The sequence below is a fragment of the Cupressus sempervirens genome, chromosome 11 (genome assembly GCF_028749045.1).
Source record: "Cupressus sempervirens isolate cs-2001-9-10 chromosome 11, ASM2874904v1, whole genome shotgun sequence".
NCBI lineage: Eukaryota > Viridiplantae > Streptophyta > Pinopsida > Cupressales > Cupressaceae > Cupressus > Cupressus sempervirens.
In genome coordinates this window covers 26,223,509-26,295,597 of record NC_143128.1, presented here as the reverse complement: position 1 = coordinate 26,295,597, position 72,089 = coordinate 26,223,509, and the positions used below count along the sequence as shown (strand labels likewise).

General features: G+C 33.1%; 2 protein-coding genes across 2 annotated transcripts; both read left to right on the top strand.

Moving 5' to 3' along the window:
* Nucleotides 1-25,710: 25,710 nt before the first annotated feature.
* LOC149528056 (mechanosensitive ion channel protein 6-like) lies at nucleotides 25,711-27,791 on the top strand. The gene is made up of 4 exons (XM_089807986.1): nucleotides 25,711-26,139; nucleotides 26,313-26,869; nucleotides 27,370-27,490; nucleotides 27,723-27,791. Exons 1-4 carry the CDS (start codon nucleotides 25,711-25,713, stop codon nucleotides 27,789-27,791), a joined length of 1,176 nt encoding a protein of 391 aa, XP_089664112.1.
* Nucleotides 27,792-27,833: 42 nt separating this feature from the next.
* On the top strand, nucleotides 27,834-29,420 carry LOC149528055 (mechanosensitive ion channel protein 10-like). The gene is made up of 5 exons (XM_089807985.1): nucleotides 27,834-28,016; nucleotides 28,156-28,358; nucleotides 28,644-28,887; nucleotides 29,057-29,137; nucleotides 29,349-29,420. The coding sequence occupies exons 1-5, from the start codon at nucleotides 27,834-27,836 to the stop codon at nucleotides 29,418-29,420; spliced, it is 783 nt and encodes a 260-aa protein (XP_089664111.1).
* Nucleotides 29,421-72,089: the final 42,669 nt, after the last annotated feature.

The following is a 72,089-nucleotide window of genomic DNA, read 5'->3' as shown; positions in this document are numbered from 1 at the left end:
TGAACTTAGCCCATTTTTTCTAGTTTGCATTATTATTGTGGAGGATCTTGACATAAGTCACTTAGCATGGATTGAGTGATTTTTAATTTTTTATTATTTGGATTCTGGAATATGTTTGCAACTAGATCAATTTTTTTTTTGTGCGACTAATATGTAATAAGTACCTTAAAAAGATATCTAGATATACATGTTTAAAAGGATATATAAAGAGATACCTATTTAGAAGGAAAAGAAACCAAAATTTACGTACCCTTGAAGAAAATCACAAAGCTAGGGCATGGAAACAAAACCATAGAGAAAGGGCACAACATGGTAACAAAATCATAGAGCAAGGGCATGACATGGCAACAAAATCACAGAGCAAGGACATGGAATTAAAATCGCAAAACAAGGACATGATAACGAAACACAAAGATAACAAGGGCATGCCAACAAAATCATAGAGCAAGGGCACAACAATGAAATGCAAAGATATATCATAGGAAAGAAATGCACCAAACACATATGCATAATCATGAGGCTCATTCCCTTGTAGATGTCCTAACCTAGTTAAATATATGTATATATCAACCCAACTAATCAACAACTAGACCCATTTAACTGGTTATGGATTATTTCTTTAATAATAACACACATCAGTTCTTAAACAAGCAACTGGAAAGCACCAGGAGATAACTAATCAAAACTCATAGATTTCACAAATACAATCACCACATAAAAATTGATCCATAACTCAAAGATCACATTACAAAACCATGCCATCACATGAAATCATGAAAATAGTAACTCCTACGCCTTTGGTAAACATCCAAAATTGGTCAACACACTAAGTCAACCCCAAACCCAACACAAAGTAAAACATACATCATAGCAAGTGTAGTATCAACATAAGAGTTTATTTTTAAAAATAGAGTTTTAGTTTTTATTTTTCAAGTTTCAGATTTGCTAAGGTTTTCGAGTCCCCAAGAATCTCAACATTTGACAAATCATTAAAATCATTTAAATATAAAATCCATATATATATATGAATGAATTATTAAATAACCTCCAAACTTTATTAAAATAATTCCTTCAATTTTAATTCATTTATATTGCAAATTTTTTGAAACTATATAATCACTTATCTTAATTTAAATTACTAAATTCCAATAATAATAATAACTCTACAATTATTAATAATTAGTATTACTTAATTTATTAAAAAATTATAATTACTAAAATTAATAACATAATAAATATTATTTAATAATAATAATATTAATTATTAATTAAAAATATATATTAAAATTTTATTAAATTAATAAAATTTAATAAACAAAAATAAATTGAAACACAATATTCTTTTAGCATTTAAGGCCTGTCGACCTATAGTAATCTATCACGACAGTGTTGCTGTTGCTGGAGTAGTAGTTACGACAGTACCTACTACTATGAAAACAACAAGTTAAAGTTGTCGTGCATAGCCATGGGTGGGTGGGGAGTTGGTAGCCCCATTTCCCCCTTAAAAACTATATATATATATATATATATATATAACATAAATTATTTTGGAAAGGGCATATATATATATATATATATATATATATATATATATATATATATATATATATATATATATATATAAAGTATAATTATCACTGTGGTAATTATATTATTATGTATATTTTTTCACTTAATCTCCATAATAGATTTTATAAGAAAGATACAAACAATCGATCGAATTCTATATCTAAAATTTTGATTTTCTTTTTCAAACCCTACCTGAATTGTAATAATACAACATTTGGGGTTAAATTGTGATGACAATTTGTGATAGTGGTCTAATTTGTGGTATTTTTTTTTGTTGCAATTTTCCCCAATGTCCTCACAATACCGACATAAGTGTCATAATTGTGATGCCCGCTTAAGTATAAACCAAAAAGGAAGAAAACATGACATAAATCATTCCCCATTCATTTTGATTGTGGAGAGTTGGGCATGAAAGAAGGTGGAGAGCTCCGAATGAGGGTGGAGAGATCTGAATGTTTTCATGCCCTAGTTATGCTTGATGCATTTTGTTCCTATGATATATCTCTACATTTTGTTGTCATGCCCTTGCTTTGCAATTTCACTGCTATGATCTCTACATTTCGTTGTCATGCCTTTGCTCTACGATTTGGTTGTCATGCTCTTTTGATCTCTATGTTTTGTTGCCATGCCCTTTCTCTACGATTTGGTTGTCATAACTTTGTCATCTCTATGTTTTGTTGTCGTGCCCTCGCTCTATGATTTTGGTGGCATACCCTTCCTCTATGATTTTGTTGCCATATCATGCCCTTGCTCTACGATTTTGTTGCATTGTTGTGCCCTTGCTCTATGATTTTTTTGCCATGCCTCAGCTGTATGATTTTCTTCAAGGGTATGTAAATGTTGGTTTCTTTACCTTCTAAATAGGTATATCTTTATATCTTTCTTTGAACATGTATATTTAGAGATCTTTTTAAAGGTGCTTATTACATCTTAGCTACATAATAGAAAAAGTGATCTAGCTACATACATATTCCAAACTCCAAATAATAATAAAGACAAAACTCACTCAACCCATGCTAAGTAACTTACCTCAAGATCCTCCACAAAAATAATGCAAACTAGGAAAAATGGGCAAAGTTCACAGGAAATTTTAGAAAAACATATCATAGCAGATATTTTTAGAAAGAAACTAGCCATAACTAGTTAAATGGATGTAGTTGCTGAGTTGGGCTGATTACAAACTCCTATAGAACTATCATCAGATTAGGTACAATAAAATGAACAATTAGTTGTTCCTAGCTAGCAAGATCAAATACAGTTTTCCAAGGTGATAAAATTGTATATGCAAGGAATTAAAGAATAACTTTAGTGAAGAGTTGAATGTAAGGAGATGAAGAAGCAAGTTTTGCTTCTATTTAAATGCCATAATCACAAGGCTCATTCCCTTGCAGAAGCCTCTACCACAATGATATTACCTCTAAACCATGCAAAGGATGTTGAAGTGGTTCCCAACCTTGAAACAATCTTATAAGCATTTGATACTCGACCCATTTTTCATGGTCTGCATTAGTTTTGTGCAAGATCTTGAGGTAAGTCACTTAGCATGAGTTAAGTGAGTTTTATTATTTTATTATTTGGATTTTGGAATATGTGTGTATTTGGATCATATATGTAATAAAAACCTTGAAAATTATCTCTTTGAATCTATAAAGAGATATATTTTTAGAAGGAAATATAAAGACATACATGTTTACAAGGAGAAGAATTTTTTTTACATACATACCTCTTCTTGCCCTTCAAGAAAATCGCAGAGCTAGAGCACGTAGATCAAAAGTGCATGACACGACAATGAAATCTGAGAGCAAGGGAATGAAAATGAAATGTAGAGATTACGAGGGCTCAACAACCAAATGCACCAATCACAAGGGCTATGAAAACGTTCACAACTCTCCACCCTCGTTCAGAGCTCTCCACATAACTCTCCAAAATCAAAACTAATGGAAAATAATTGTCGTGTTTTCTTTTCTATTTTTTCTTTATGCTCATGAAGGCATCACAATTACAACTCCAATGTCGATATTGTGACAATGTCAGGGACAATTGCAAAAAAAATGAAAATGACCACAAATTACACTGCCATCACAATTGTCATCGCAATTTCACCAAAAATATTGTAGTGATGCAATCTCAATTCATATGCATACGACATCAAGTGGAGCTAAAAAAAACCTAACAAGTTATTTTGGATGTAACAAAAAAATGACATGCATGAGAAGATGGAAAAATGATATTTCAGATGTTAATGAGGAATTTAGATGTTGGGGGGGGGGGGGGGGGGTGTGGGTGGGAAATGAGCTTCCACCTTCATGTGGTTGCCCCTGATTAGTAGAGAATATTAAACATTCTTGAAACCAAGTGAAGTTCAATATTAACCTATGATTGCATAATAGCTATTCAATGTTTGCTGCCAATTTTTCTATATTAATACAACACATCATCAATCCTGCCACATACCCATGTCAATTGCAATAGATAATTCCAACGGCTTGTCGTGGGGCCCATAACATTTATGTCACACAAATGTCACAATTGCGATGATGTCTTCAACAGATTTCCATCACAATTGTTATGGTGAAAATGAATGGTTCGCCATAATGTTATCTCAATTTATGACACATGTAGTTGTCACAATTATGACAGTCGACATTGTTATCGCAACTTGCAACTACAAAAGTCTAACGCCTGTCTAAAGGGAGCCAACTCTAACTAATGTCAATTGGGTGATGGGTTATCATCGTAATTGAGATGGCTTGCCATCACAATTGGGTCCAAATGTAGTAGTGCAATATTCTAAATCCATCCCCATATCCAAAATGAGCATACTCAGGTAAGGGTTTCAGATTGGGTTAATTCATAAACGATTCAATAATGAAATTCAATTTTCTTCTCAAACAAGGGTTTCAACCCAGATTAAATTCTAAAAATTGATTCATCCAAACACAAAGAAGACAGAGACATTTCAAAGAGGAACTACTACACAAAACTCACAAGATCCTTCTGATGCTAACTGATCAAATGCTCAAAGCTTGCAAGAAAATTATCTTCCTTTTAGAAACCCTCTTTCTCATAAATTGGCTCCAGCAAACTTGTATGTGAAGAAATGAGCTCTAATTTCTTAATAAAGATCTTTCTCCCTTTAGGGTTTCAGTTTTACAATCATGCCAAACCTTTTTCCTTAATGTTTAATTTTATTTTAATTTCATGTGCAAACTTTTGTATTTTAATTAAAATAAAATTTATTAAATTAATTCCTTCTCTCTCTCTTATTAAATCACAAGACATCTTTAATAAAATATTTGTTAATTTAACTAATAATAATATGTAGATTTTATTATAAAAAATGAAACTCCTAAATAAATTATTATTAAATTAAATAAATATAATTACGCTAAAATTAGAACTATACCTTAAAATTTAATTCTTTTATTTAATTAATTTCTCAATTAATTAAATATTGATTTTTCTTTATAAATTTTTCATTAAATTAAATCATTTAATAATATTTTATTTGATTTAATTATAATTGAAAATCACAACATACCCACAAAACTAAATAAGAAAACTCAATATATAGATAATGTACTAAATCAACTCAAGGATCAAAATCACAAACTCATGTCACTTGACAAATTCAGAAGGTTAAATAACTCAAATACTTGTCCTACTTTCTAGGATAATTGGCTTATGGTAGGATTTGGACTCAAAAACTATCTCCCCTCTTTTTCCATTGAGATATTGTGATAGGACATGCTCATCTTGGCAATTCTAGGAAGTTGATGCCTAGTACCTGCAATCTACACAAAATTTGAGCATGTACATATACATATACTCTAAACTAAACAAGCAGTGATGAGAAGTGATGCATCGTGTAGATTTTGACTAGTAGGTGACTATGACTCCCTCCCTCAACCATATTGGAAATGTCAAACACAAAGTAAAACATACAAGTACACCATACACATGCAAGTATGGAGTAAGTAACCATGTAGAAAGTGCATATAAATCGTCCATCTAACTATCATCATGAACTAACTAAAATCACTATATGAACATACATATATCATCATCAAAATAATCATGAACACATGAAATAACTGAGTATCAAGTAGCTCGTCACATTAATAAACTGAGTCTGAAATAACATCCAAATCAAATCGGGTAACCAGGTACCACAATCATAAAACATAACCGTAAAATTGTCCTAAAAGAATTCAACAATAAAACATGAAAAGTAAACTAGGGGTAGGCATTAAAATTTTAGTATTTATTAAATAACAAAAAAATGATTCATAAACATCATAAGAGACATAGAATTATTGATATGATAGATTTGTGTGATATACATTTGTGAACATTATGCAGCGAACAATGTTATGTGTATTATATTTGACACATTAGAATCCTAGATAATAATTCTATAGTTAAATCAATTCAAAAGTAATGTATACATATTCCAAAAGTTATTGTCACTAATATTAAGACAACATTATAAAATTAAATCTATAGGGCTTTGCTCCTTCAAAGAGCTCTTGGATTTTTTTTTCCCTTTAACATAGAGCAACTAGGTGTCTTTTTTTCCCTCACAAAAGTGACTTGAATGAGTTTAGAAACAATAAATTGGGGTGAAAGTGATACATGCATGTAATAAAGCCTTAATAGAAATATTATGTATTTGTTGTGTTTTTGTTTTGCGTGAAAAAGCCTCAACTTCCCTAATAAATTTTTCCAACAATGAAATGAGTAAAAAGGATAAGCTCGTAAGGATTTTGTATTAAAGAAAATTAAGAAACAAAAAATTGATAATGATAGTAATAGTTAAAATTCTTACCTAAGGTGAGATATTTGATAAGGATCCAAGAAAATTGTCACATGGTTTAAAGTAGATGTCAAAAAAACCCAATTTAACACTTGACCAATTGTTCCCCTTGAATAAATTTAACAAGCTTTCAATGTTTGAGGTCTTGCTTTGTCAATAGATATTTTTCCTACTCTAGCTCATCTCAATGGCTCTTCTAATGACTTCATTATTTTTGAAGCTAATGACACCCACCTAGATACATATTTAGTACAACTGGATGGACAACTTTTCATCATGTCCATTAACTCTAGATACGAGGCAATGCCTCCCTCACCATAAATATAGAAACATAATGACATCCTTCTTGGAATCCTTACAAGAGTGTATCTTAATGTGAACATGACTATAAGAACATCTTCCAAAACAAATATGGTGATTTTTTTCATTTTTTTAAATTTTTTTTATAAATTTGATATTATAATGTATATTGACCTAATATTATATATTTAAAGGAATTCAATTAATCACATATAATATACTTTGATATTTTGAATCTAACCTTACCCATTCTCAATTGTACTAGTGAAGAAAATTTATTATTATTATTATCTGTAAATCTATCTTTAAATCACATTATAAATTAATATATCATAATTTATCTATTAATGAACCAATAATAATAATAATTAATTAAGCTAAGAGGCTTCTACAATGGGAGCAGATTTCGTTGTAAACAATCTAACATTTAAAAAAAAATTGATAGGTAGCTGAACAGTTATACCATGTCCTTTATTGGAATTCTATTCAAACTTGACCGAAAATGCTTAACACTGATGGGATTCTCTCTTGACTCTTTACCTATTTAATACTACTTCCCATTCCCTCATTAACCACACATTGTTTTTTGTTTGAAGGCTTTGATATTTCCAAATGCTAAACATGTGTCCTATAAGTCATTAATTACAAATGTCAGGTCAAGCCAAGTCATCCAATAACATTTTGTTGTTGACAGTGTCAAGAAACATTTAGATGTTTCTAAATATATTTCTTTGTCATTCACCCCAACAACAAGAAATCCAATAATTCGTTATGGCGTAGAAAGCCAAACGTCGTGCCGTACACTCTAGTTTTAGGCATTACATGTTTCAGGTAAGATGTGTTTTCAATTACTTGAACCTAAACCATCAAGCATCAACATTATATATGGCAAGAGCCCATTCTGTTTTCTATTCAACATTGGATTGAGCAATAGGATCAATATTCTAATTTCTATTCAACATTGGATTGAGCAATAGGATCAATATTCTGAAAAAGTATGTATATATTTATATGTTTTGATTTCTTCTATTTTCGAAACTTTTATTGTGTGGTTTTTTCTTATTTTGAAATCTCTATAGTTTCCTTAAATTTTCTTAGAAACTTTGTTAGAATAGAAATTGATCTAATTAGGATCTAGGACTATTACAGAGGAATGCTTATCATTATTACATAAAGTTAAATTTCAAAGCATTAATTAGCAAATTAACACAACTTAATGCTTAAATGAAAAAAAGCATAAAAAGGTAATGATTGAAAGAAAGAGAGTAGAGAGACATAGGACAAAACACGATTGATAACGGACTTCGTTCGTGGGTCGAACTACATCTTTGGGTCCCACACTAATAGAGGGACCGATCCGATTTGCTCCAAAATCAATTACAAGTGTTCAAGATCTTCCCTTCAAGCACAATTGCAGCATTACTCTCAAATGTGCAGGAATAATCATCAAGTCTCCAAGATCATAATCTCCTTCTCATCACCTGGATGCCTTTCCAAAGCCTACTACCCCCATTTTATACATCAAATTTAGCCAAAAATGGGTTAAAACAATTAATCAACATAATCCCCCATTTTGAGTACATATTTCGAATTTACCACTTTTACCATTATTTTTTTATGATCTCACACCAAAATTAAGGGTTTGTTTTCAACAAAAACCCTTATTTAAATAAGATTGGGCGGATTTGTTATGCATAGATAACAACTCCTCCCTTAATATTTTATATACTATAAATAGCCCATTGGTTGGCCTTAGTTTTAGGAGGCCAATGGTTAGGAGTTCAACTCCCATTATCTCATTCCTTTAATTCCAATTAAATAGCTATTTTAATTTGATTTTGAATGTTTTCTCTCTCTTTATGATTTTGTGATGTCATGCTGACATCATCAAAATCCATACTTTTACTTGAATTTGAAACCATCATAACTTTTATATTCGATCTCTGTTCTTGATGAAACGAATGCCATTGGAAAGCTTTTGATGAGCTCTTTCATTTGGAATCCATTGTCAAATACTTTTGAGATGATTACTTTTTCACCCTTTTACGACCTTTGGTTCCAATTTGACCAAATTTTGACGAGTCATAATTTTTGCACTTGAACTCTAATTTTGCTCATTTGAGTTATGTTGGAGTCAAAATTGTGAACACTTTGTAATGATGTTGATTCTTGGAGCATTGGGGACATTTTACTTTTCAGTAATTTTTATCCCCTGGATCAAGCCTCCCTACTGAAGAGCTTTCAGACCTCTAAAAGTTTGGATTACTTAGAAAGAAGGTGAGGGTATAGTTCCCTCACTTTACCAATCTCCATCCATCTTGCCTTTCTTGGATACATCCCCCTTCAATCCCACTCGGAGGTATCCAACTGGTCCACTTCGTGAAGTTCTGACATTCCTATCAAGGATGACATCTTGTGGCAATTCTGACATGTACTCCGGTGAAAGATGATCAACTGATGGAACTTGAACACTAATGTCTTCATCCAAGATCATTGGAGGCTCATACAACTTTAGATTCTCAACATTGACAACTAAGTAAATTTGAATGTATGGAGGAAGATTAAGGCGGAAAGCATTGGTACCAATCTTTTCCAAGATCTCAAAAGGACCATACCTAGTAGGCTTGAGCTTCCTTCCTCCACCTTGCATTCTTTCCTTGCTGATATGTAACCAAACATTGTCACGAACTTGGAATTGGTGATCAATGCAATGCTTATCATGGCGAGCCTTGTATTTTGCTTGGTTTTGCTCCAACTGTGCTTCTACTACCTGATGGATTGCTTGGACCTTCTAGATGAACTTTAAAGCCTTTTTTGCATCATGGCATCCATCTACAATATCATCGTTCCCAAAAGCAAAATCCATTGGTGTCTTAGGCAAGTAACCAAAGCAAGTCTCAAAAGGAGACCTCTTTGTAGAAGAGTGTGCCGCATGGTTGTAAGCATGTTGCACATAATGAAGACTTTCATCCCACAACTTAGGATGTTTGCTGTAGTAGCCTCTAAGTAGATGCACAACTATCCTATTCACTACCTCTGTCTGTCTGTCAGTCTACAGATGGAAGACTGTACTCTTCTTTAGCTTGGTGTCCATGAGTCCCCACAAAGATGACCAAAATTCCTTGAAGAATTGAGAATCTCGATCCGATACAATAGAAGTGGGTAACCCAAAATCAACCCATACATTTTGAAAGTACAAATGAGCTATCAGTTCAGCAATGACATACTTTTTATAAGGCATTAAAATACACTTTTTTTTGAATCGATCAACTACTACATACAAATAATCATGACCCTTCCTAGACATAGGTAAACCTCCCACAAAGTCCATAGACACACTTTCCCATGGATGGGATGGTACAAGTAATGGTGTGTACAAACCCAATTTTCTATTACTTGGTTTGCTAGTTGCACACATTACACATCCTTTTATATACTTAGTGATAGTTCCTTGCATATGAGGCCAGTAACAATACTTTTGCATTTGAGCTAATGTCTTACTTACCCCGAAATGCCCTACAATCAAAGAGGTGTATGCTTCACGGATAACATGTGCCTATTCATCTTTAAGAATGCATAGTTTTCCCAAGTGGTACACCAAATTATCATGCACATAGTAATCTTTCTCTTCCACGTGTCTAGCCTGGATTAAAGCTGCATACATATCCTTAAAGTTCACATCATTAGCATATTGTTCCTAAAAGCTTTCATGAACCATAGAGCTATTTTGAAGGATTATCAAAGCATTCTGAATAGGAGGTCTAGAGAGCATATCTGCTACTTTGTTATGGGAACCCTTCTTATACTTAATTACTAAATGAAACTATTGCAGAAAACCCATCCACCTAAAGTGCCTACTTTGTTGCAACTTAGATTGTGAGTGAAAATATTGTAGTGGTTGGTGATCAGTGTGGATTAAAATTTCTTTTCCCATTAAGTAATGTTTCCATTTTTTAACACTCTGAACTAAAGCATAAATTTCTTTATCATACATAGGATAGTTACTTACTACTCCTGAAAAAGTTTTAGAGTGGTAGCAGACTGGTTTACCTCCTTGCATGAGTACAACTCCCATGGAAAACCCGTTCGCATCTGTCTCAATCTCAAATGGTTGATGTAGATCAGGTAGAGCTAACACAGGTGTAGTACTCAACTTTTCCTTCAAAGTGTCGAAAGCCTTTTGTTGTGGACCTCCCCATTGAAAAGTTTCCTTGGTATTGGTCAATGCATACAACGGTGATGCAATAAAAGAGACGTTTCCAATGAACTTCCTCTAGTACCGAACTGCACCTAAGAAACTCCTAACTTTTGTAACTATACTTAACTTAGGCCATTTTACAATTCATTCAACCTTTGCAAGGTCTACTTTCAATTGACCATTCCCTACGACATAGCCTAAGTATACTAAAGATGTCTTTGCAAATTAGCATTTTGACATCTTTACATAGAGTTTTTCTTTTCTCAGTATATCAAATACTTTCTTTACATGAATTACATGATCATCTCAAGACTTATTGAATACAAGAATATCATCTAAATAGAATATAAAAAAATCATCAATAAAGGGACGAAAGACATCATTAATGACTCTCATGAATGTAGCTAGTGCATTAAAAAGCCCAAATGACATAACCAACCACTCATAATGTCCCTGTTTTGTCTTAAAAGTAGTTTTCCAAATATCACTTTTTGAAATTCTTATTTGATGATATCCATTATGTAAGTCTAGCTTACTGAAATAAATTGCATGTTTCAACTGATCAAGTAAATCATCAATTTTGGGAAGAGGGCACCTATTCTTTACTGTTATCTTGTTCAGAGGCCTGTACTCAATGCACATTCTCTAGGTCCCATCTTTCTTTGGAACCAACACAATAGGAGAACCACAAGGAGAAGTACTAGGACAGATAACTCCTTTCTCAATGAGCTCTTGAACTTGCTTCTTGATTTCTTCATTTTGCAAGACTGATAAGCAGTACATGTCGATATTAGGAAGTGACACATCTTGCTGCAACTGAATCTCATGTTGTATCTCTCTCTTAGGAGGCAATCATTTTGGTTTCTGAAACAAGTCATCATAGGCAAAAACAACCTTGACCAATTCAGGCTTATGTTTCGGATCACATCCCTTAAATGCATTAGATGTTTCATCTTCTTTGGCTTTTACAAGCATTGACACAAAGTTCTTAGTAGAGTTGACTAACCTTTTCATTTGACCAACATTGACTAATGCCAAATTAGTCTTAAACTTATGTCCTCGTACAATGTATTCAATATTGTCTTTAAACAAATGATATTTATTTTCGCCCCTATAGAAGATAGCCTGTCGATCATACAAATAAGGACTCCCAAGTACAAGACCATAAATATCTAAAGGGACTACATCAGCTTCTACCTCATTCACAAAGTTTGCAATGACAAAAAATCTTAACTTGCATTAATTAGTTACCTATAACTATGCATCATCGCAAACTCATCCAAGAGGATATGGTTTTGGATGAGGTGTTGTAGTCAAGTTAAGCTTTTTAACAACTTCCTCAGATATCAAATTAACTTGAGAACCCATATCAAATAATGTATCGAACTTAGTATGCTTGATAACAACTCAGATGTGAAATAATTCATTCATTTGCTTATCATTCTTAGGAGAAGATTCTTTACTTGTACTTGCACTTATACTAGAAGAACTTGTAGCTGATGAAAGAGATATACCTTTTCCTTTACCTTGAATCTCGATAGCAACAATATTTGTCTCATCTCCAGAGTCAGATCCCAGATCTTGTTGAGTTATAGCAATAGTCTTTTGTTTGCCTTTGTTTCCACCATATCACTTTTGCCTCTTTTCAGGATGCAACTTCCAACACTTAGAATCATCATGCCCTTCTTTCTTGCAATGTGAGCATTTCGGTTTCTCACCCTCTTTCTTTACTATTGCTATCTTTTTACCCTTCCCTTTTCCTTTGGACTTTTCCACAAACTTAGATGGCTTTTTATTAGACTTATCAATGAAAGTACCCTTACCCCTTGATTCTAAAAGTGTTGCCTAGACACATACTTCATCCAAATTACAAGGATTCAGGACGAGAATAGAATGCCTTAGGTAAGAATGAAGATCACCTATATACTTGAGTAAAGTGTCCTAGGTATATAATGAGACATTTAATGAAATAGCCTTTTTATGAAATTCGTGGGTGTAATCCTGGATAGGTTGACCTTTCCCTTGCCTAAAATGTTGCCAGTTCATCATTAACTGCTGCATATGGCCTAGGGGATAGAATTGCTTCTTTAAAGTAGTAATAAATTCTGACCAAGACAAACTAAACTTACCATGCTATGAAGTTTCATCCTAGGACCTACTTTCCCACCAAGTTAGAGCTACAACACCTAATCGAAGAGTAGCTAACTGAATTCTGTCAACATCATCTACAAGGTTTTGAACTCTACAATAGACTTCTATTTGTTGAATCCAATCATCTAGTTTCTCGGCATTTAACTCCCCACAATATTGTGGCAAGTCAAATTTTACATCCAACTTGATTCGAGGCTTATGTCCACCCTTAAAAATATTAGAAGACTCATAATGGGTAGAAGAAGGAGAAGAGGGGGAAGAAGGAGAAGAGGGAGAAGAAGAAGAATATGGAGGTGTCTTTGGCGGATCATGATTAGGGCCTTTCTTTTTCCCTTTGTCCTTTTGAGCTGCACATCTTCGCATCTTCTCTTCTCTTTCTTGTACCAAAACTTCTACCATTGTCTGCAAATTCTAAAGAGTCTTCTGGATACTTTGATCTTCTAAACCTTGTCCACCACCTTTATCTTCCATCTGGGATGGTGGATTAACTCTTTGTTTTTTGATCTTAGGATTATATTCTTCAAGATCACCTTCACCTTGATTCAACCTAGATCTTGTTAACATTCAAATCTGCTATACTAGTCCAACAAAAGTTCTAATACCAAATTTGATCTAATTAGGATCTAGGACTATTACAGAGGAATGCTTATCATTATTACATAAAGTTAAATTTCAAAGCGTTAATTAGAAAATTAACACAACTTAAATGCTTAAATGAAAAAAAGCATAAAAAGGTAATGACTGAAAGAAAGAGAGTAGAGAGACATAAGAAAAAACACGATTGATAATAGAGTTCATCCGTGGGTCAGACTACATCTTCGGGTCCTGCTCCAATAGAGGGCCCGATCCGATTTGCTCCAAAATCAATTACAAGTGTTCAAGATCTCCCCTTCAAGCACAATTGCAGCATTACTCTCCAATGTGCACGAATAATCGTCAAGTCTCCAAGATCATAATCTCCTTCTCATCACCTAGATGCCTTTCCAAAGCCTACTACCCCCATTTTATACATCAAATTTAGCCAAAAATGGGCTAAAACAATTAACCAACATAATCCCCCATTTTGAGTACATATTTCGAATTTACCACTTTTACCATTATTTTTTTATGATCGCACACCCAAATTAAGGGTTTGTTTTCAACAAATACCCTTATTTAAATAAAATTGGGCGGATTTGTTATGCATAGATAACAACTCTTCCCTTTATATTATATATACCATAAATAGCCCATTGGTTGGCCTTAATTTTAGGAGGCCAATGGTTAGGAGTTCAACTCCCATTATCTCATTCCTTTAATTCCAATTAAATAGCTATTTTAATTTGAATTTGAATATTTTCTCTCTCTTTATGATTTTGTGATGTCATGCTAATGTCATCAAAATCCATACTTTTACTTGAATTTGAAACCATCATAATTTTTATATCTGATCTTCATTCTTGATGAAACGAACGCCATTGGAAAGCTTTTGACGAGCTCTTTCATTTGGAATCCATTGTCAAATACTTTTGAGATGATTACTTTTTCACCCTTTTACGACCTCTGGTCCCAGTTTGACCAAATTTTGACCAGTCATAATTTTTGCACTTGAACTCCAATTTTTCTCGTTCGAGTTATGTTGGAGTCAAAATTGTGAACACTTTGTAATGATGTTGATTCTTGGAGCATTGGGGACATTTTACTTTTCAATAACTTTTATCCCCTGGATCAGAAATTCTACTCAATGAGAAACATTACAAATTTGTATTTTGATTTCTTCCATTTTGGAAACTTTTATTGTGTGATTTTTTCTTATTTTCAAATCTACATAGTTTCCTTAAATTTTCTTAGAAACTTTGTTAGAATAAAAATTCTACTTGATTAGAAACATTGTAGATTTGTTTCTATTTCTTTCTCTCAATTCAAAACATTAGATTTTTATAATTTAAATATTATAATATTAATTAATCTAACTTTTTCATTACATTATTTGAATCAATGATTAAATTCCTCTATCTATTATTAGAATAACATTACAAAGCTACTTTAAAATGGAAAACAAATGATAGATGATGAAATATATATTGAATGAAAAGATTATAAACTATGATCTAATTTGAAAACAACAATGATCAATAGTTCTCAAATGAAATAACCATAAATATATGCACCTGAAGCATGTTGGAACTGATTCGTATGATATGGTCTTGGAATTGGGAAATGTTATACTTGGATCTTGTGAATGGGTTGACGTAATAATTCTCAATAAAATCATTGCTGCCTGCGCTCACAATGAGTATTGCTTTATTCAAAAAAATTTTGGCCTCTTAAATTCCTGCTATTTTCTCCAACTTGGTTTTGTACTCCTTGAAGAACTCAACTTCCGTCCACATGGGTATTACAGACTAGCAATTGCAAAGACAATAATAAAGAGAGTTAATTATAGATTCTCTCCATGCAAACAATAATATTCATCATTTTGAGAGACCTCCTTAATGTGAAAGTGCAAAAAGAGGATAATATTATGAAATATATACTGTCTGATTGCATGTTAACTATTTTATATGATGATTTTGACATAGAGTTTTCAAAGTTTTAGGTTTTAACCATGGGATATATAATTAAGTTTCTAACATTCTTCTTTTGGAGCTAAAAATAGCAGGCACTAGTTTTATCTTTGTTAGAACAAATTGGCGGACCATCTTACTTTCATGGTGGCTTGGAAGTTGCTGGTGGGTGGCCAAATTAGGGTGTCTTTGATAGTTTAAGAATCTAGTAGGCGGATTAATAATGGTAATTGTTTGCAATTTTTTATAATTATATATTTTACAATTTTTTAAATTTAAATAAATAATTTGTTGTAGAGAAATATATTAGTATAAAATTATAATTTAGTCAAATTATCTTTATAGAAAATTTTATATTCAAAATATTTTAACAAGAATAAAAAATGTAGTAGTAGATGGGTTCAATGTTATTTTTAGATTTGATCTTGTAAGATTTTAAATCTTTATATAAGTGTTGCATTCTATGAACTATCATCAGCATGTTGAAGAGTAGTAGATAGATTTTAGATCAACTAATTATATAGTATGGGTCATTTCAACTATTATCATGATGTTAAATAAAAGTAGATGATTTTTATATTAGTTATAGCTCCTATGAACTATTATTAAGATGTTCAACAAAAGTAGAATAATTTTTAATCAACTAATTAAATGCTATAGGTCCTATGAACTATGCTAATTATACTATTATAGGTCTTATCAACTATTATCATGATATTAAATAGTAGTAGAATAATTTAGATCAGTTCATTATACATTATGAAGCAATTTAAATTAACTTCATCAAATTTAAATTTAGATAATCCATACAAAATTTAATAATAAATATGTGCTATAAATAAATATACTATTATAAAATTATATTTTAATTAAAATATTTCTGCATACATATAATACTTTAAAGAAACTCTTTAATAAAAACATGAGTTTTTTTTTAAAAAAAATAGAAATTTGGTTTGAAACCAATCCATTATATAGTTTATCAAACATCCAAGTTTAGATACATAAGCATAGATACATATGCACAATTATAATTAATTTATATATTTATAATGCATGATACATTAATTTTTATTAACAATTAGTAATCTTTTTAATAGATAGATCATTTTTAATATATAAAATTTAAGATTATACTATTTTTCATGTTAGATTGTTAAAATTCAGATATGCTCTCAAATTATTGATATTAGAAAAGCTTTTAATTTGTTTAGATTTATTTACTATATGGAGTAGGAAGAGTTGGGGTAATTTAGTTTCTAGGGAATTCTATTATTATTTGTCAGTTTGATACTGACCATTTTTAATCCTTACATTATAGATATTAGAAAAAAAATAACTATGGATGCTCAACAAAATAATTCTGAAAACACTATCACAAGCCCAATTCTTGCAGATGACTTGGTGCAATCAAATCAAACTGTTCAAACTTATTTGGATAGGTTGGGAACAATCATTTCCGAGTCTTGTAAAAAAATTACAGATAAAATTCATACTACAAGCTTTCATGTTCGAGGTGTCCAAGATTCTCAAATCTTATAGATGGTACAATATACAAAGGAAATTCATGAGGCATGGAAGAAATCATTTGGGTTCTTTGAATTTATGAAAGACATCCGCTATGATGAAGAGCACATGGATGGCGAAAACAAACTTTTCCTCACTGATGAAATCCACATGTTTTTGCATCACTATAATGAAATCTAGGAGTCATATTATTTGACATTATCATTTTTTTTATAAATTTGTATGTTTGACTTATCAGTTTTGACGAACGTATGTTATTTTGCCTTTCTCTTAAAGAAATTTAGTATTATACATACAGGACTATTTGGTATTTAGTATATTTTTAGATCTTCTTCTCTTATCCACACAAAAAGTTCCTTCTATATGTATGTGTGAATTGTTCAAATATTAATTAGAAATGAATAAATATCTATCTTATCTGAAACACAATGCCACTAAATTTATGTGATATTGTAAACCAATTTTATAAAAAATAGTTTACTAGATCTACTATTTTTTAAAAATGTATGGTTACAAATTTATTTCATAGAATTGAATATATCAAGTATGAATTTCCAATTGAATCAAGAAAGAAGAAAATACCAAATGGAGCAATAAAGAGCATACCAGAGAGAATACCACAGAGAGTATCGCAGACAATGACGAGAACAAATGACACAAGCTGAAAGAGAAGAAGAAAGAAGAAGGAAAAATGAAGTCCAATGACTAAATTATGCTAGAAGAAGGGCATAATTTCCATTACAAGAATTGGAATTACAAAATACGGATAGAATTACTTGTCAATGAACATCTGATGAAGTATCTCATTTTCAAACACAAGGGAGACATGAAGTTGATTTTGAATCAAGTGAAAGGTACAATCAAGCATTACCTACATTTGTGGAAATGAGTCACCAGAATGAAAATTCAAGAACAATAGAGTGTGTTCCTAAAATGCCTCATCCTACAAGCCAAAATAGGATGGATTTAGGTGGACAAGGCAATAGAGAAAATATACAAAATCCAACTCAATTTCTTTAGGATAATTTCTATAGATTCCAAATGTAGTTTCGACAACAGATGGATAGCTTGAGAATGCCACATATGTGTTATATTTGTTAGGAATTTTATCTATGAATGAAAGTGTTCTATACGTCAGAAGGTCTAGTGTTCAATAGACATCAACAAGAAAAGGGAAACAATAGATTTTCTACTTTAAATAATATGGATCTAGGGCCACAACCTAAGGAGTTTGCGAACTTGACCCAAGTTGAGGAAATGCTAATTACATGTGTCAGCCCCATACTTCAAGTTACACATACAACAGGTGGCCAATATAAATATAAAGGGCATACAATAAGTTTCCCATAAAATATAGAACATGTTTCCAATATATTGCCACACACAATAGACAATTTGCCAATTATTATTGTTAGACGAAGACATCAACGTGGAAAAAACTATAACTTTATTGTGAATAGGGATCATGTCTACAAAGCACTCAAATACAAAGTAGAGCATGATAAATTTTATTAAAATGTCCAAATTAATGAAAATTCTCTCAATGATCTACCTAGAAATGCATATGAAAATATCTTTGCTAGATTAAAGACAATCAATATGGAATTTGATTCATATGCAAATGAGATCATTTTTGTTGGCCTAGTCATGGAGTCAAATGGAAGAAATATAATAGATCATACAACATCAATGGCTTCAAGACCACCTAATTCCCAAAAAGAAATGGAACTTATTTGTGCATGGTTCAATAACCCTGATGTGAATCCAACATCATTGATAGATTGGCCAAGTATAGATGTATCTCCAATTAATAAATATGTCACATTAGGACTACTTGATATGGAATTTCCAACACTGTTTCTTGATGGAAATTGTGATTGGCTAGAGCCGCAATTATGGTAGGTTTATCTTCACAAATTTGTGAAACATTTGATGCATTATAGGGATCATCTTTTTGGAAAGCATCCCAGATTTAGATATTTTGTGTTGAACATGATAATGAGACATCGTGCACAAAACTCATCGTTGGTGTTTGTGAAAAGAAGCTTTAAAGACATGCCGATTACCATCCATGAGTTACAACAACATATGGAAAACACACCCCACTCCAATCTAGAAAATAAATTGATGTGGTTTGGGACATCATTAAGGGAAACAAGGTCTTATTGGACTAAATCTTGTGTAGAATTGATAGATTTGCTTCATCAAATTGGTACTCCTATTTCACATTAAGTGCAGTAGATATGTATTGGCATAATTTGCATGCACTTATGCCAAGAATAATGCCAACTAATCCACAAGAAGCTCAGAATTGGAGAAGACAAAATATTATTGACTATCCTCACATAGTCGCACACTATATGCACTTAAGACACTCAATGTTTAGAAAAGAGATTCTAGAAAAGGGAATGAATGTCAAGGACTTTTGGTGTAGATATGAATGGCAACATAGGGGGTCCCCGCATGTACATGGATTCATATGGATCAAAGGAGCACCTATTGTGGATAAAATTGATTGGTCAAATGAGGAGGAAAGAAGAAGTGTTGAAAGATATTTTCACTCAATTGTTCATCCATGGAACCCTAGAAATGATCCTCATCAACGAAATATACAAGCATGTTAATAAATATTTATATATATCCATGTAAAGTGATATTAATTAGTGTACTTATTTCTTATTACCTTGAATTGTGGGCACTTATCAATTTTCAACAACATCCATGTCTCAAAAACACAAGACAACTTATAGACGTGGATTTGGACTGTGACTATGAAGAAATATTAAACTGTGTGGATCGACACATAATATGTAAGGAGGGTGCATGCCTATGAAGAAAAAGGGAAAGATGGTTTGTAGGTAATTATTTCATCCCAATGAATATTTATTAGATATATATAAATAATTACTACAAAATGACATGGCTTAATATAATATTTCTTACATGGATTGTAGGTATAATGCTCCCTGGCCATTAAACCTAGGGGGATCAAAATTATATGAAGACATGGAAACAAGGGAAAAGAAATTTGAACCAATGAGAAATGATGATAGAGTCAATTCACATAATTGCCACATACTACAATTATGGAGAGAAAATATAGATTGGCAACCTATTCTTTCCAAACATGCTACCATAAAATATATCGCCAAGTATGCAACAAAAGCAGAGAAAAGATCAGAAATGTACCACCAAATTTTAATGCATCTATTCAATATGGAAAATCTAGATTTTTAGCAGCACGAGCATATAGGAGGCTTCTAACTAAGACAATTGTAGAAAGATACATTGGTGCTCAAGAAACTTGTCATATGTTATTAGAGCTTCCATTGGTGGATTGTAGTAGAAGATTTGTCAATCTAAATGTCTAACTTAAGATGCTCAAGCTTGTAGCTCTAAATAATGAAAATGAAAATGATGAAGAGAACAATGAAGAACAAACAAAATCTTTCATTGATGGTTATAAAAAAAGGCCATTATGTATGGAAGGTGTTACATTAATTGATGCATCTAGATCATGGATATATAATCCTAAGAGAAAAAGAGACAACAAATGGGAGCCTAGGGAAAAAGTTGCAATTGTCAGAGTATTTCCTAGGTTTGTATCTATCCCTTCATGTGATTTAGGTAAATGGATTGAGTTTTTTTTATCAGAGTTACTTCTCTACAAGCCATTCTGTGATATTGAATAGGATATTGGTCATGATGATGCCTCTATCATACGAAATTGGGAGACATTCAATTACAACCCTTGGCATGTTCAACGTGCAATGTCTGTAGAAAATGTTGAAAACCCAAATGAGTTTGAAATTGAAGACAATGAAGATGTTCATAGAAATAATACAAAACATGAATGGGAGATTATAGCTAGGTTGCACCGTAGTCAAAATATACATTTCTCAGAAATAGACATGTTGGTTAGAAGAGACATTGATAGACAAACAAATTGGTCTATTGATTATCAAGGAGAAGAGTACACTGCCAGAGCAATCAATTTCATAAGTAACATGAAGAATCATGGGTGCCTTATCTATGATGAAATTCCTCAATCCATAAACTACATGACCCTTGGTGAGAAACCAAAAAGGTAGTCAACATAATCATGACATACTACCACATAAATCAAAATGTAGAACCATTGTTTATGATAATTCAAGGAACAACAATAATAGGAAAATCATATCTAATTGGTGCCATTAGTCAATCTCTTCAAAATGCGGCAATGCCCTCCCATTCTCCACTTCTATTACTTGCACCAATAGGAGTTACAAAATTCAATATAGGAGCTTCTATAATTCATTCAAAATTGAAGATACCAATAAGAGATTTTTCTTAACTGGAAGGAGCAAGACTCACAAGTTTTCAAGAAGAAATGTCGCATATAAAATATATTTTGATTGATGAAATGAGCTTCATTGGTCAAAACATGTTGGAAAATATGGATTCATGACTATGCCAAGCATTCCCACAATCTGCACATATAAGCTTTGGAGGTAAAGATTCTATTTTTGCATCATCAATAGCTAACTCATGTGTGAAATGTACTGTATTTGAATCAAATTTATGAATTAATACATATTTTTAAAAATAATTATTTTCCTCAATTGTATTTTAGGTGTATCTATAATATTGGTGGGAGATTTGGGCCAATTGCCTCTTGTCAATGATAGAGCAACATATGACAGTAATCAATGCTCAAAGTTTCTATGGCAAGAATTCAAGAACATTATCACATTAGATAAGATATTTAGACAAGATGGGGAAGATATTGAACAAAAAAGATTTTGACAACTTTTGACGAATCTAAGAGATGCAAACCCACAAATTGATGATTGGAGGTTGCTAATGTCAAGGACCCCTATCAACATAGATGTTGCAACAAATTTTGAATTTGATAATGATGTTCATTTGTTCTCAACAAATGAAAATGTTCATGCTCATAATAAAAAAATGCTACATTCATTGAAGCATCCTGTTGCACGTTGTGTTGCATCAAAAGCAAGTACTATTAATAGAATAGATGATTGTTCAAATGATGAGCTTGATTTGGAGTTTTTAATCTATAGGGATTAAAGGGTCCTTCTAACTTCAAATCTATGGATAGAGGCTGGTCTTGTAAATGGGGCTCTTGGATACATTCAAAAAATTGTCTACAAGCAAGGCGGTGCTCCGCCTGAGCCTCGAACATGTGTGATGGTTGAGTTTGATGGTTATATAAGACTACCATTCAAAGATCATAATCCAAAGATAATTCCAATACCACCAATACAGAAAGGTAGAACACTTCAACTGTCATTGAGGTTGGCACGGGCATTGACTATTCACAAATCTTAGGGATTGACTCTTCCCAAAGAAACAATTGATATAGGACCAAGAGAAAGAGCAAGATTGACATTTGTGGCAGTTTCATGTGTAAAAGCTTTCTAGTGTTTGAGAATAATGCCTCCTTATCACTGAGGAATATGTGATGCAGCTACATCATTATGGAGAAATGTTCTTTTAGTTTCTTCTCATATTTCCTATATTTCATCTGAATACTTCTACTTCAGCTTATATTTCCTATTTCATCTATGTAAGTTTTATGACCAACAACATGAATAATTTATTTTCACTATTCAACTCATGAACAAATACTTTTTTTCATCTATGTGAGTTTTATGAACAACAAAATAAATAAATAAATTCAACTCTTCAAATGATGTTTAAAGGTACACTTACGATATTTGATGTTACATTTTCTATGCATAATCATCAACACTATTAATAATATTTATAAAATTGATGCTGACATTGATATGTATATTATGTATAAAATTTATACTCTCATTGATATGTTAGATGCCATATTATCTATGTAGAATCATTAAAACTAATAATAAAATCTATAAAATTATAAAATTGATGCTAGCATTGATATGTATATTATGTATAAAATTTATGCTCTCATTGATATGTTAGATGCCATATTATCTATGTAGAATCATCAAAACTAATAATAAAATATATAAAATTATAAAATTGATACTGAACCTTTAAAAACATAACATATTTACTAAGTCATTCAAAATTAATTATTCAAATGCATTATGTCAAATTTTATTTTAATATTTATTAATAATTAAAATTATTACTTCTAATAATTAAATAAACTTAATAAATGAAAATAATATTTTAAAAAATAATAATAATAAAATAAATAAATATAATATATTTAAACAAATAACATCATTAATTGTGCACCATGTCTCTAATAGTTTATATATATTTATATATATATAAGTAGAGAGTTATCTTTCTCGAGGTGCCTATTTTCATAATCTAACTAACTACAATAGACACCTCGAGAAGGATAACTCTCAACTTTAATATATATATATATATATATAAGCTAGTATAATATCAAATAGAAATTCTTATCATGCCACATTAACGACCAAATGTCATTTTGTTCTCATTATTTGTTTCGAGTGCATTCCGCTTGCATTGGACTGTAATTTGGGTTTTGGAAAGGGAGGGAAGGCCAATGGCTTTTGATTCGAACGGATTGCTGACTGGTATGGAAAGTGAAAAGGTTTTTCATAGCTTAAGGGAGAGGAACCAGTAGTCGTAAGGGCTAACTTCGTCAATATGTAGCCGCTACATGGGATGTCATAAGACCTTCACTTTTTTTTTGAAATGTAAAATGGATATTGAACTACCTACAACTAAGGTTTGAAGGTGTCACTCATCACACAACTCATTAAAATAGTGCACCTAGTGAAATGTGTCTAAAAAATGACTTTTTGAACATGCGACCAAAGCTTAATTTGAAAATCTCTACTAATTGAATTTAAAATTATCATTTGTTGTTAATAGAATATTGTATAACTATATGAAATGTAACATATATGCAACTTAAATGGACCAAATAGTTATTATTAATCATAAATATTTGTTATATATAACTTTTATAAATAACAAAAAAAGACAAATACTTTAACACAAAAAAATTATTTGTTGTTACAAAAATAACACATTATTATATAAAATACAACATATATCCAACACAAAAGGACCATTAGTTGAACACTATTTTTTTTTTTACAATCTCACACATTTCATAAGAAAATACAAAGCATTTATTGGTAAGGGAGAGGAACCAGTAGTCGTGAGGGCTAACTTCGTCAATATGTAGCCGCTACATGGGATGTCATAAGACCTTCTTTTTTTTTTAAAATGTAAAATGGACATTGACCTACCTACAACTAAGGTTTTAAGGTGTGACTCATCACACAACTCGTTAAAATAGTGCACCTAGTGAAATGTGTCTAAAAAATGACTTTTTGAACATGCAACCAAAGCTTAATCTGAAAATCTCTACTAATGGAATTTAAAATTGTCATTTTTTGTTAATAGAATATTGTATAGCTATATGAAATGTAACATATATGTAACTTAAATGGACCAAATAGTTATTATTAATCATAAATATTTGTTATATATAACTTTTATAAATAACACAAAAAGACAAATACTTTAACACAAAAAAATTATTTGTTGTTACAAAAATAACACATTATTATATAAAATACAACATATATCCAACACAAAAGGACCATTAGTTGAACACTATTTTTTTTTTCACAATCTCACACATTTCATAAGAAAATACAAAGCATTTATTGGTATTCACCTTTTTATATTTGTGATGATACATATTATTGATATGGTTTACTTTATGCATAAAAATTGTTACCCCAATAGTTGTACACATATGAATAGTATGTGTACACTAAGATATCAATGTTTATTTAAGTAAGCATATTATGTTTTGAGCGACACACACATATTAGATAGCTATGATATTTTGTTTGAGACAAAAAGTTATTTATTTCACTCATTAATGAATTTAGTTATTTATTTTTTCTATAACATTTAGAAGTTTTCATGTGTTCAAGTATTGGCATATTTTTTATCAACATTTGGATTTTTTTGTATTTACAAATAGATCAACTAACTACAATATATAGTGAAAATGTGTTGGAAGATTGGACTCTATGTTCGTGATAGGGCGATCGACTATTGGACCCCACTCAACTATTGGGTCCTGTCCCCTATTCACCTTTTTATATTTGTGATGATATGGTTTACTTTATGCATAAACATTGCTACCCCAATAGTTGTACACATAAGAATAGTATGTGTACACTAAGATATTAATGTTTATTTAAGCAAGCATATTATGTTTTGAGTGACACACACATATTAGATAGCTATGATATTTTGTTTGAGACAAAAAGTTATTTATTTCACTCATTAATGAATTTATTTATTTATTTTTTCTATAACATTTATAAGTTTTCATGTGTTCAAGTATTGGCATATTTTTTATCAACATTTGGATTTTTTTGTATTTACAAATAGATCAACTAACTACAATATATAGTGAAAATGTGTTGGAAGATTGGACTCTATGTTCACGATAGGACGATTGACTATTGAACCCCGCTCAACTATTGCGTCCTATCCCCTATATGGCGTGTCATGGATACAACGTTTCGTAGTTTATTCACTGTGTCATGGATACGATTTCTTTATTTCATGCAATGGAAAAATCTACGAGAATGGCTGAAAGGAATCTGAACAAATCTCCCTCAACTGCAGCTAATGTCGAAGAAAAATATGGCCCCATCAAAGAAGAGGAGGTTCCTCCAAATCACAAGCACTCCGAATTTGACAAATTGCTTTTTTTGGAATGTGCAGCTTTATTGGCTTTTATAGCAGGATTGCTTTCAAGCCTCATAGTTGGGCCTCTGAAGAAACATTACATTTGGGGGTTAGAGTCATGGAAATGGTTTTTGATGGCTCTGCTTGTTTTCTCCGGAAGACTCGTTTCTGGCTGGATAATTTGTGTGGGGGTTTTCGTAATCGAGAGAAATTTCATTTTGAGAAAGAGGGTCCTCTACTTTGTCTATGGAGTGAGGAGTAGTGCGAAGAATTGCCACTGGTTCGACTTAGTTTTTCTCGCTTGGTATCTCATATTTGATCAAAAGGTAGTAGCCGTTCCACACTCTCATTTTTCATAATTGTTCTTCTCAATGGAGACACATTTTCATAATTGTTATTGTTGTTGGGGATAGGGTTTTTCTTCTTATTCATCTGCAAATTCCTCTTTATATTTGTGATCTCTTTTACATTCTAATATTTGGTAAATTTTTGCTATCAGTTGGAGCGAGCTACCGAGAACAAAAACCTGTTGGATTACATAAGGACATTTCTACTTTGTCTTCTGTGTGCCTCATTTCTATGGCTATTCAAGACACTATTGGTGAAGATTTTGGCTTTGAATTTTCATGTGAAAACATATTTTGACAGAATTCAGGAGTCCATATTCCATCAGTATGTGCTTGAAACTATATCTCCGTCCCCAATGATGGAAATCCATCAATCCTCTGCTCTAGCAGATAAAAATAATACGAACAATGTAGGACACGTAGAAATTCAAATAGATCCTCCTGATAATAGGAATAATGATAGGGAAGGGCACAAAGAGGAAGGGGGCACCAATGGGATAACCATTAAACAATTGCAGAAGCTGAATCAGAGGAATGTCTCTGCTTGGAAAATGAAGAGATGGATCCGAAATATCAGGCATTCGGGAATCGCTAACACAATTGGCAGGTCTTTGAATTACCATAAACATGATCCGAAGATTGATAGTGAACGTCAAGCAACAATTAAGGCAAAGAGGATATTTGAAAATGTTGCTAAGCGTGGAAAAGAGTATGCATCCACTGACTTGTTCTTTGAAGTAATACCTTTACCTCACATAAGCTTTGTCATACAATGAGGTGCCGTACTAAGCTTTGTTTTTGTTGTCCAAGAATAAGAAAGCTAACATTTAATAGTCCATAGATAATGCCAATTCTAGTTTTTGGTGGATCATGGACTGGAAATTGGTATCCCAGTTCCTAACCATACTGTAGTCTGACCATGTACCCATTCATGTGTTTGGTAACTAAACCATGAACTAATACCAAAACGGCTTTGCTAAGCATCATGTGCAGCAGTTTGTATTGTATGATCACTTTGGTGCTAATGTCATTGTTCTCAAACACCTAACTTTTACAAAAGCACCAAGGAAAAAGCATGAACCTACTAGCATAAATAGGACCAGAGAATATCAGGAAAATCCACAGCTCATGGTTCATTTACTTCTGGGAAAACGAATATGTTTCAGATTTTTTTTTTTCTTAGTTAAATTGAAGTCCCATCTTTTTCAGTTATATTGAGGAAGATGACCTGCTGAAGTTAATGAGGAAAACAGAAGTGAGCAAAGTCTTTCTCCAATTTACAGGAGCCTCAGATACAGGAAGGATCACTGAATCGTCTCTTGCAAACTTGGTGCTATGCTATTTCAAATCAGTTCCATATTGCTTTTAAATATCACTCCCAACATATAGCTAGATGTAGTTTGCTCGAAACGTTATGCTTATTTCATGTTCTTTTGACCTAATTTTGTTTTTTTATTCCAACGAAAGTAGCACAAAATAAGTTTTACTAGGCAATACTGATTATCTAGTTCTATTAGCTCTTTCTTGGGACATACTGACTAATGTATCTTTTTTTGTGGCAGATGAATGTTTTTGAAGAAAGGAAATTACTTTCCCGATCTCTTAATGACTCCAAAACTGCAATTAAATAGCTACACATGCTCATCAATGCAGTTGTGGTTATAATCATAGTAATGTTCTCTTTGGTACTTTTGGGCATTGCCAGCACCCATGCTATTGTTCTAATGTTAACTTCCCTTCTTCTTGTGTCTTTCATGTTCGGAAATACTTGCAAAACAATCTTTGAAGCCATTGTGTTTGTATTTATCACACATCCATTTGACGTGGGTGATCGGTGTATTGTTGATGGAGTTCAGGTAAAAGTCGCTCCTCACCTTTCACAAATGACTGAAATGAGTGAAGATTCACCTATGAACAAAAAAAGAAAAAGTAGAAAATGTAACAGATTGGTTTTTTAATACAACTGTACAATGAATTGATATTTGAATAGTACAGATAGTTGTGGAAGAAATGAACATCCTGACAACAATGTTTCTGTTGAGTGATAACGAGAAAGTATACTACCCCAACTCAATATTATCTACGAAACCAATCATTAACTATCATAGGAGTCCAGATATGGGAGAGAGTGTTGACTTCTTTGTGGATGCTACTATTAATGTGGAAAAAATTGCTGCACTTAAGGAGAGAATAAGCAGGTCCTTTTATTTGTGATTTTTTTAGCAATGGTATAATACGAGGCATAGTTGCACATAAATCTGCAAACACCCTTACATATGAAATACTTGATTGGGTTAATCACATAAAGTTTCTAGAAATTTATTCTTAAATCTCAGCAACAAGAGAATCATAAACAAACTCTTCTAGGTCCATTGATCCACTTTGGCCTAAAGGCCAGTAAGGTTAGGTTAGCTCATTTTATTTATGAAATAGGCATTTCCTTGATTTGTATGAATATTTAGGCACTGTGTTTGTTTATGCAGCTATATTGAAAGCAGGCATCATCATTGGCACCCAGACTATAATTTGTTTACTAGGGAGATTGAGAACACTAATAGGATGAGAATAGGCCTTTGCCTCAGACATACAATGAATTATCAAAACATAAGTGAGAGATCAAATAGAAGATCTGCATTGCTACTGAAAATGAAGGATATGCTTGAGGAACTTCAAATTGAATATCAAATTTTTCCTGAAGAAATGCCCATTAAGTTTGTTGGGTCTACTGTAAGATGAGATCCTCATTCATCTCTAATGAGTTGAGGTAAATAAAGAATAACAATTGTTATTGGAAGTGTTTATTTTTCTTTGTTTTGTTTAATGACTATTTCAATACTTATCTTGGAATCTGCATTGGTAATTATAATGAAAAATTCTTTTGGATTGTGTTTTGCAGGGAACAAAGCTCCATTGCTTTGTGCACAAGGTACATGTTTCTGGTTTTGCATGTTCTTTGCCAAAAAATAGAATTTCTGAGGTATGAAGTACAGGTAGAAATACATTTTATTTACTAGTATTATGGTTTCTTTGAATATAATATTTTTCAAAATTTGTATGGTATTGTAGTGAGCTAGTGAGAGTAAACTTTGCAAGAATTATCACTCAAATATTCAGCATTTTTGGCTTAAAAAACAAGGTGAGGCCTCTGTATGTTATGATTCTTGAATGGGCATGGATTGTCATGATAGCTTACAAAGTTTGCTAGGACAAGGGGTGCTATCATTCAGATATTCCTGCAGCCTTTAAGGGAGTTGATATGATCTATCTTTTTCTCTCCTGTAGTTTCCCTCTTGCAGATTATTTTGAAGATGCTGTTGCTATCAGAGGATTCTACGATTTTTATTCTAGTTGCAGGGAGTATATTCATTTTTTCATATTCAAAGTCTTCATTTACATTCCTAACCTTTTCATTATAATATTTTGATGAATTTGTTCTATCAATTTTGGCCAACTATATCCTTTTAAGGCCATTAAATTTACCTCAGCTTATCTTATTTATGAGATAAACATTTCCATAGATTGTTTTAATATTTAGATGTTTTGTTTGTTCATGTAGCCATATTAAAAGTAGGTCTCATCATTTACACCCAAAATATAATGTGTTTATTAGGAAGACTAAGAGCATTAATAGTGTGAGAAAAGGCCTTCACCTCAGATAGACAAGAAATTGTCAGAACATAGGTAAGAGTCAAATTGAAAAACTGTTGTGCAACTGAAAATGAAGGAAATATTTGAGGAACTTAAAATCAAATTTTAGCTTTTGCGTTAAGAAGTGCATGTTTAAGTTTGTTGAGCCTTCTACAGATAGGTATGCAATATCATTGAGTAGAGGTGATTAGCAAAAGACATTGGTTTTCTAGGTTCCGTATATTTTCATCTTTCTTTGGTACTCTCCACACTTTAGCAGAGGTGAATATTTTTTTTGGGGGGAATTTTTCCATTGTCGATTTGCATACTGTTTCTATGACTATTGTGGAATCTGCACTGAAATTTACAATGATGATTTTTTGGTTTGCAGGCAACAAAGTTATATTGCTTTTTACACGAAGTATGTGTTTTGTGGAATTTCCTTCTCTTGCCAGAACATATAATATCTAATATATGAAGTGCAGACAGAAACATACTCATTGTGGGATGTTGACATCTGTTTTAGCAAGATTGCATGAGTATTTTTAAATCTAATTTTTATTGCACATCTGTATCAAGTATTCTTCCTATGTTCTTACATAATATAATCTTGCAGTAGGATTTTCAATATTGTTTGTGGTAGAGTTTCATATTCAAAACTAAATTAGGTAATTATTCACATCATTAGAATACTGGGAAATATGACTCCTTAGAAAGAGCACAGCAATATCCTCCTCCTTTTTCACCTCTATGACTTGTGATCATACCCACATTTTCACATTTATTTCGGTGAACATTAGCATCTGTGACTTTTGTGTCTACTAGTTACTATAGCTTGGCCTCAGACTGCTACGTTTGAATTGGTTTTTCAGAAACCTTTGAGCAATAGTGTTGTTTTTTAAATCTATGCATGATTTTTTTACAATGCATTAAAGAAAAATGTTTCCATCATCTGTACAGCAGTGAGCAAGGCTTGCAACTTGCCAGTGTAGAAATAACATAAATTGTCAGTAAGGAAAACAGGACTTGATGAATTGTAGTTGTCTTGTAGTTTCCTTAACACCTTAATTATCCAATCAAATTATGGTCTCTTTTAATTTTGCATATTTATAAGCATTTGACAAATATAAGTGAGTTTTTGAGTTGTATGCTATAAAACTAAGCTAATGAGAATGAAATTTGTATAAATTGTCACTCAATCTTCAGCATTTTTATCTTTGAAAACAAGTTGAGCTCTCTGTATGCCACATTTCCATGCAACAGGAATGGGAGTGGATCTAATACTCTCTCCACAGAAGGTGGGAACTTTCTGAAAAGGTCCAATTTTTGCGGATATGTAGAAGGAATTGCATAGAGGCATGGTATGATGCAGATATTATAGCATCATATATTACATTTTTAAGGAGTGGATGTGTTCTCTGTTTCTCTAGCCTCTAATATTACAGCTATAGGATTGAGCATCCTTGCAGCATGGTCGGAACTATTAAGAAGCAGTAGCTCCTCAAGTGAGGGAGATTATTTTGATAGAAGACATGTTCCCTTCAACATAATTTCAGAGACATCTATGTCTTGTGTTTTTGTGTTGCAGCTTTACTGAAGGCAGCAATATATCCTCATTGAAGTCCTCGAGCCATAAGTCAGTAGTAATGACTGCATACACATACAATCTTGTACAAAACAAAGAAATCATGTTCATCCTTTAATAAATATAATGCCAACAGAAAAGGCATGGAGAAGTTCATGAAAGTCATGCAAGTGCATTAGTTTTCTTGTCAACATGTTATTACCACTTTGCATCTAATTTTCAGATTTGACTACAGTAGGGAGATAATTAAGTACTTGAAAAAAATAGGAGGTCCATTTGACATTATTGCAGGTCATATTGATCCAAATATGGATCAAGTATTGAACCAATTTTTGATACATCAAAATAGACCTATAACTCATTCCTTTGTAGTTTGGGCTACAACCTACCCATCTATACATTTAAAAGGAAGAGCATTCTTTTATCCACCCGATAGAATCAGTATACAACTTCAATGTCCTTCCATTTATGATCTCAAGCTGAAAGAACCTCTCTTTTTAAGAACTATAATTAATGTAGGATAGGTACTGACAACTTTTTGAAGAAAAATTGACTCGCTTTGAAGAGTTATGGTGGAACTGAAACCCAACAAGATTAGTTTCTAGTGTTTGAGAAGAAATCAAAGAAATCATTTCATTTGTAAGTGAATCCAAAGAAGAACATAGAAATCCATGCATTCGATTTTTGGACACAAAAACTTACGTAATCAAAATTCTGAAGAGCGTGTCTAATTAAATTTTCAAACTTTTAAAGTTCCAATATTTCAAGAACTACAATTTAATATGAAAGTCAAATTTAAATATGTTTTTAGAGCTTCTTTCAACACTACAGTTATTCGACGACAATGAGCTAGTGTTTAAAAAAAATTCATCTGGCATGTTTGCACTCTCGGTATGTTATGCTTTTAATTTCATTTTTGATAAAAAAAAATTAAATGAATGAACTTGCCATAACAATCTCTGTAAGTTCTAGAAGGGGTTCCACACTTAGACTCCACTAGAACAACGCAAATCTGATTACTTCACATCCATGGTGAATATAGTTTTTTCCTTGCTTTGGTAATGGATTTCAAAAACATTTTCTCCTTATTTGTATGGCTTATTTATTTTTATTTGCCAATGCATTTAGGGCAGCTTTGTTAGTATAAAATATTTCAACAAAAGAGAAGAGTAAGAATATTTGCACAAATATCCAGTACAATTGTCATATGCATTGAAATAACTAAAATTTTATTGAAGAGCAAATGAAAGAGTCTCAATAAACTTGATGAGACTACGGCCTAAGGGGCTACAGAACATAACATTTAACACATTTTCAAGTTCTTTTCCTGATGCAAGTTTTCTATTGTGATTCTTTGATATCACCTCTTTATAAAAGTAGGATAGCAACACTAGTAGTCCACTCATTTGGGTTATTGCTTTATGTGGCACCATTAAAAATTCTCTTGATGTTTGGAGCAAGAATTTAGCAAGTGGTCCTTCAATGTCTTGAGTAAATTTTCTTTAGCAGCTTTGCATCCCTCATCAGACCAAGGGTAGGTTAGGAAAGTATTTGAACTTGTCTTCATAGGATGAGATCTCCTACATGTTGTCAAAGTCTTGTGCATTAAAGTGATCAGTATATTGCTGCAATATACTCAATTCCATAATCAGTTTCCTTGAGGGTGTTGCTCAAGTGCAGCCACAAAAAGCTTTCAGTTTTCTTGCTTCACAAGGAACATAACTTTTGTCTAATTTTTTTCTATTAATGTGTTTGGTTTCCCCTCATTAAAGTTCATTTTCCTGGATTCCAAACTTAACAAAGAGATGTAATGTTCAGGTTTCATTTTTGGTAAGCCAGACTCCAATATTGAACTCCAACAACTTGGAAATATAACTTCAAGAGTAAATCACATAGTAAACCATACTTTCCCCCGTTATAGTTTTGCAGTGACAATGGAGTTATATGCTTCATATGTGGGTTTAAATGTGATAATATGCCAATTTTGTGATAGCATAGAATTAGAGTAGGCTTCTAGGTTTAGTATGTATGTTCCTTGAAAAATAAATATGTGGATTTTAAGAGCCTTTTTTTCCCTATTTTGTTATTTCCTATTTATAATTAATATATTACTAGGCTTATAGCTTATTTGGCTAAAAATAAATGACTTTCTCTAAAGTAGCATACGAAGCTTTTCTATCTAGATTTCTTTTCTTGCAAATCTTCAAGCTTTTAATAGAAAAGTAATAAGAATCCATCCTAATTGTTGCCCCCTTTAAATTATTTTGAGCCAATACTTATGTAGGTCTTCTTTATCTACTTTTATTATTCAAACCCATGATTCTTTCATTGGGATTGTGATCCCTCTATTCCCCTTTTTGTTTCAATACATTCATTCCTCATTGATACTTTATTGTATCCTTCAAAATTCAGAACATTAAATATATTATTTTCATGTTCTTTCATAGGAAAAATAATGTGTTTTCTCTTTGTGAAGGGCATTGACCTTAGTTTTTGCCTTTATAGGTAGCCTCTATAATTCCTACTTGTGATGCAATGTTGGTAGATGTAAAAGAATGTGATTCATATCATCTTGTGGCTGTAGTATGATGTTAAGGAATGTAAAAGTATTTTAGATCTTAGGTTTTGTGTTCCCATTTGCTTTGCAACAAAATTTGTGTTGTTTTGAGTATCAACTTATATACAAAGATAGTGTATCAATTTATATAAATGTTTTGCATTCCTACATTTAGTGAATTTGGTGATATGACTCTTCTTATCGCTTTGTCAATGTTAGGTGATGTTATGTTGGACATTTGTAAGTGTCCTGGAGGTTTGCATCATTTTTGTAGTATGTATGCTAATGTTCATTAACAATTCTATTTTTATGAGTTGAATTGAGTTGTTTAAATCCATTTGGTAAAATCCTAGATAGCTCCTAAAATTGGTAACCATGTGCAAACTTCAAATGCTTTTATATATTTTTCCTTCATTTTTTTATTTGGATAAAAACCAAAGACTATCTTGATTAATTCAAACCCCTTGATCATGATAGTGACCTCATAAATGCATCATTGTGGACTAATTCTGACATGAAATATAAATCCACATAGAGGAACCAAACATATTCTACCAAAAATAAATTCAAAATCTCTCAAAACATTATCTAAAGACACTTATCAATCTTTCATACCATGTACAATTTGGCTATGGAGGTAGCAACCCAAGATATAGAGGCACGATCAAAAGCGTTATAACAAGAGAGAACCAATATTAGAAGAAAAATTGTATTCTCCTCAAGAATGCAACTGGATGGAACCAATAGAATTAAGTTCACATGAGACCCCTTGGTTAAATAGGCCAAGGTGAGATATAGGAAAGTATAAGATTATGTAAACATCTTAGTATTATGCCTTTATACATAAAGTGATAACTTATTACCCACGTAATGTAGAAAAGTGCCAATATGATAAGTCCACCAAAGGTGAAAGTGACATTTAAGGTGGAAAAGTGAAAATGTAATAATACCACTGAAAGGGGAATATTCCTATGTAGACCTAAGTATGCTTAAGTAACATGTGTATTTAGGGCCTAGAAGAAGTACTAGGTACAACACTTAAAACACACCAATGAAGATGAAGAACGCAAGGTTTATTAAAGAAATTTCAAAGAATATAAGAAAAGAAGAAGGAGGAGGAAACATGAATGGTTGATGAAAATTTTAAAACTAAGATATGTGATTTTAAAAGGAAAAGATTAATAAGTTTCAAAATCACAACCCTAGAGTCTTTTTAAGGGAGATACAAAATAATGAAACAAAGAGAAAATAATATTATTAATGCTCACTTGTTGGATTGTGTGAAGTTCCTCTTTTAATGGCCAAAGAGAAAAGTAGATACAACTTGTTTATGGTAGAGACACATTATACATGTATGGAGGCAGTTGAACCTAGAGTTCAATGGATAACTCTTATGGGTTATGAAGTAGATCCATTTTTTGTAACATAACATGTGGATGCAATACTCGCTTTTGAGAAGGATCTCAGTGCTGAAAGATGGGGAACTTATCAAGAGAAATCTTAAAAGGTATGGGAGGAGCTGATAAGAAGTTCAAGGAAGAGGAAGGTGTAGAAAATAGTTGATAACATTGTAGAGAAATAAGGAATTTCTAAAGAGTAGATGGAAGAACATAGAAAGAAAAGTGAATCTATGTATTCTAAAGAAAAGGTTTTTACTCGTATGATGGTACAAGGTGAAGCTATTGTTGAGTTTGAAACTTTACACAAACCAGACTCACTTACTCTAGTGGTCTCATCAACAAATATTTCTCCTTCATTGTAGAGAGTAACAAGAAGTTTATCAAAGAGAACACCACATACAAAGGTTGTGAAGGGTGAGGTTTCTAAGGTAGATTTAATTGCTGAAAGAACTATGAGGCCTACAAGAACACCTAAACCTAAGGCTATGTTGGCAATTTGGCTAAGGATAGTTGATAGGGTTGTCATTAATGGAAACATAACACGAATTTACAGGTAACTAAGTAAGAAGACAAGTTTAGCTATAGGATACTTAGAAAGTTGTCTAAGTATAATAGTGGTAAAAAAAAACAATCATGCAGTTTTGTTTAGTGAGCTTCACATAAGGCATATGCAATTAGTTGATCTTAGAGGAAGGTAATATGGACATCATAGATGATGTGTGTAAGGCTGCTAAAGTTTAAGATAATTTTTGAATAAGTTTGTTAATCTCATATTGGTTTTGACAAGGCAGTAACAAAACACTTAGTCATTATTCAATAGAATTACACTCCAAGCCAAGTGATAAGAACAAGCTAAGAAATCAATGTGAACTGAGTGATCACGACATCCTAAGCATTAGTTGCTAGACAATACATGCCGAGTAATATACATAGTTAGTGCTGAGCAAATAGTTAGTGCCAAGTCACTCACAAGACAAGTAAACAGAGTATGCTAAGTCATTCAGAAGATAAGTTACAACATTGAATATACAGTGAATGTCGAACATCAAAGACTTCAATTGTTGAGTGAACAATTTTGGACATAATTGTTTGTAATGGCACAAACTTTTATGTAAACCATTTTTGGGCCAACTTAACGATTGTTTTACAATTCTAGAAGATGTATATAGATGTATATTATGAATCTCTATGTAGTGCATACAATGAATCAAATTGAGGGATGTTCTAAGCAGAAAAGTGGATCAACCTAAGCCATTGATTCTAACCTAACCCTAGCCAAAGTTTGTGTTTACTTAAGGAGACAAACCCTACATAGTTTGTATTGCATGAAGGAAGAGAAGGAAATGCAAGAGAGATGAATGCTAAAAATAGAGAGCATTCATGATGGCTATGGTGGTTGTGAAAATGTTATGAATTGCAGAATCAGTTAGAGAGAAAAAAGAAAAGTAAAGAGAGGATAGAGGAGACATATCTGATTAGAAGGATTGGATACACACTAGGAAAGAGAAATTCTAACATCTAGCAATAGAGTGTTAATCGAAGGATCGTTGTGCTAAATCATTCTAACAAGTGATGCAGAGCAAATCTCCTAACAAAGTAGTCTTAAGAAACTTGTGTAAAACTCTTAACCGAGTAGTTGTTTTATTTCAAGTTTAAGTCCTTTAATAAGGCACACTTTAGCAGGGTGTTTAAATCCTTTAACAGGGTGAGACCTAATAGTCTTTGTAAGCCTTTAATAATGGCAGACCTTTCATAGGGTAGATCATAGTTTATGGTCAAACTTCTTGTCACCTTAATTGGCTACACTTTATAGTTGCAATCGTGAAGATTTGTGGGTGTCATCCCCACCCCAGTTTTACATTCTTATTAGAGGTTTTTTGGGTAACAAACTTATTGTGTTATGTGTTATATGTTTCATGCTATGGATGAACATGTGTAGTTAGTTATTTCAGTTTACATGTTAAATTATGAGATGTATGTATGGTGAATGTTTTCTGGTTAAAGTTTTGAAGTCTCCCCCCCCACTAAGATTTTACTTTCCCATTGTTACTTCCAACAATTGGTATTAGAGCCTTGTTCTTTGGAAAGGAAAGCTTTACAACTTTGAGGAAAGATCTTGAAGATGGAAGTCTACAAGTTGGGAAAGACTATTGAGAACTAGAAGATTGAAAACTAGCTTGCCCTTCACCAACTCATGGAAGAAAGAGATGAACTGCAAAGTTTTTTGAGGAGAAGGAAATAGATATCCATTGAGCAAAATAACACTCTTTATCAAGAAAAAGACACTATTGAATTATTTGCAAATGGAAACTCAAGTGAGTATGATGTAGTTGTTTCAGATTTCATGGAAAAGAATGGTGCTCTAATTGAAGAGGTCAGAAATCTTAAGATAGAACAAGAAGTCCAATCAGTATTGCAATGTGAGGTGAATGAGCAAAAGAATAAATCTGAGGAGCAAAAAGTCATTATTGAATATTACAAAAGAACATTGACCAATAGATTGTAAGAGAAGACATCAAATGTGCAAAAGATTCCTAACATGAAAATGGATATAATGAATCAATTGATGATTGCCAATTATGAATTGGATGGAAAATATATTGAGATCACAACCCTAAAGTTACAAAATAAAAAACTAAGGAATGAACTGAGAAAAGAAAGGAATTTGCTAAAAGTTTCAACAAACCTAGTGAAGCCTTCAAATACTTTGAGAAACTGATGAGATCTCCTAGATCTAACAATGATATACCAAAAATGAGGAAGGAGAATCATCTCAAAGTGGTGAACAATGAAACAAAAAATGTAAGAACTACAAACCCACTTGTCATAATTATGGAAAGTTAGGTCATACAAAAAATGTTTGTAGGAGCAATAATGCAAATCAGAACCCTAAGTAGAAATTCAAGGGTTATTGTCATAAGAATAACAACAAAGGACATCAAAAACATGAATGAAGAACCAAGACCTTAAGCATGCAAATATTTGAAGGAAATTGTCAGAATTGCCAGAAGTATGGACATAAAGCATATGAATGCAGATCTAATGCCAAGGGGACATCTAACAAGCAGACAAAGGTACAAAAAAAGTGGAAAATCCTACAATTGGAATTACAATACAAAGTACACTTGTCACTATTGTCAAGAATATGGACACATTATTGAGAATTGCATTAGAACACATTTCAAAGGCAACTGCAACATATGGTTGAGTGAGACTACATGTTTTAGCTGTTTGAAGATTGGTCATATCAATAGAAATTGTCCAACTAGATCACCAACACCAAGTAATGGAAACAATATAGGCAAGGAAAAGGTCAATGTTGAGAAGGTCAAGGTGTAGATGAATAAGACATGGAAGAAGGAAGATTTCAGCACATCAAGTTCATATGAGGTCACTTCATCCAATGGGTTAGGTGATCACGTCACCTCCAACTAGGCAATCAAAAGGTATGTGTGGGACTGATATTTCAATAATATATTTTACATTAGTTTTGAGAATCTAAGTTTTGAAAAAATTATATATGCATGAATTAAGATGCAATGTATTGGTTAGAACCTGGAAGAAATTTATAGTTTTGTTAGTTCTCATGTTGTTGTCGAGCACAAAAGCTTTCACAATTACTACTAAGCATGAATGTAATTTCAGTTGTTGCCAGTAATGAAGGTATGGTAGTATTGCTTGAGATTTCTATGTAGATTGAGTAAAGTGAAAATCATGTGTATGCTGAGTGAGTTGGAAACCCTATGTTGAGCAAGCTTACAACTATGTAAGTGTTAAGAATTTATTGCAGAATTTTAAGAGTTATATAATTATTTCTTGACTCATTTGAATTCACCAATGTTTGAAGAGAGAACGAAGGAAAATTGCAATACGAGATTCTTGTATTTCTGAACTGAATTCAACTGCAACTCAATATATTCATAAGATTGGAAAGGTATTTTACTGGTGCCGAGTTTTGTTGTTTGAATTTTTGTGAACCCTAAGTCTCAAATATGGTAGCTAGCACTACTACAAGTGTTAGGAAGGAAGCAAAGGAATTTTTTAATTTGAAATTAATTAGTAATGATGTAAGACAACCACTTTTCTGAGCAATACTTGAAATTTCTTATAAAGGAGACTTGTTTGGTGCGCTATCGATGATACCACGAAAGGTTCTTATAATTTAGGATGTCAGGTGTTGTTATACATGCAAAGTTGGAAGTATGGGAGACATGGAGATAAGGGATTTGTATAGTAAACTTTGTGTAGATGGAGTCTTAAGGGAAGAGAATAAAATTGTAGAAAAGATAGGGTTGACCTATGCCCTAGAGTTTCCTAATGTATTCAAAATTGAATGGATAAAGATTATGCTTGATAGAATACATGATGACTTCATATGGTTGGAAAATGAACCAATTAAGATTACTAAAAGGATCATGAACCGAGTGACATGGTATCCTAGCCTAGATAGACCCAAGAGCATGTGAAGTGATTCAAAGGAGATAATTGACAAGAAAATAGGTGCAGAGTGGAACAAGAGAAGAATGTCTATAGGTTCTATCTCAAACCCCCTAATTGACTTTGTTGTGAGAGTGATAGCTCACAAGTTATTTCAATCTAGTAGACCAAATAGTGTATCTTGCATGGCTATAGATTTGGGATACAAAATAGTGAAGAGAAACCACATCTATGACCTTGCCAATTTGCAACTTCAACAACTATTTGAAAACATGGAGATGATAAGGAAAACAAAGAGTGCATCTTGCAAATTTGGTTCTTTAATGGTTTGTATATTCTTTTATGTACAGAACACATTTCCTACATTTGGAAAAGTTTCTTGGAAGAAGAATAGGTCTATTGCAATTCAGATTGTAGAATTCATAGAGAAACTTGGAGATAAATTTGAGTTAGTAATGACTAGTTATTTTGAGGATTTTAAGAGATCCATAAAATAGAGACTAAGGATTCTTGTGTCATTAGTGAAGAAACATTATAATAATGTTTGCTTCTTAGTGGATGTAGATTATACATATGTGCATGCAACTATTCCTAGGGTCAGATGGCTTAATCCCTTTCCATATGAGATCAATGTTGATGAGGCATATGCAACTATCACAACTCTACTGGCAAAAGAAATAGATAAAAGTGCCACCACATTTGGAAACTATGGGGAAGAAAAGTCCAGAATTACAATTGACTTGAAGACAACTTCTATGGTAAGGAAGAAGAATAAATTTGTTAAGAAGCTAAAAGAGAGATTTGGTGAAGGGGGAGAAGAAGATGAAGATGAAGAAGAGGATGAACAAGTCCAAGCCCCTTTGGGACTCACTCAAGGACAAGGAGAAGATGATGAAGTAAATGAAGAAGTTGTCGAGGGAGAAGAAGTTGATGAAGCACCCAAGCCTACTAAGAAGAAGAACAGAAAGGATAAGGAGCCTAAAGTGGAGAAACCCAAGAAGAAGTTTGTGAAAATTACACAATAGAAGCTAGTAGTACCTGCTACCAGGTCTAGCACAAGGGAAACTACCAAGCAAGTTAAGGTTGTTGAGAAACCTAAAGGAAAGAGTACTATTACCTTAGCAGAGCCAAGCTAGCTATCCAAGAAGACATATGCAAGGAGAAAATACACTTTAGTGGCTATGTTAGGTGAGGAGAAGACAAAATCTGATGACATGAGTCAATTCAAGGTGGTAAGCCACAGTCCCTCCTCTGACTTAGATAATTTGTGTGACAATATTAATCTAGTTTTGCACACATAGATTTTGATAAGTTAGGAAAGGTTGAACAAAATACTATGAAAAATCCATATATGTGATGATGGCTACATTCAAATCAACTCCCATTGAGATTTCCAACTCCCTACCTAAGAGTCTATATGATCAAGTTGAGAAGAAATGACAATATAGTTTACAAATAGAGAGACAGATTAGGGAATCCACTCTAGCCCAAGTAATGCTAGAATTGGATTAGAGGAAGATTACCAAGGCTATGGAAAACCACAAGTCAAAATTTCCCCAAAATATAGATCTTTCCATATATTGAACAAGAATATTGAGGATGTGGTGACCAAGAGTAAAAAAATCTAGAAAATGATCTATGGGTCATCCACTCCTACAATAAAAGAAAATGGTGAGAATGAAATGAAAGATCCTAAGAAAGATGAAAAAGTGACAACATAAAGACAAGAGGAATCAATAAAGGATGGTAGTGTAGGAGGCACCGAGGAAGAAAAAAAAATTGAAGAAGCCACAACTAAAGAAGAGCAACAAGAGGAAAAAAATATACAAGATGTACAACTGTTGAATGACAATCCTCCACATGTAGAGAAAGTAAGTCAACATGACTCAATACAAATCAAGGATGTATCTAATAATTCTACTCAGAACATCAATCCTTTGATTGATGATGACTTGAAGAAGATATTGTAGGATTCCACCATGGAAGAAAAATTATGCTTCAATCTTGTATTGGTGAGAACTGATGAAATCGAAAAGGTAGAAGTGGTAGTAGTAGGGGAGAAATAAATTGACACATCCAATGTGCCCCCTACAACTATAGAGACAAAAGATCAAAGTGCAAGCACTAAATAAGTAAGTGTTATTATTAAAACACTAGTGTATCATTATCTCTAGTGCCACTCATTTCAACTAAGAAAGCCTTAGTTAAAGTTGAGAAAGATGGATCATAAGTCAAATTATGTCAAGAATCTAGTCATGTACCTACTCCACAAATTCAAGGTGAAGCTCAATAGGAAGTGAGACAAGTTGACAAGTCTAAAGAATTCAAGGTGACTACTGCTCCAAAGGAACAAATTTTTTTCCAAACTCTAGTTACCTTACCATTTTATGTGACTCCTACTAGTAGTCAAATTCTTCAAAGGCTAAGCACTCATGCCACACTATTGCAAATATCAAGGCCTAGTGCAGAAACATCAAGGAGCTCAAAAGAAATATCTTATGGAGATGTAAGCCTAGATGAGGTGATTGAACTACCCAAGTTTGATCTTAACACAATCACCATTGAGCATATGAGAATTATACAGGAAGCTCTATAGAGGAAGAAACAACAAGAGTTACTAAGAAGGGATCATATTTCTTGATGCTTTCAGTTTTATGGCTACAAATGAAGACAAACCAAATATTGAGCAACTAGCATACATTGTTGATAAGATTAGTGATGAAGACCTAGATGCAAATACTAAACTATTAGAATGGCTTGAAAGAAAATTTCACACTAAGGTACTTGAAAAGATATCTAGTGCCCTTGTACTATGATAGGTTGATTTAGCAACCAAGATGGAGAGTGTGAAGAAGGTGTTGGAGAACATTTTCTCTCTTTACACCAAGTTATGTGATGTGAATCTTTTCACACATGAGATTGAGAGGCATGTTGACCATGTTAGATTGTGGTGACTAATTAGGGAAGTACTGTACATATTCCATAATTCCTTGGTAAGGTTTGGGGTTAGGCCATGCCTCGAGAAAGGGTTTGCGGGTGGTAGCCCCCAATACAGCTAGGAAATTTTTTTGGGCCCTATTTTATCGAGATTTTGGGTTGACATGTAATTATCAATTGTAACCCCTAAAGTGGTAAAAGTACTTGTATAAAAGGGGCTTAGAGTTAGGGATTATTTCATAAGGTGATGCAAAAATTGGCTTGTGGTGGTATTAAGCTGTAAGGGATTATGGATTGTAATTCGGTTGTAATCACTGGATCATAAAAATATTGGACTTGTTGTTTCGTGGACATAGCCTAGGGTTTGGGTGAACCATGTTAAATCTTGGTGTCTTGTGTTCTTTTTTGTGTGATCTATTATTTTCTAATATTTTTTATATTTGCATGCAATTTTTATTTATGTCTGTCGTTTAATCCTACCAAACCAACTAGAGGGATATTTAAAGACTACAGGTAATGCCTTAAAACTAGCTCCTGGTCAAAGTCAATCAAATTTTTAGAGATTGCTGTCCACTCAAGGTAGGCTTTCTAAGAAGCTAACATTCAAGCTAATTTGATTAGCATCCAATCAATGTTGACCCCACACATGGAAGTCTTGCACAAGGAACTAACCTATGCTGAAACATTGATGAAGAAAGATTCTCATCTTTCCACTCATGATGGACTAGTTAACCTTGTTACCAAGCTAGATATCCAATATCAATCTCTAGAGGTAGCATGAAATAATTGGGATGCAAAATTGAACTTCATAATGGAGATCCATAAATCATTTTTGGATAAACACACTATCAGTGTACCACCCATGAAATAAGTGTCAAAAAGGGAGATAATGAATATAAGGGGCACTAATAGATTTGGGAGTGTTTTGCGACGTCAATTTGCGACATCAATTTGCATTTGGCTTTTTTTTTTGCCTTATAGCCCGACGACGTTGCAATTGCGACGTCGTCGGGCTATAAGGCAAAAAAAAAAGAGGCGCATTGCTCATTATCTGCTGCCGCTGAATCGAGCTCCGCTGCCGTCGAGAATTATCACTGCCTCCGAATCGTCAAATCGAGCACCCAAGGTATGGAAAAGTTTCTGCTGCTTCTTTCTCCTCCTTTTTCCTTTTTATATGCTCTAGAAACAAACTTAGTAGGGACACTATAGAGATATTATCATAATGGCCCAGATTCGCTTTTCGCAAAGCCAAAATTCTTTCTTTAACATACTCGCTTACCTTGTCGCGGAGCTCCATGCCTATCATCAGGGTCGATGGGAAAATGGGTGAAAGCTGCACCAGAAGCCCACCAAAGCCGCAACCAATATCTGCAAACCAAATTTTCTTTTCTTGACTAGTTGAGGCAGAACATGCGTTCGCTGGTTTCAAATCCTTAGAGTTTGAGACTTCGTGTTCTTCTTGAGCTTCGCCATTAGGGTTAGGCGCTAGAGATTTGTTGTCTTGGAGATGTTTTTCGAAAAAATATGAAGGGAAATGGTCGGCATAATCGAATTGAGCCGAACAGAGAGGTACAGGAAAGTGCCAATCACTGAGAGGATTGTTGTGAGCTCACACTCTATAAAAATGCTTCCTTGGATGCTTCACGGACGCGCAATGCTCTCTAGCATGTGACATTGCTCAAATTCGAGGGTTTTTCTTCACATTTCTTGACGAGATTGGAGAGAAGCTTTGTGGTGAAGAATGGTTGTTGCAGAACCTCCTGGATGAATGGCTACTGTAACATGCCTCCCTTTGTCTTGTCATATTTCTTCAAGATCTTTGCAACCCCTATGTAGTCATGGTCTTGCTCAACGGACAAATTTGACAAAATGGGGGTTTTGAATTTGAGAAAGGGGGAAAACTAGGGACATAGTCCATTATTAACCTTACATACCTCTGATAAACACATTCAAAAACCTTTTGTCTTTTCAGGAACCCCATATACATCTGATAAATACATTCGAAAGCATTTCATCTCTTTTGGAACTATTGGAATACTTTCAACAACATTAGTGATACTAGATGATGCTCCAATAGGTCCAAGGCAGATGTTGCAATGACTAATACAAAATGAAGGTGTTGCAATATTTAATGTAGAGAGTCCGTTTGAACTTGATACTGGTATTGTGTTTTCTATGGAACAAATGAGAAGCAATTATTAGAAAATAAATAAAATATAAACTGTTCAAATGCAAGAAAAAATTAAATGAAAATTTATTGCTTGTTAAATATACTTTCAGATGTAAAATGGAGGTTTTTTAGTGTGTTGATATTTAAAAAATCACATTAAGTATTATTGCCGGCATGTTATCATTGTCTTTTTATTATGATTAGTATTAATTTTCTATCATCTTTTTGTCATCAATCAACAATATTTTTCTTTCTTGTCATTTTAAGTTAGTATTTAATGCTGAAACAATACAATTATGTAAAAGGTCTTGAAGGATTGGAGAACAATGGAGTCTATTCGAACAATGTGTGAGAAGGTATATTTGAATTATTATATATTAATGTATTTGATTTAGAGCTCTACTAGAATTGATGTTTTTTTTTTAGATTATAGGCTTGTAATTGAGCTATTAACAGTTTAGAATACAGTTACAATTGGATTGAAAAAATGAATTACAAAACTGTCACATAAAATTAGATTTAAAATTTGATACATGCCCAAAATTTTTGAGGAAGATGTACCTTTAATTGTCAGAGCCAAAGGTTCTAGAGATCTTGATAAAATTTGACAATCATCATTTGATTTTAAATGAGTTGAAGATTTTCCTTCAGAAAATGACTGGAATTGCTCCACATGCTCTAATATCTTACGAGCTGCCACTCCAGATTGTTGCGACACTAGAAGTTCATATGCCAGCAAAACCCCCTGCTTCTCTATTTCCATTGGTTTCTTGATAACTGCAATCAAAAGAAAGAAAGAAAACACTTCTATTATAATCTATGATATCAAGTAATGTGTACATGGATTTATAGAAACTTACAGCAATATAAGCATATTCGGTACTTCTCAAAAGAACTATTTAACTGTGTTACAAAGAAGACGTGCATACATGTTTCCTATAAGATTTCAATTTATGACCTCTCGCCCATGTATTTAGCCTAAATGTATTAAATATAATAAATAAATAATTTATTTAATTGAATTGTTAAGCAGCTGATTGAAATGCACCAAAATTACCCAATGGGAAGTCAGAGCTTGTCCTTTGTTGGTTCATCCTCAATGGCATATAAGAGCGTCTCCCACTTTTTAACAGCTGAGATCCAAATTGTATCATGTCAACAACCGATATTTTATCTCAAATAGCCAGAATCAAAGGCAATCATTGAGGGGAAAATGTTGTGTTGCCCACTTGTCGTCCACTTGTAATTAGAAACTGAATGGGCGACCACTTAGATTCTGTAGTGCTTACAAGCACAATAAAAATATTCATGGAATAAATGACACTATAACTTTTTAGCAATTTTAGAAGTAAAATAGGTATTCATATGGAGGAGATATTTCTTACATATTTAGTATTCATTCTTTTATAAATATGAACAATACATTTAGTGGTAATTGCATTTAGAAGATGTTTAGAGAAAAGAACATTAGATCTTGCTAACCTCTTTAAAGTGAGAGCTACCATCATATATATCCCTTCTTTCCCTCTTCCTCATGTGATCTTGCTTTGCATTTTGCATGTTATTTGCTTCCTCTTCAACCTCTTTAAAAGTCCGCTTCCTAGAGATATATGAGTTGAACCATTTTAGTGCATACTCTCTAAGAAGACAACTCTTTTCATTATCTCCTTTGCAACTGCCATTACCCTCTTTAAAATTCTTAATAGAGTTATTTCTTGATTTTTTTCTTTGTGCAATGTGATGCTACAATAAATGTTTCTTCTTTGTTTGAAATCTATCTTTTATGTAGAATGAATGTATGTTTCCAAGTTTCCTCTTCTATTTCACAAAGATCGCACCTTTTCCACTATGGTTCTGAACTTTTCAGTTGCAAATTGCTTGTCTAGATAAGCTTCGTCAGGAAAAAATAATCAAACAACAGATATCCGATGTTAAATTTTGTGGTTTCTAATTTGAACTACCTTTTCTGATCCAGGTGATATGGCCTTTAGGAATATAGTTTTGCAGCATCTATCCAACCAAACTTAAGCATTTTTACAGAAACAATTATTGGCGAATAATTGTATTATGATTTATTCGTGGTTTTCACAGTCTGTTCGGTTTTCATCCTATAAAATAATCAATCGTCAGCGATTGGAAAAATAATCACCTCTGCATGAGCCACTTGATTAGCTTCACTCTGTCTATTATCTTGATTGGGCATTGTATTCCAACCATCATGCTACACTAGTCCCTGCTCTTCATGATTATGGACTAAACCTCCACAAGATTGCTGATCAGCTCCCCAACTGGATTGAACAACATCAACCTGATCCTCCTCTTGATTATACATATTTTCCCAACTTGTTTGAGGAAGCTCAGTTTGAGGGACATCTTGCAACTGACATTCACTAATATATTTGTTCAATTCGTCCATTTCTGTTGGAGCCAAGAAGGATTGGAATCCTAAAACATAGTTTGCAGCTTGAACTTGATCTTTCTTTATCATTAAGCACCCTTCACAGATTAGCCTCATAAAGTTTGATCTTTTGATTTGAAGAACCAATGATACTTGTGACATAATATTAAAATGGGCGAGTTTAAAATTAAACTAAGTAAGCTTACTCCTCTTGGCTTGAAAGATTTCTTTATTCCTGTCCTTCCATAGAATCCATAAACCTCAATAGTCAGAAAAAACCAAAAACTATTGAATTTAGAATCAAATATATCCACATATCCAGCAAGGATCTCTGACTAGGAAAAACTATTAATACAGTTCTACTTACATGGAGACCCAAAAAAAATAGACCATATCTTACGTGCATATAAACATTCAAAAAATAGGTACTCAAAAGACTCATGAACATTACAAATATTACAACACATAGGAGCAAGACCAATTGATGAAAGGACTTTCCCAAGAGATAACTTCTTAAATAAGAGCAACCACTTGAAACAAAGTTTTTTTTTGGCTCTGCTTTACTTTTCGACATGTATTCAAAGAAAAAAGACCAAATAGAAAAAGGCTTAATTTTCCCCCAACACTGAGACACCCTATGAGAGAGGAGTCATTTTTCATACAGAGATAAACATTTTTGGTAGTACTTTTTGACAACAGATTACCATTAATCCATTTAATCTTCTTTAAGGATCCATTAGCATCTAAAAATTCTTTTGGCTTACAATTAAGCATTGCTTTCTTAATAAGGGTATATGTCCTTTTTTGCGAGTCAGGAATGTTAAATCTGTATTTGATATCCTCCCATTCCCTTAGTTGCCCACCATCCATAATTTCCTGTATCAATGAGATCCCCTTTAAGTTCCAAGCCTTGGCTAAAGAACTCTATGTTAAAGCCAAAGGTTTACCATTATAGGAAAGCCCCCACCAAATAGATCTATCTTTGACCAGATAGTGTGGAGGACCTCCTACTGCTCCAATTTGCAATATCCTCCTCTTCACATGAATAAAACAGAAATGAAAATGTTATAATCTATCATTACAATGGTCTGTATGTAATGCGTATACTACCATAGTCCATACACAATTTTGAAAGACTACAATCAAAATCTAAACTCATATAATTGTGATCTCTCTAGCACTATGATGTCGTTTAATATGTCTTGCTAACACTTGTAAATTTTGTTCCTTTTTCCATGTCATATAATATGTCTTGCCTTGTATCTTATATGTTTTGAAATTGTTGTTAGGCCTTGTAGCTTGTATGATTTGATTGCTGGAGAGCTTCTACAACTAAGCAAGAAGGCTGTTGCACGAGTTATATAGCCGCACACTCATGTATGAAAATTGCATATTTTTTAATCTAATGTATATTTTAACTAGACTTTTAGCTTATATGTTTTGAAATTGTTGTTAGGCCTTGTAGCTTGTATGATTTGATTGCTAGAGAGTTTCTACAGCTAAGCAAGAAGGCCGTTGCATGAGTTATATAGCCGCGCGCTTGGGTATGAAAATTGAATATTTTTTAGTGGCTTAATGTTCTAAGGTCTCTTGAAATAAGACCTTCAGGTGGTTGGTCAAAGTTTTACAAATAATCTTATCCATAAATTTTCCTAGAGCAATTGATTGAATGTTATAAAAGGTGATTGGATTAAATGTCTTAGGAATAAAGTCAAAGAAAGTATTTTTTAAAATATTAAAGTATTTAGCTAGGTCTAAGAAGATTTTTTTACTTTTGACAGTTTTTCTTAGTTTGTGAAAGTTGTAGACCAAATTTTTCATAGCCCAATTTTTGCTTCTGCAAAGAACGATCATGCCAGATAATATAAGTGAAGAACAAAAAAGGGAGACAATCGCTAGATTGTGGTCTAACTTGAAAAGAAAAGGTGATGGAAAATGTTATTGTCCTTGCAAAATTTGTAAGGGCTTAAATCGTAGAAGATTGCTAATCAAAACAGCTAAGAGACATTGTAGGGAGAATGGTGACATTGAAGGGGGGCATGACTATCATCCACTGGTAATTCGTTCATTATATCATTTTAACAATTTATATACATATGAAATCACTTGATGATGAGTTGATGATCGTGGTTTATTTATGTTAATCAATTTTATATAGGTTGATCTCCCTAGGGAAGTACATGATATGAACCACAACAATTCGAAGAATATAGTTTTTGAAGTGGAGGAACATGGAGGTGCAAATATCCAAGGTGAAGACAATGATCCCATGGAAGATGACGATCATGCGCTAGAAAACACAATTGAAGATGATGGTATAAATACATTGATCCATGACACATTTAGTCCAAGCGTATCTGATGATGATCATGATGATAGCCTCGATGTACCTCTACTTTAGAAGGCATACGAGCCCCTATATAAAGACTCCCAAACAACTCTTCTCTCTACTGTATTGTTGTTGTTGAACTTGAAGTTTATGAGTGGTTTATCCAACATAACTATGTCATGTATGTTAAGGTATGTCATATATGTCTTTATAGTTAACAAAGGGTGAATAATGTACCACTAATATTGTTTATATTAACAACTTATATTTTTTCCTATAGATTGATAGTTGAGTTTCTGTTACCATCATCAAATATTCTACCTCGCTCATATCCAGAATTATCTACTATTATGAAAGATATTGGAATGGAGTATCAAGTAATACATGCTTGTCCCAATGATCATATTATATATTATAAAGAACATGAATTTGCAACACAATGCCCTGTATGTCATATGAGTAGATATCGAACAGATCGACTAACAAAAAAGGTGCCTCAAAAGGTTCTTCGTTACATCCCCATTATTCCACAGATGCGACAATTATTCAGGTGTAGTAGCTTGGCTCAATTTATGGATTATCATGCACACAATAGAAGTGAAGATGACATTATTCGAATCCCTACGGATGGTTCAGCATTTATGCACATAGAGGAAAAGTGGCAACACTTCAAAGAAGAACCTCATAATCTTAGGCTTTTATTGGTAGCGGATGGTGTCAATCCATTTGGAGAGATGAGATCTATTTACTCGGTGTGGCCTATTTTTGTTATCAACAATAACATTCCTCCGTGGATGTCAATAAAGAGGGAGCACATTATGTTGGCAATGATTGTTCTAGGTATCTTATCATTTGATAGTTATTAATTTACATGTACTTACAAATCTTGCAGTAAAACGGTCACAATAATTATGTAATGTTATTGTTCATTCAAGTAGGTAAATATCAAGTTAAAGATATGAATGTATATATTGAGCCTCTTATCGACGAGTTGGTGGAGTTATGGAATGGTGTCACTATGTATGACGTGTCTAGACCAATAGGACAAAGACAATTTCAATTCCATGCAATACTTGCATGGACAATACATGATGCCCTAGGGCTAACACATTTTTGTGGTATGTTATAGTGAATTCAATTTGCACACAATAATTCATTAATGTATAAAAATCAACATATTTAATAATCCAATTATATCATTATCTTGTAGGTCTTCAAACAAAGGGAAAATTTGCATGTCCAGTTTTTGGTCCAAAAATGAAATCTCGTCATTCAAAAAGTTTAAGAAAGCAGCTGTTTGATGAGTGTAGACACTTCCTCCATAGGAATCATAAGTATCAGAGTACGGAAAAACATATTTTCAATGGGAAAGAAGAGACTACATCAAAGCCACGAAGAATGACACCTCGCCTATGGAAGTTGGAATATAATAGAATTAATCGTCGAGGTAATGTCATTCCACCTAATGGTTTATGTTTGTAATTTATATATTTCTATTGTGATTTTTGTTTACTAATTGTGTAATTGATGATCGTGAAGGTCGTCAAGGCAGTACTGACAACCTTCCAAAGGGACTAAAAAGCTATCCCAAACAATTTAGCAAGTTGCCCTACTACAAGCACTTACAAATTGTGCATTTGTTTGATTCTATGCATATTGGAAAGAATATAATAGAGACATTGTGGAAAATATTGGATGGAAGGCATGACAAAAAAAAATTGTCAAAATTTGTGATGACATTCATGAATCCAATCATGCATTGAAGAATTTCATTCACTCAAATAGCAACAGAGATCATATTAATATAAGTTCCCTTCCTTGGTTATTAACGGAGCAAAAAAGTGATGCCATAAAAGAAGTCATATGAAAAATTTGATTTCCCACAGGATTTGCTGTGAACATAAACAATCTCATATCAAAAAAAAGTGAATTTGGGCCAGGGCTCAAAATGCATGATTGGCATAGTTTCATCAAGGTAGGTTATGTTCTTCTGTATTTACAATATATTCATAAACTACATGTACTATTTGTTATGTTATGTTAGAAAACAATGAAATGATTGGTTTATAATTACTGCAGTACGTGCTTCCTCTATCTCTCCCAGAGCCCTTCAACAATAACATCAAACAAGTGATATACGATCTTGGAAAATACATGAGGTAAGCAGTAATATCTGTTCAATTTTTTGTATATATTTATTATATTCATGATTTGTTTTTCTTGCTATGTAATCTATTGTATATTATTTTGTAAAGTCTCGTATCTATATATTTTTTGTGACTTGAATCTCTTATTGTAGGTGGTTGTCATCTAAAGAAATCCATAAAGAAGATATAAACTATTGGAAGAGAAGAATTCCTCATTTACTGTGTGAAATGCAAAACTGTCTACCTCCAACTTTTTTCAATGCACAGGAACACTACCTCATACACCTAGTTGAGGAGATTGAATTGTGTGGACCTGTACATAGTAGGTCAATGTGGATGGTTGAGAGGCACTTGAAATCTTTGAAGGCTTTGGTTCGACAAAGAGCACATCCTAAGGGTTCTATGGTAGAGGGATATATGGTATACCAGACTATGGTGTACATTACTCAATATCTTCCTAAGTTTGCATCAAATATCCATGTAGATCGGATTTGGGATCTCGAGCCTTTTAAAAAATGAGAAGGGGAGTACTTGATTGGAAAAGGTACATTGAGGAAAGTGAAAGGTGCTCGAGAGTGGGATGTACTACATTTGTATATTGCAAACAATCTTGATTGGATGAAGGTATGGATTGAACGATGTCAACATTTTGGTCGGACATTAACATGGGAAGGTGTATCTTCATTGGTTAAAGAAGCTCATCGTAATGGAGATTCCAATGTTACGCAAAGGGAAATTGATTTACCATGTGGTTTAAGAGATTTCCAAGTACGTACAAATGTATTAGTCACCCGTATGTTTATCAACTCATGATACAATAATTTTGACATGTTTCACATATTATTGCAGGTTAAACACCACAAGGCTATGTTCTATAATGGTCAAAAATTTTGCGTCAAAGTGTTGGATGACACGAAGAAAACTTGTGATTCAGGAATAACTGCAGTCTTTCAAGTGACTAATATTTCATCTAGAAATGACTTACATCCTCAAGAGTCTGAAAATCAATACTATGGCATTTTGGATGATATACTAGACTGTGATTTTAGTTCCTTCAAATTAGTACTCTTTGTTGTCAAATGGTACAAGCTACAACTTAATCCAAATGATCCTAATAGAACTATTATTGAACATGATAATGGATTTACAATGGTTAATACAAGGTCGTTTGAGCCAGTTGGGGATGAGCCCTATGTTGTTCCAAGCCAATGTGAGCAGGTATTTTACTCAAAGGTTCCACATAAACTAGGTTGGTCATTTGTTGTTAGACATGAACTGAGAGGAAGGCCAATAAAGTATAATGCGATGGAAGAAGAAGATATCGAAGAAGTAGAAGATGATGTAGATGTTGCTACTGATGATGATGATGAAGATGAAGATGATGTTGATATTGATGATGATGACGACAATGACAACAATGATGATGGTGAGGATGATGATGATGAAATTTAGAGGTATGCTAATAGAAATAGAATAGAATACTGCTAATCTAAATTAACTATTAATCTAAATTAATTAAATAAAACTATTTAAAACACATATTGATGCATGAATGTATTGAGCCTTATTTTCTTTCAGGTCAAAAGCATTTGTAAGTGTTTAGTTTAGAAAAGGGAATTCATTAAATATCTATAAAAGGGAGTTGTAACTAGAATAATATCTATAATGTGAGCTTGATTTAAGTGTTATATTGTGTACCTTTTAATGTTTTTAATTTCTATGTGATGCTTATGATGGATGTGATTATGATTATGGTGTGATTATACTCATGATAATTGAATTACATTTGCAAGAAACTGAACCCCTTTCAAGAGCATCCCGCATAGTCTCATGGATCGACAGGTATAAGTCAATACTCCTTGTAGACAGTCTATTTAATACACTTATCAATACTAAGATTGATGTCTTCTAAGATCTCTCCCATTTGCAGGTAGCAGCGAATAGGTATTTGTCAGAAGTGTCTTTCTTGAGTGAGGGAAATATAGGAATAGAAGAAGAAAGCGAGACATGCAGTTTATCTAGAACAGGGAGATTAACTACAGGTCAAAGGACTAGAAGGACATTCAATAAACGCATGAAATTTTTCCTTGCTCAAGGGGGGTCATGTTCTTATGATGATGAGACGGAAGGCGACATCGACGTGCCCTTGAGGTACCAACATCTATAGAAACATTGGGTACCCAAGGAACTTCCTCCAATAAACACTGATTTTTGTGTTAACAAGAGGATATATCATATAGCACCATCATCATTACATGGTTTGGGCCTATTTTCTATGGACGACATAAAGGTGTCTTACAACAAAGTTTCTGAATTGATGGAGTATGTTGGACCATGTTATGATTACAAAAGTTGGATGCATATTGTTCAATATAAAAAAAGTATGCGTAGGTATGCCCTCTCGGAAAATATACAGCAGCAAGACAATAATCAAAGTAAAAGTGTGGCTATATACATTGATGGAAGGCCAAAAGCAATAGGGAATATTGTAGGTTTTATAAATAGTACATGACCTGGTCAACTATAAAGCAACCCAATTGCATATTTGAGGTGCGCGAGGGAAATCATGTATTCATCTATGCGATAAAATCAATACATGCAGGGGAAGAGCTTCTTATTGATTACAATTTGAACCGCATAGATACAAACAAGGCTACTATCATGGGGTGGTACATACTATTAAACCAACTTCTAATCAATGATTCCAACATACCATTTAGTCAATAAATTTTTGGCTAACATTTTTATACTTGATCTTTAACACAGGGGCACAATATGGAGCAACCGCCTGGAGGGGATGCTAGCGATGTTCCCGGCTCATCTACACATGAGCAGGTAAAACTCATTGTAATTGTGCAAACTAGATAGAAGCAAAATGTTATTTTTTTAATGTTTTTTTCTTCATTGTTTTGGAATAATTTTGATAATACTAATACTATTGTTGTCACAGAGGGCCAGTGGTCGAAGGGAGGGAAAGGAACCTGCACTCCCTCAGCAGTCCACCCCTGAGGAGGACCTATTTTATATTGATTTAGCAGAGACCGATGACCCGATCGGTTCGATTAAAAAGTTGCTAAAGAAAATTGGAAGAGAAATTATACATTTGGCAACCATTAAGCCTACTACTTAGGAAATAAAAAATAGGGCATCTGAATTGTTGCACGCCTCTGAAACTTTAAAAGTAAGTATTAATGAAATTTTTAATTATAACAAGAGTTCAATAATAGTTTTTATGTTATGCTCTTTTATGCCATTAATTAAAATATGGATGTGTTGTCTTTACAGAGTTTTTTGCGTGATTTCGAGCCCCATTCCCATGATGAGGGTGCTGCAGGTGGTTCAAGTAGATTGCATGTTCCATTCCCCACTTCTGTTTTCCATTGAATATAGATAGAAATTATCATAATCATTGACAATACATGCAATTAAGACTGAATTTATGCACGCGTTCTATATTTATGCATGCTCTAACAATTTTATTCTTTAACTTCAGATCCTATGATGACACCGCCTCCATCCAAGACAACCACAAATCTCTTTCTGACTGCTGAGTTGACAACACGCAGTTTACATGCATCGACTGTTGCACCATCTACTGGTACACAAATCCCTTTTTTTCTCTCTTTTGTCATGCACATGGTGTCAATGTATAATAAAGGAACAATTGATTTACAATATCTTTCATTTTTACATTTAAAATATTCAAAATGTAGCAAATGAAATGATTTATCCCAAACAGAAACAAAATGAAATGACTTATCCCAAACAGAAACACAAATGAAATGACATTCCCTAATAGAAACACAAATGAGAAGCTGTGCCTAGTTTGCAAATAGAAAAATGTAATCATAAAGGAGAAATTGATATGTTTGAAAGCTTAAAATAAAAAAAATCTTTAGAACTTAGAAACAAAGTAGTCAACAAAATGTTCTATTGATATTAGGCATTAAATGGCAAGGTGAAAGGCAGGATGTATTACAGAATCTACAGAACAGATTAGAGTTGAATCTGGGACCCAGAATTTATTTTCTCTTTGAAGATTTAGCCTCTTTAATAGGTTAGCTGAAAAATCTGTCATGTGTGCAATCTCACAAGTATGCTGCAAAATAGCACAATCTCTAGTAGAAGGGTACAAAGATGAGGTAAAGTTAAACAATGGCAAGAGACAACACCTTTGCCGCAAAATATATGAAATGAAGTCCCTTTCAAAGTCACTAATGTTGTCCAACACTTGCTGTTAAAATATATTAAAAAACAAAATGGCGAGTTTGATTACTTACAACTAGAAATACAGAATTGAGTAGTGCCACAAATGTGGGCACCAATCAACAAAGACAGAAACAAATAGTGAAATACCTTTACAAATTTGATTCCATTCTTTTCATTTGAGATTAGGGTAAGCATAATTGTTGTTTTTTTTATACTTTTCTTTAATTTATCTGTAATTTATAACGTGTTTAGATGTAATTTGAAATAATAGATTTAGTCATTTAATGATGAAGAACCAAAGGGATCAGAGCTTTAAACTATCTTTGTATCGCTATCCACTTTATCGGTATGTACAAGGATACTTTCAGCATTTTAGGATATGGGAAACCTTTAATGCCCAATGAGCAAGGAGATGGTTGAATTTATGTCTCTTTTGAATTGACTTGATTAGTTAGTTGATGTTGATTGTTGGAACAACTAATAATAAAAGAGGGTGATCCTTGCAGATGTAGATAAAGTAAAAAACCCATTTCTCTTTGCAATAAATATCTCCAAATTTCTCTTTGCAATAATTTATCTCAAACAGGTTAATTTATCTGAACTTATGAAACTTATGAAACTTTTTGCAATAGGAGATGCAACATCATTCCCTGGATGTTCCTATGTTCCTAGCTCGGGAACGGTGAAGGATGTCATATTGATCGTCAGTGACGATGAAGGCATTCCATTAAAAGTAGCCAAAGTTCCAGGTACTTTAAAGTTATTATTCTATAGTGATATAATAGTAATTTAGTTTTTGATCACTCTTCATCGACTAATGATCCCATGTTGTTTTGTAGGGAATGATGTTTTTTGGAAAAAACTTGGTGATGAGTGTTTGCGAATATTCGGGCCCACCGTGCGTACCTGGTAGAACATCATATCCTAACTAAAACCCCAAACCACTATTTTGATTTCATATCATTGCTAGAATAGTTTTCTTTTTCATCCATTTCTTGAACTATATTAAAGGTAGCTTCACTTTAGTTATGAGTCTAACATGTTTTTTTTCACTTAAAAGGTGGAATCAACAAGACAAAAAATTGAAGGATGATCTTCTAGAGAGCATGACCCAACTCTTTGGACCTCGTGCATTCGAGAGAAACAAGCCCCTTGAAAAAGATGGTTTATGTTTGAAGTATATTAGGGACCAGTACAGAAAAAATTTACGGGATAACCCTAGGTACGAGTGTCCGCCCTATGTTCCTGAGGCTGAGTGGCAGGCTCTGATTTTGGATGGAAAGTATAAAGCTGACAAGAAAAATACAATTACACTAGTACAGAGTACACCGCCAAGGTATGTGATACTGTTGACAATGTAATTATGTACTAATTAACCTCTATATTTATATTATCTAACATATTTCAAACTTTTCATAGATTTCCTGACACATCAAAGGCAACAAAGGCAAGACTAGAAAAGCACGGGACACACAAGCTCGGCTTTGGTGGTTTTTTGAAACTTCAAGCACGAGTTGTAAGTATTCTTGATCCTCAACTTTTGCAACTTTTGTATTTCCTTTTGATATTTTAACTACCCTCCATTGGTTGATGAAACAATGCAAGTAAAATTCACCATACCACACAAAACTGCAAGGCTCAAAGTTCAAGAGATGCCTCACAGAAGAGGATAAGAGAATTGGCTTCCAACAAGGCTATAGAGCCGTGGCTGAATGGCTACGATATGAAATTAGTGTGGAAGGTTTTAATAATGATGCATCTGAGCCACAGCTAAATAAGCTAAATGAAATTTATTTCAAATTGAATACTTTACCAATTAGTCTATTTGATGTTAAGAAAGCAATGATAACAATGCGTAGGATGTTGGAATGTAGCCTGACGATCCTTCTACACAATCTGTGAATGTTGAAGGTTCACATGATGTGCATCCCAATGGTGGAGGTATACATTTTCTATTAAATTTTTTATATGTAATTGCAATTGGTGTTTGGATTAATGTAACATTTTGTATAGCAGTTGTAGAGGATCGAGGCGTCGATGTTCATGAGCGTGTTGACATTGAGTCCAGACAAAATGATGTGGTTAGATCAGGTAAAGAGCACCACAATTATGTTATTTAAAATAATTAAATACTTGTAAAAATTATAATAAATTATTTTTAATTTAACTCTTTTATTTGTTATTGCAGAGGACCCCCCTTTGCAACAGCATATGAATTTGAGATCATCAAGAACAGAGAAAAGAACTGATGAGGGGGGAATTGATGATGAAACTGATGCTCCTCTTAGAGCTTACATAGAAAAAAGAAATAGAAAGAAAAAAAAGAAATGATTGTCATCTACATACCTTAATTGATAATGATTGAATTTCATGTCTCAATGAATTTAATTATGTGCTAATGAATGTTCATGAATTATGTGTTAATGCAAAATATTGATGAATGTTGTGTGTTTATGAATCTAATGTGTTAATGAATGTTATCATGTGATATTGATTGAATGTTTCTTAGGTGATAAAGTGGTGACTTTGTGCTCCCTTATTGCCTCTGTTTGAGTAGTCTCTTTGTTTTTAAAATAATAGCATTGACATCTTCCTATGAGACTAAAGCCTCAACATCTTAAAAATATTGAAGAGAGTTTTTGCTCGAGCAAAAGAGGCTGCATCTCCTCTTGAACTTGCAAGAGTCAATTATGGCGATGAGTTTGGACTAGGTGGACTAGGTCCATACTATCTAGGACTTTTGGACCTTGTCTAGGATGTAGGCTCACTTTATCTATGTTGTTGAATCATGGAATAAGTGGCATTAAATGACAGGGCAAAGGAAACTAGGTGGGTTGACAACCTTAGTCACAGATCATGGTCCCAACAGACATCACAAAACCTAAGAGTCCAAGAACTACGAAAATGCCAAGCTTCTAGAATTAATCTGGGTGATTAGTAAGCTACATTTCATCTTATTCTCCCCTATTTCGTCAATTGGTTTGCTATATTTTCTCTAACAGTTTACTTGTAGACATGTATGTAAAACTTAGAAGCCTGCATACATGATTAAATTTGTGGGGACCTATTTTTAATTCTTTCCTAAATCTCAAAATGAATTATTGTAAAATTTTGTTTTGAAAAAAATTTGTATATCTCTCAACTCCTTTTATCAAAAATGTTAATTTTTTGTTTCTATGTTCTCTTGTACTCTACAAGAGAATAGTAGAGAGCTTCCTTAGAAGCCTTGGGTAAAATAGTTGATGATGCTATCTTGGTGCCTATTGTTTTATAGGCACTACCATTCAAATACAAGGCATTTGTGACAACATTGAATGTCACGAAGCATATTCCCAGTTTTGAGGAACTAGTAAATCTCCTCCAAAAGGAAGAGTCTATAAGCCAAGATTGTGGTGAGGATGAAGAAGCCTATGAAGCAATTTGGTGGACTTCCCAACATCATTTGCAGGATCAGCTACATATCTTGATGAAGATTGGAGAATAGTTAGAATCCTTTTTCAAAAGGATGGCTGAGTTGAGAGCTTCACAAGCTTTGTTTAAAAAAATTAACGATGCTATCTTAAGACCTACTGTTTCATGGGCACTGCCATCCAGATACAAGGTGTTTGTATGTCCCCTTTTTGGTATATATGAGACACTACTGAAAATATACAATTCCTACTTAAATAATTGTTTTATTGATCCAATTTTAATTAACAAGTAGTAAATAATGCAAATGATTCAAATATACAAAGGCATACACAATTATGATCAGAATGAAATGTCTTCCTGGTAAGTCCAAATGCAAATGCTGAATTTTTGTACAGTACAGAATGTAGCATACAAATAAGTGAAGGCTGTGCCAAATATAACAATGTAAAAATATGCTCAATAACCTGAAGGGCTGTCTCTGATCTCTCTATTTAATCCATGCTGCAAATACACATTGTACTGGTGTTCATGGACAGAGATAGGTTGTCTCCGGTATATCTTTGAATGGCTTATGCACTAACTCTCTAGATTGTGAAGCTGTCTCTGATATGGAAAATATGGTTTATGCTTCTCTAATGGATGTTGTCTCTGATATACAGTTAAATAACTTGTACCAGTGTTTGTGGTAGTAACCTTCTATGCTCCTAAGTCGAGCACTTTCCGCAAGGGAATATATAAGTTATCAAACATCAATTCTTCACTGCCTCTTGGAGAGCTGATTGACCTGTATATATATGTGCATCAAACTATGAAATTGTGTGGGTGGAAAGATGCCACCCTTCATAACAACTGCTAATTATATTGTTACCCAATAACCATTCATGATTATTCAATGAACTAATCATGACTGATTATTGCTAACAATTGCCAGCTGATTATGCTATTAATCATGAATCACTAATTTCCAGGTGGATAATACTATCAGCGTATGTTATTGTACTATGGTAAACTTATAAGGCTGATATATGAATCGAAAGTGATGGCCGATCATATTTTTCTTTAGTCTAATGATGTATGGTGATTCATTAGTCTTATGATCTATGGTTATTGTTGTATTAGATCTGATGATTTTCCTTTTTTCAGAGATATGTGCATACTTATATGATGCTTAATGAAATGTGGATTGGAATGCAATAATGTGACAATGATAACATGATGTGGACGATGCATGATAATGATGCATTTACATCTAGATGGATGTGTCTATATATGGTGTGGGTGTCATGAATATATGTATGCATGTGATGGAACATCATAAATGGATGCATTTATGTGGATGACAATGTATGTATCATGAGTGGATGCATATCTGTGGATGGCAATGCATATGAAGTTCGATGCATATCATGATGATTATCACATAATGGTTGCTACCAGTAATCAAGTCATTGGTCCATCATGCAGCTCACTAGCGTCGACGATTTAGACAAGTGATTATCCGAAGTTCACTTGTACATAGCATCAAGTTTAAGTGTCTCCATGGTGGATGGGTGCCTTGTTGATCAATTCTAACTATTATGCGAAGATGCAGATAATGTACGAGACAAGGTATGCTTCTGATCAAAGAATACATTCTTACAATATAAAAAATACATTGTACGAGACAAGATAATGTACGAGACAAGGTATATGATCAAAGAATACATTCTTACAATATAAAAAATTACTTGTTTATATTGTAAGAATGTATTCTTTGATCATATCATTTATCAACATTCAATTTTTTGGATTTGTGGTTAGATGAGTTCAATTTTTTAATGGCTTTGGTAGGCAAAAAGATAACTTTTGGTTTAGATTTTTGTTTAAACATCTTAGTGTAATATGCTTGTTTAAAAATTTCTTATTTTTCATAAACAAAATGTCACAGTTTAGAAAGTTTATTTAATTATTTTATTTATGTTGCAATAAATTATGGATAGTAATTTTAAAAAAATTATTAGTTTTGAGCCAATATATTTTTTTTGGTTTAACTTCCACATCCGTCGCAATTGCTGGGGATTCCGTCACTATTGTGACTGCAACCCCAGACATTGCAACGAGGTTGTTGTACATGCGACGGCAACCCCTTCACAATTGGAGTCGCAATTGTGACGAGTGTGGATGTTAAACCAAAAATATATGGCTGCATAGCGACGGATGGGCGCCACAAATGCGACAAAAACCCCGTCGCAATGTCGACGGAAAGAAGAGGAATTGTGACAGGCTTGGTCTGACAATAAGGTGGTTGCAGAGCGACGTATGGGTGTCGCAAATGCAACGGCAAGGGTAGACGTCATAAATTTTGACTAAATAACTACGACATCTATGTCTGTCACAGTCGCGACACATTTCTATCGTAATTGCGACACATAGCCGTTGCAAATTGGTGCCGAATCTATTAGTGGGGGATATAGTATAGAAAGGGATATAGTGAAGTGAAGGTGAGTAATGCAAAAATAGGGTACACCTAATATACTCAACAGGAGTATTAGATTCAAATACAAAAAAGAAACATTTACTCAAGGGGAGTAATGGAGTAATGGAGGAATGATGTATGATATTTTGTCATCCATTTTGCAAATTTTGAAGTTTTGAAATTTTGTATAATAGCTAAGTCACATATATATTTTCTGTGTTGTGCTATTAATAAGGATTATATATACATGACAACATTTTTTTCCACTCATGTCAAAGGGGGAGATTGTTAATCTTAGATTGGCTGTGATAAGGTAGTGACAAAAAACTTAGTCATTATTCACCAAAATTACAGTGCAAACTGAGTGATCAAAGCAAGTCGAGCAATTAGTGCGAGCTGAGTGATTAAGGCATGTCAAGCATTAGTTGCTAGGAAATACATATCGAGTAATATACATAGTCAATGTCGACCACTAGTATGTGTCGAGTAGATAGTTAATGTCGATCACTCATAAGTCGAGTAAATAAAGTATATCGAGTCATTCAAAAGATGAGTTACAACATTGAAGATAAAGTGAATGTCGAGCATTAAAGACTTCAATTGTTGAGTGAACAATTTTAGACATAGTTGTTTGTAATGGCACAAACTTCTATGTAAGCCATTTTTGGGCTAACTTAACAATTGTTTTATGATTCTAGAAGATGTATATAGATGTATATTATGAATCCCTATGTAGTGCATGCAACCAATCAAATTGAGAGATTTTCTAAATGGTAAAATAGATCAACCTAAACTGTTGATTCTAACCTGACCCTAGCCAACTTGTGTTTACTTAAGGAGAGAAATCCTAAATAGTTTGTATTGCATGAAGGAAAAGAAGGAGACACAAGAGAGATGAATTTTGAGTACAAAGAGTACTCATGATGGCTATGGAGGTTGTGACAATGTCATGAATTGAAAAATCAATTAGAGAGAACATAGAAAAGAAGAGAGAGGACATAAGAGAAGTATCTGATTAGAAGGATGAAGTACACACCAGTAAAAAGAAGATTTGACATCCAACAATAGAGTGCTAATTGAAGGATCATGGTGTTGAATCATTTTAAAAAGTGATGTAGTGAAAATATCCCAATAGAGTAATCTTAACAAGCTTGTGTAAATCTCTTAACTGAGTGCTTTTTTATTTCAAGTTTAAGACATCTAACGAGGTACACTTTTAGAAAGGTGTTTAAATCCTTTAATAGGGTGAGACCTAACTATCTATGTAAGCCTTTAATAGGGAAAACCTTTCACGGGGTAGATCATATTTTATGGTCAAACTTCTTGTAACCTTAATCGGCTACACTTTACAGTTGTAACAGTGAAGATTTTAGGGTGTCATCCCCACCCCAGTTTTACCTTCTCCATTAGAGGGTTTCTGGGTAACAAATTTATTGTATTATGTGCTATTTATTTCATGCTATGGAAGAACATGTGTTGTTAGCTATTTCAGTTTACATGCTAAATTATGAGATGGATGTATGGTGAATGTTTTATAATTAAAGTTTTGAAGTACTAATTCACACCTCCCTCTCAAAGTTTACTTTCCCATTGTTATTTCCAACAAAGTTTTGGGAAGTTTTCCAATAATAGGTATAACATCTCAAAATAGAGTACTAGAATACTGAGTTTTTGGTTAAGGAATTATTTTTACTTGTCAAAATAATTGCTTGGCAATGTTGGGCCGACATGCTAAAAGTTGACTATCACATGGAAGAACTTAATAAGAGATTTGGTAGCATGTGAAGAAGGATAATGATGATAGTGCAAATTTTTTAGTATTAAGGAATATATTTTTGTTTAGTGAACTAACAAGTTGTATTGTAATGATATGATTGCTAAAAGCACACTCTATATGTACTATATAGGTACAAATTTGATGAGTAGAGAAGAGAAGATTTTTCTATGAAGTTTTGTATGTGTGGAACTACAAGGATACATTATACATTCAAGATATAAACATAGTTAAGGCTTTGTATCTATTCATATAACTTGTAAAGTTGTATATACACATTTGGGAAGTGGGATCGACTTGCATTTTATATTTTAATTACAAATCCTAATAGCATTGAGCTATTTGACAAGGCCTAGTCCTCGCATAAGGATATACACACTATATAAATGTAATAGACTCATAATATGGTCAACATCTTTCACAAGATACTTTTGATTAGTTGGTCATTTTGTGGGTACTATCCCCACCGAGGATTTTTGTTTGGCTATAGGATTTCCCTAAATAACAAAATATGGTTTTATGAGTTTCTTTATGTTGCATGGTTTCATTTTTTAGTTTATTGATGTACATGCAAGTTTAATATTCATAAATGATATCCATAGTTGGGTAGAAAATTGTTTAAAGTACATAACTAATTCACGATTGGTATCAGAGTATAGTTACTCAAAAGAAGTTTAGTAACTTGAGGGAGATCACTTTAGATTTAATAAATTTGTTGAATAATCTTGAAGCAACACTTGAGGAATAAGATTTAGTTAATGATGAAAGAAACTTGTTAAAAATCAAGCTTAAGGATGCACAAGACTTTAATCAAAAGATGAAAGATCAGATTGAGAGTACAATATCAAAGAAAAAGGACTCACTAGAACAAATCAAGTTTTATAAGTCACTACAAAGTTTAATAAGGATAATGAGATTTTGAAGCATGAACTTGGAAACACATAATTGAAGATAAGTATGCTAGAAGATGAGAAAAAAAAAGCAATTAGAGTTGAGATCTGAGATCACAACTTACTAAGGTGACATCTAAACTTGAGGAAAAATAATTAAGTATGCAAAACTTGAGAAGTATAATTGTTGTGATTCCACAAAACATGTCCCATTTTTTACTTCAAAAATGGGGACCCCGCCTTTTTTCTTTTAGGTCATGGGAATATTCTCTTCAAAATAGAGTGTCTCCCAAGATGCCTCAAAGAGGAGTAAAATGGTTTAGGTCTCATACTTGGAAACAGGTTACATTATCCAAATCTAGTGGCAAGAAAAGTTAGTCTTTGACAAAATCTAGGTAGTGCGCACCTTGTACACTTACTTATATGCACATGTGCAAGGTCAACAGAATGATGCTAACACATTTGCAATCTTTGCACATGCACATTTTGTGCACCATGTGCATCTATGCAAGTGGACAATGTACACACTTCCCCCTCTGACCATTTTCTCCAAGTGCACTTGAGCACCATGCATAGTTGCATATGTACACAAGTGTGCAATGTGTGCAAGTGTGCAAAAACAAACAACTTACATTTTTTGTTAGTTTGTCTAGAGTCTTAGGGTTCTTTCCTTTTTTTGAGTCGTTAGGAGTCTTTTCACCTTCTAAACACATGAAAATTGGTTTCATGTAGATTACCATGGCATCCTCATCATCAAAAAATGCAATAAAGATTTCACCTATGTTAGTTACTTTCACTTAAAAATTAGTCTCAAGAATTTAGGGTTTGTGAACAATGTAAGCCTCAATGAATTCCTCATCTTATGCAACAAGCCTCATAAGAGACATGAGTTCATGTGTGCCATGACCCAAAATGGTTTAGTGAAAGCAACATCCCACTTGACATCATTGCAATCTTTTGAGCTTGTTGTAGCTTTGGCTCAGAATTATGTCCCATATGTGGGTGGTGAAGAACATCATGGGAGAGATTATTTTAAGATATCTAACGAGATAACATTGAAAGGGTTCTCCACCTTCCCAATGTTGATCAATACTACAACATCACTTACTACACAATACTTAACTAGTAAAAAAATAAAAAATAAGAAGCTAATAACATAGAATACTCGATACAAAAAAGCTCCTTAGGGGAAGAAGGTTGGAAAAATTGATATGACTTTAGGATTCAACAAAGACACCTTAGTAGTTTAGATTGAAGAGGCACATGGAGCTCAAGTCCATGCCAATGTTAGATAATAAGAAGGGAATAAATCATCAAAAGATAAGAAATAAATGCCTATAAATGCTCTTATAAGACCCCATCTAAGCAAAACCCAAAAACCATTTTCAAATCTAGGAACTTTATTTTTTTGGTGATTTTCTCACCTTGGGAACCTTCCATGGTCCCCATTTTTCCCAAGGTGCACAAATGGGATTAAATCATCATAAAAATGAGAAATAAATATATAGAAGTTCTCGAGGACCCAGTCTAAGAAAAACCCAGAAACCATTTTCAAATCTGAGAACTTTGATTATTTGTTGATTTACTCACCTTGGGGACTTTTCAAGGTCCCCTTTTTGTCAGGGTGCACAAATGGGCCTAAATAAATAGAAAAATAATAAATAAATACATAGAAGTCCTCCAACATCCCGTCTAAGCAAAATCCATAAATTGTTTTCAAATCTAGGAACTTTGATTTTTTAGTGAGTTTCTTGACTTGGGATCTTGTAAGTCCTAAAGTGCACCATTTAATGAATAAAAATAAGAGTGCATGCCTACTTAGCACCTAGTTAGGAGTCTTCTTATACATATTTTTTTATAGAGTTAGCATTTTAGAATGTTTCCTAAAAGGAAAAATGCCTAGCTCAAAAAATTTCATGAAGGAGAGGGTTTCCTATAGATTCAAGAATGTGATGTGTATTCAAGGTTAATGTTTTAATGGAATAGAGTATGATATTGGTGCTCTCATCCTATGTTTAGTGTTTCTTGCCAGAATGTGTGTTTCCTTTATGAATTTTATGTTCATGAATAGAAATGGAGCCAATAGTCTTATTTTTTTTTAATGCTATTGTGATTATTTTTATCTAGTGTTTATCATATTTAGTAGCATAGTTCCTCTATGTGCTGAATTGGAGAAAGGATAATTCATTGGAACTATAATTAGAGAAATTGTTATGTTGTCATTGATCTCAAACCTTATTGGTGAGATAGTTGCTACTTGAGTAGATTGCCATATCTAGATGATTGATGAAGAGGATTTGAGAAGAAGAGATAACAAGAGGACCTAGTGGAAAGGTTGAGTTATGTGGAATTACAAAGGGAACTTGATCAGTTGGACTTTGGTAAGATAATGTGTTGTTTAATCATAGCACTAAGTGGAGAAGATAGTTTTGTCAAAGCCTAGAAGAGTGAAGTAAACTAGATTGCTCCTTAAGCCATTTATTTCTCTAAGGACTCATCTCAACTTCTCTTCTAGCCTATTAGTGTTCCCCTTTGTCACCCTAACATCAAGAGGATTTATATCTTATTGAACAATCTTCCCTATCTAGATACAACAATGTCTTTACAACTTGCATCCATGATGCTAGAGCATCTTGGGTTGATGTATTATCCTACACATTTGTGTTCATTATGCTAGTTGTTGTGGAGTTACTATCATTGCTGAGTTGTAGTAATTACCAAGTGTTATTAATTTTGCAGTATAAGCTAAGTTAAAGTTATCCCACATCATGTTAACACTCATGTTAGCGTTTTATCCCATTTCACTCTATAGTTTGTGCCAAGTTCCATAGTGTGTGTCGAGCTATCCTTCATGTGCCGAGTGATCCTTCATGTCTTGAGTGTTCCTATTGATGCTGAGTGTCAATGTTTTGGATAAGTTTTCTACATCTTTGATGGGAGCCAACTTGCAGGACTAATTTTGATCGCAAAATTTATGATTAGATCTTATCTTGGGATGTTTGTAGACAACTATTAGGTTCGCCTTTCTATTTTGTAATGTTCTATAATCTTTTGTAAGTCATTTTGGCAAGTATAAATAGGGTGTTTGGACATAGAGTTAGGGTAGAATAGGAAGGTTTGGAATGTTTGTGGCATATGTGTTTGGAAGGTGCAAATTTGAAGTTAGATCTTGGATTTGGAATGTATTTTATATTTGGTTGTAACCTAGAAGGCCTTACAGTTGGGTATGTATGTTGATCATTTGATGATTCAATAAAAGAATATTGTGCTCTCTCTCTATGTGGTGTTTTTCTCTTTGTGTGTTTACTTCCATTATGTTAACTTTGTAAGGTTGGTTAGGATTAATGGGTGTTCCTTTTTGGCCCTAGTTATTCTTCCCCTCCTTTGTTAGGTGGTATTAGAGATTGAGGTTCATCCTTGTGGAGATTGGATCATGTAGAGCTCTGATTTAGATTTGGTTGTAGGGTTGTAGATCTATAGATTTGACCTATAACTTGTAGAGGGTTACAATCTTGCAAGAACTTGATTTGTAAAGATGGTTCATAGCAGAGGAAATATCGATAATGTCATATTGGATACATTAAGATAAATTTCAACTAGATTAGATGTTGTGGAGACAACCTAGAGGAGAGGAGAGAATCTTGAGGATGTGAGTGATGATGAAGTAGTAGGACCAAATCCTAATCCAGAACCTGAAGAAGATTAATATGAGGAAAGATTGTTGAGAGTATTGTCTCAGGCACATTCAAAGCCTATTGTACAAGTTTTTCCTTATCATGGAAAATTGGAGACCAATGTTGTGTTGGATTGGATCTTTGATATGGAGAAGTTCTATGAGTATGCAAATTCTCCTTATAATATGAAGGTGAAACTTTTAGTTACTAGGTTGAAAGGTCATGCTTCACTATGATGGGAGCATTTTCAAACTGATAGACAAAGGAGAGGAAAGGAAAAGATTAGAACTTGGGTGAAGATGGTGAAAAAGGTAAAGAACAAATTCCTTCCTGCTAATTACTAAGTTAGCTTGTTGAGAAAGATGCAAAATTTGAGAAAAAAAGACATGAGTTTGAAAGAGTATACTAAGGAGTTCTATATATTGGACATTAGATCTTGACATGTGGATGATGATGTTGAGAAAATTCTAAGATATCTAAATGGATTGAGATCTATAATTCAAGATGAGATAAGTTTTGTGAAATTGGAAAGTGTGGAAGAAGCACATCAATATGCCTTGAAAGTTGAGGAGATCTTGACAAAGAAGCATGAACAAAAATAAAGAGGTAGAGGTAGATCTTATGGTGAAGGTGGTAGATTTAACAGTTCTATGCAAGATAAAGGAAAATATGAATGAAAGAATGATGACAAAGACAAGACCAAGTGGAAAGGTGGTAGTCCATATCGAGGAGGTACTGGTTCTTACTGAGGAAGAGTTAATTCTTATTCTAGAGGTGGTTTTTGTGGTAATTATTTCAAATGTTGTAAAGAAGGACATAGATATTTTGAATGTAGCTCCTCCAAAAGTGAGTAAGGTAATAGAAATCTTGTGATTCAAGAAGACATTTAGAGTTCACCAAGTAGACCTAAGGTTGCAGAAAATTTGATGGTGAGAAGAACCTTATGTAATAAGGGAAGTTATAAGGAACCTGTCCTTAGAAGAAGTCTTTTCAAGACCAAATGTAAGATGGTTGGAAAATTTTGAAAGGTGATAATTGATAGTGGAATTTCTAAAAATTTGGCATCAGAAGAGCTGGTTACAAATTTGTAGTTGAAGAAGCTGAAAAATCCTAAACCCTATCACGTTTCATAGTTCAAAGATGAGCATTAGATATTGGTAAGTGAGTAATGCATTTTGAAGTTCAAGATTGGACATTACTTTGATGAAGTGTTGTGTGATATTATGCCTATGGATTGTTGTCATGTTTTTTTGGGTAGACCTTGGCAATATGATAGATATATTGTACATGATGGAACATTGAATCAATATACTCTTTGGGTGAATGGGAAGAAGAAAATATTGCTACCTTTGATTAAAAGTCCAAATGAGGTCAAGTGTACTACTATGAGAGTTTGCATGGTTGATGAGAATTTTTTTTAGAAAGAAGTGAAGAGGAATCAAGTTTTTTCTGCTATAGTTCCTAGAGGATCAAGTGTTGGTAGTAATGATTGAGCAATTATAGATAGTGGTAGCCAAGTACCAGAAGAAATTACAGAATTGTTGAATGAGTATAAAGAGATTGTTGTAGAGGATATTCCCAATGGTTTACTACCAATAAGAAGTACAAGTCACTATATGGATCTAAAATCTAGAGATAGTTTTTCAAAAAAACCACCATATAGATTGACACTTACAGAGACTGAAGAACTTAACAGATAAATACATGAATTTTTGCAAAAGGGGTTAATCAGAGAAAGTTTGAGTCCATGTGTTGTACCTACTGTATTAGCACCAAAAAAGACTACAAAATGGAGAATGTGGACTAAGTCTAGATGTATTAACAAGATCACTATAAAATATAGTTTTCACTAATACATTTGGTACCAAATTGCAATGGCAGTGCCGTTGCAGTTTTTTTGTCACCACCTTGTTGTTGTCACAATTGCAATGATATACCTTCACAATTGCAACGATGACAAGGTTGTGACAAAAAAACTGCAACGGCACTGCCGTTGCAATTTGGTACCAAATGTGTTAGTGTTTCCTCTGTCAAGGATGGATGACATAATGGATTGTTTCAATGGAGAAAAGTATTTTACCAAGATTGATTTGAAAAGTGACTATCATCATATCAGAATCAAAGAAGGTGATCAATGGAAGACTGCTTTTAAAGATAAAAGATGGTTTGTATGAATGGTTGGTTATTCCTTTTGGTTTGACTAGTGCACCTAGTACTTTCATGAGGTTGATGATGTGAAGTTCTGAAAAGATTTTTGGGTGAGTTTGTGATTATTTATTTGGATGATATTATGATATTTAGTAAGGCTAATGAAGAACATCTTGAGCATGTTAGACAAGGTTTGCAGAGATCAAAAGAGGAGAAGTTGATGATTAATATGAAAAAGTGTTTTTTTATGCAAGAAGAGATTGTGTATGTTGGTGTTTTGAAATGCTATGGGTTTCAAATTACCTTGATGAGAACAAGAAACATCTAGGGGTAGCTAACTCCCATCCTTAACACATCTTTTCAGACATTAGGCCAACTATAAGGCTAGATCCTTCTTCTACTTGAGGGTTTGCAAAACCTAGGTGGGTGGACCTCAAATTCAATTAATATGGTACTAGTGCAAAAACATATTCTTGAATCTATTGTAGTAGATTTAACCCTTATATCTCCTAATAACTCATGCAGTGACATAGATCTATAGTACCTAAATGCAATCCTATGAAATTCACAAGCTAAGTGAGGGCATTTTGTTCTAGCTCTTCAACATGAAAGGGAAAAGAAATTGATTATTGATGTTGATTATAACATAACCCCAATATGTTGCAGCATGAACAAGTGTTCCTGTAACTAATCAATGCCTTATCTATTGGAAAATTTTCATGAATTCAATACATACATCTATGATATCAGGAACATATTTCATACACCCGGCCATAAAATCTATCCTATCACTTTTTGAATCAGACATCAGTGTTCATTATGACCTCATTCTCATGAAATATCCTTCTCAAATAACCAACAACCCTATCAAACATGTAAAGCATTTACTTGGCCCTTTGTTCCAACAACAAAACATATATGTCATACAACTTTAAAAGGATGCAAATGGGTCTTAGCTCTTTGTGCTTAGACCACATAAGATTACAAATTACTAAGATAGGAGATGAGAATTAGAATGAAACTAAAGATTTTCTTGCTCATTTGTATTCATTTCCTTGAAACTATACTTTCAGGTGCATGAAATAAAAACATAATAACACCTAACACATCTAAACTAGTTGTATTATCTTTCATACTATTGTTCATATAAGAGAATTATGCTCAAGAATAAAGGTGGAATCATAGTTCTAGATCCAAAAAACTAATCTCACAGAAGGACTAAAAATTTCCAACCAACAATAGTATCACAGATCTGAGAAAACTCAAGATTGGAACCCCTACCATGGATGAAAGAAAGAAAGATATAGACGAGAAGTGAATTCCTAGATCTATTTTGTATCTAACATGTGTCCACTTGAAATTCAATCACTTGCATTTGCAAAACCTCTTTCATATTTCTACCCCTTTGATCTGATTTGGTTTCATCATTATTTTGTAACAAACTAGCAAATATCTCTACTGAATTATGAAAACCTTTATGCAACCAAAATATCTTATATGCATCAAGAATGTTGTTAAAAGCTTGATTCAACCGACTTAAAAGTGATCAAATTTGACCCCAATTGTATTTTCATTGTCTTTTATGTTCATTTAGTTTAGTAGTATGCTAGAAATCAGTTTTGAACTTCAACACTAGAATATAGTTGCAAATTAGGAATCTAGGACAAAACCTCCTATAGCTCGAATAGATGGCTTCCTATGCAAAAATAAATTCCAAAATCAAAAAGTTCATCTTCTCCTAATTCTAACAATATATAATATCGCTATACTAGCCTTCTAGA

Bases quoted from the DNA above. Each gene is read 5' to 3' on its own strand.
- LOC149528055 (XM_089807985.1), top strand. From the start codon at position 27,834: ATGTTCTCTTTGGTACTTTTGGGCATTGCCAGCACCCATGCTATTGTT. The intron at 28,017-28,155 runs GTAAAAGTCGCT...TGAATAGTACAG, and splicing joins GTATTGTTGATGGAGTTCAG to ATAGTTGTGGAAGAAATGAA. The intron at 28,359-28,643 runs GTCCTTTTATTT...TTGTTTATGCAG, and splicing joins CTTAAGGAGAGAATAAGCAG to CTATATTGAAAGCAGGCATC.
- LOC149528056 (XM_089807986.1), top strand. From the start codon at position 25,711: ATGGCTGAAAGGAATCTGAACAAATCTCCCTCAACTGCAGCTAATGTC. The intron at 26,140-26,312 runs GTAGTAGCCGTT...TTTTGCTATCAG, and splicing joins ATCTCATATTTGATCAAAAG to TTGGAGCGAGCTACCGAGAA. The intron at 26,870-27,369 runs GTATGCATCCAC...CATCTTTTTCAG, and splicing joins GTTGCTAAGCGTGGAAAAGA to TTATATTGAGGAAGATGACC.